This window comes from Rattus rattus, chromosome 5 (genome assembly GCF_011064425.1).
Source record: "Rattus rattus isolate New Zealand chromosome 5, Rrattus_CSIRO_v1, whole genome shotgun sequence".
Classification (NCBI taxonomy): domain Eukaryota; kingdom Metazoa; phylum Chordata; class Mammalia; order Rodentia; family Muridae; genus Rattus; species Rattus rattus.
The window spans coordinates 63064120-63136208 of NC_046158.1; the positions used below are offsets into that span (position 1 = coordinate 63064120).

General features: G+C 36.7%; 5 protein-coding genes across 5 annotated transcripts; 3 read left to right on the forward strand and 2 right to left on the reverse strand.

Moving 5' to 3' along the window:
- Positions 1-1935: 1935 nt before the first annotated feature.
- On the forward strand, positions 1936-2871 carry LOC116900250 (olfactory receptor 1013-like). Its single transcript, XM_032902002.1, has one exon. The coding sequence runs from the start codon at positions 1936-1938 to the stop codon at positions 2869-2871; it is 936 nt and encodes a 311-aa protein (XP_032757893.1).
- Positions 2872-11109: 8238 nt separating this feature from the next.
- LOC116900251 (olfactory receptor 1013-like) lies at positions 11110-12045 on the reverse strand. Its single transcript, XM_032902003.1, has one exon. It carries the CDS (start codon positions 12043-12045, stop codon positions 11110-11112), a length of 936 nt encoding a protein of 311 aa, XP_032757894.1.
- Positions 12046-23715: 11670 nt separating this feature from the next.
- Positions 23716-24625, forward strand: LOC116900252 (olfactory receptor 1013-like). The gene is given in 2 exon segments (XM_032902004.1): positions 23716-24428; positions 24430-24625. Coding segments are annotated over 2 exon segments (909 nt in total).
- Positions 24626-34725: 10100 nt separating this feature from the next.
- On the forward strand, positions 34726-35667 carry LOC116900253 (olfactory receptor 9G4-like). The gene has a single exon (XM_032902005.1). The coding sequence runs from the start codon at positions 34729-34731 to the stop codon at positions 35665-35667; it is 939 nt and encodes a 312-aa protein (XP_032757896.1). The 5' UTR covers positions 34726-34728.
- A 5580-nt stretch (positions 35668-41247) lies between these two features.
- LOC116900255 (olfactory receptor 1013-like) lies at positions 41248-42177 on the reverse strand. The gene has a single exon (XM_032902007.1). The coding sequence runs from the start codon at positions 42175-42177 to the stop codon at positions 41248-41250; it is 930 nt and encodes a 309-aa protein (XP_032757898.1).
- Between the last annotated feature and the right edge of the window lie 29912 nt (positions 42178-72089).

The following is a 72089-nucleotide window of genomic DNA, read 5'->3' on the forward strand; positions in this document are numbered from 1 at the left end:
TATTTTCTAAGATGCAGTTAGAATAATGTAATAGAAAATGAAATAGTTTAAAGGCATAAAGAGAAATGGACTCATTCATTCAAACTAGTGTTCCCATGTAGACCACAGGATTCCCAAACAACCAATCCATGTAAGAAGAGCAATACATAATTCAGATAATTTGCTAGTTTTTATCTGGTAATTTTATATTTACTTTATTGATAAAATAGAGTATGCTCTGGATCGCTCACTTTGCGTATTTACTCCTGCTTTATCCCTTCTGAAGTTTGTCTCTTCCTCCTATTGGATTTCCTGTTCGCTGTGTAGAAGCTTCTTAGTTATGTGCAATCTATTTTCTCTTGTTTCCTGTGCTTTTATCATTATAAAAATAATTGCCTTTTCTAAAGCCTTGAAGGGCTCCCTCTGAGTTTTCTTAAATAACTTTATTGTTTTAGGGTTGTGCATTTAAGTATTTGTCATTAAGAATTTATCTGCATACTGGATGAGTTTTGGGGATCAAGATTTAATATTATATACATGAGGCTTTCAACACCACTAATTAAAGAGGTTATTCTTCTTTTGGTGGTTACTTCTGGTAAATGTGCTGTGGGTTAGTTGACTGTACAGGTATGAATTTATCTCTGCAATCTGGAATGTCTTTTGTTCTATTCCAGATACTCTTCAATACAGAAATAAAAACAAAATTCTTCATGGTATATAATTTCACCCTAGTTAGAGTAGCAGATATAAAATGTTTCAGTTGACTTAATATGTAACAAATGCCAGTAGAGATGTGAAGCAAAATTCCTGGCATACATTGTTCTTAAGAATGTAACTTAGTATTTCTATTGTAAAGAATAGTATGGAGGTTTTTTGAAAAATTATAAAGGAATCTCTTCTAAGATCCAATATTTCCTCTCCTCTGTGTATAACCACATAAAATACATGCCTGCCTTTATAAAGTAAAAATTAAAAGAAATCACTTTGAAGGTAAAATAGTGACTATTTGAGTTTATATAGGAGAGTTGGAGAGAAGGAACCTATATTTGATTAGTTAACAATATATGTGATTGTTGAAATATCTTATAGTATTCCATTAATATGTATAATTAATAAATGTTAATAAAGCAAAAATGAAATAATAAAAAGAAAAGATTTGCCAAAGGTGCTCAAAATGAATCTAGTTAGTTTGATAAAGAAAAGTTAGACATCAAATTCTAGAAAAGTCAGAATTCTTATCAATAAATCTTATTTTTAATTAAATTAGTCTTTATTTTTGTCCTGTCTTAACTCAGTCTAATAAATCATCCTCTAACAAACTGTCCTCTTGTTCTTTGAGAATCAGTGTCACTTTGGATAACCAAGCCTATGGCACTATGCATTTTAGGGTATATAGTTAGATCTTACTACATTCTATCTGCCAGTACTTGGGTGTAGCTAGGAGCAGCCATGAAAAATACTTAATAATTATAGTGGACAAATGTGAATAAAGCTGCTTAGAAATCTTTTATTTTTGCTTTTGGAGACTTAAAGAAAAATCAGTGACATTTTCCTAGATATTACCATCAGTTATTTTAATTACTGAAGTCATTTATGGAGTACTTTCATTTGTTTCTGAAACTATCAATGTCTTATGATATCCAAAGTAAAGAATAAAAGATGTTAAATTAAAAGAGAACATACAAGTTTATAAAGATAGAGACATTAGGTTGAAAATGTAAGTGACATGCGCTATTATCTATTTAGTAATTGATGTCTCTGGGCAACATGTGGATGATTTGCCATTTGTAGCAATGAGACCAATTCAGTATGCATACATTTCATAATAAACGATGTTTATGGAGCAATGTTTTTACTTTCCACCTTGAAGAATGCCAGATAATGGAGAAAATATTTAGTGAACAATTTCAACCATAATTTAATCTTTTCACAGAAAGCACCATAAATACACAAAATATGGATGAGGAAAATGTTACTGAGGTGACAGAGTTCATCCTTTTAGGATTCACAGGAGACATGGTATTACAGCAGGTACTCTTTTTCATCTTCCTCACCATTTATGTCATCAGTCTGCTAGGGAATATCACCTTGATTTCTCTCATCTGTTCTGATTCCCGACTCCATACACCCATGTACTTCTTCATTGGAAACCTGTCATTCCTGGATCTCTGGTATTCTTCTGTCTATGCTCCCAAAATCCTGATTACATGCATCTCTGAAGACAAAAGCATCTCCTTTGCTGGATGTCTGGCTCAGTTTTTCTTCTCTGCTGGGCTGGCCTACAGTGAATGCTACCTACTGGCTGCCATGGCTTATGATCGCTATGTGGCCATTGCCAACCCCTTGCTTTACTCCCAGGCTATGTCCCCAAGGTTATGTGTCAGTCTTGTTGCAGCATCCTACCTTGGTGGCTTTGCAAACTCCACCATTATCACCAGTGAGACATTTACCCTGAGCTTCTGTCGAGACAATATCATTGATGACTTCTTCTGTGATCTGCCTCCTCTTGTGAAGTTGGCATGTGATGTGAAAGAGAGCTACCAGGCTGTGCTCTATTTCATATTGGCTTCTAACGTCATCACTCCCACCGTACTTATTTTGGCCTCCTACCTCTTCATCATTGCAGCCATCCTGAAGATCCGCTCCACCGAGGGTCGCCTCAAGGCCTTCTCCACATGTGGTTCCCACCTGACAGCTGTCACTTTGTACTATGGTTCAATTCTTTTCATTTACTCCAGGCCAAGTACAAGTTATGCCCTAGAGAGGGACAAAGTGGTGTCAGTGTTCTACACTGTAGTGATTCCAATGCTGAACCCTTTGATCTACAGTTTACGAAATAAGGATGTCAAGGAAGCCTTGCGGAAAATGTTAGACACAGTCAAGTTGTCATGAAGGCTGGCAAAGCAATTTAAAAATGTTGATCATCATGCAATTGTTCTTAGCTGGTATTATCAGAAATAAGTATACTAGGAATGTAAAGACAATCTCTTAGTGTGCATACAAAGGACTGTGTTCTCTGTATGTTAATTTGTATTTCTTGAGAGAGCAAGATAATATTAATTTGTTTGTAAAATTAAAACAATTCTCTTTCCCACCTAAAACCTTATAGTTTTCATTTTTTAATTTTTCATATTTTAAAAATTATTCTAATGTATGTATGTAATTGATGTAAATTGTCATCACATTCAACACTTTAATGGTACAAATACACTGTGTTTATTTATTTGTTTTATTTATTTATTTACTTATGTTGTGTGTGTGTGTGTGTGTGTGTTAGTGCCAGTAGCACAAAAATGCCAAGCTGTGCAGATGGAGGTCATTGTTACAAACTCTGTTTCCATCATTTTTGAAATAGGCTTTCTCTGTTGCTCACTGCTGTGTGAAACAGACTGTAAGTGTACAGGTATGCTCAGTCTCTTACTTTATCACAGGAACAGAAGTACACAGAACATGTGCTTAGGTTTATGTGAGATTTGAGAATTTAAATTCAGATCCTATTTACTTACTCAATTTTCTTTCTAATCTTATTTATTATTTAAACACCACACTAAGTGTTAGGTTTCATTATGGCATTTTCAATCAAAATTTGTTTTTTCTTGATTCTCTTTTCCCCTTTCTCCCTACTCCTCTGACGTGTCTTGTGCTCCCTGAAGATCCATGTTCACCCTCATCCATAGTGTGTTCTTTCCTTCCTCCATACATTTACTCTATTTGTCCTTCCCTTCAGACTTCAAAGCTTGTTCTCCTTCTTGTGTTAATGTGTATGTGTGTGTCGGCACAGGCATTTTCACTGACTGAAAGCTGGAATTCATATATGGGAGAACATGTAATACTTATTATTCTGAGGTTAGATTATTTCACTTCAAATAGTACTTTCCAGATGCATCCAACTTTCTGTAGATTCCATTTTTCCTCACAACTAAACAGAATTTTATTACATACATACATACATACATACATACGTACGTACATACATACATACATACACACACACACACACATACACACACATACACACCTCTACACATGGACTCACAACATCCTGGTTACAGACAGTGATATATCTGGTCTTCAAAACAATTTTAAATTCATTCGATTATTCCATTGAGATATTGTGTGATATAATTATACAGCAAAATCTTAATAAGACAGAATAAGTGAGTTACTTTTGACATCATTGCCTCTGCTATGTTGTGCCATTCACGGTAGTAGAAAAGTTACTTTCAATCTCCTGAACTCATATTTGGAACCAGATACATAGAGTCCATGGAGATTTCTTCCTTTTTTAACATTTAAATATATTTATTTATTTTCATCTATGTGTGTCTTGCATATGTTTATATATGCCACATATGTACAGGAGCCCATGAGGAATGGAATATAGCAACAAATTCACTAAACTTTGTAGAGGTCAGAAATGCTTATACATTTATGAGAAACTGCAAGTATGAGGCAGAAAAATTTGTGTAACATCTAGTGGATTATTTTTTCTTTTCTTCTTTTTATTAATTATTTTATTTATTAACATTTCAAATGTTGTTCCCTTCCTAGTTTCCCTGCCATGATGTCCCCATCTCATCTCCCCTCCCCTTTGCCTCTAAGGGGTTGCTCTCCCTCAGATCTCTAACATCTCCATTTTCTAAGGCATCCACAGGACCAAGCATCTCCCCTGCTACTGATGTCAGATAAGGCAGTACTCTACTACATATGTAGCAGGAGCTATAACCAGCCCATGTATACTCTATGGTTGGTAGCTTAGTCCCTGGGAACTCTGAGGGAGTTGTTGATACTGTTGTTCTTCTTATAGAGTTGAAATCTCCTTCAGTTCTTTCCGTCCTTCCCCTAACTCCTGCATTGTGGGTCCCTGGGTTCATATCAATGTCTGGCTGACTGTGAGTATTAGTCAGGTGCTGGTAGAGCCTCTCAGAGAAGAGTCATGCCAGGTTCCTGTCTGAAAACATAGCTTGGCATCACCAATAGTGTCAGGGTTTGGTGTCTGCAGATCCCAAGGTTGGGCAGTTTCTGGATGGCCTTTTATTCAGTTTCTGCTCCATTTTTTGTCCCTTCATTTCCTTTTGAGGGGAAAAATACAGGGTTAAATTTTTTTGAGATGGGTAGGTGGCCCCATCTCTCAACTGGGTGTCATGAATTTATACTGGAGGTGGTCCCTTCAGGTTCTATGTGCCTGCTGTTGGACATTTTAGCTGATGTCATCCCTGCTGGATCCTGGGAGCCTCTTGCATCCCAGGTACCTGGGACTTTCCAGTGGTGCACCTTGCAGTCTGCATGTAGAAGAATCGAGTAATACCTCCTAATACAAAACTCAAGTCCAAGTGGATCAAGCTCCTCCACATAAAACCACATACACTGAATCTAACAGGAGAGAAAGTGGGAAAAAGTCTCCAGTGAATTGCCACAAGGGAACATTTCCTGAACAGAACATCAATGGCTCAGGTTCTAAGATCAATAATTGACAAATGGGACCTCATAAAACCAAAAAGCTTCTGTAAGGCAAAGAAAACTGTCAGTAGGACAACACAGCAACCAACAGATTGGGAAAAGATCTTTACAAACACTACATCCAATAAAGGAATATTATCGAAAATAGACAAAAAAAATTCAAGAAGTTAGATTCCAGAGAACCAAATAACCCAATTAAAAATGGGGTACACCGCAAAACAGAGAATTCTCAACTGAGGAATCTCAAATGGATGAGAAGCATCTAAAGAAATGTTCAACATCTTTAGTTAATCAGGGAAATGCAAATCAAAACAACCCTGAGATTTCACATCATACTAATCAGAATGGCTAACATTAAAAAAAAAATCAGGTGACAACAGATGCTTCAAGAATGTGGAGAAAGAACACTTTCTATAATGTGGAATTGTAAACTGGTACAACCACTTTGGAAAAGAGTCTGGTGATTTCTCAGAGTATTGGAAATAGTTCTACCTGAAGACCGAGCTATACCACTCTTGTGTGCAAACCCTAAAGATATTCCACCATATCACAAGGACATGTGCTTTACTATGTCAATAGCAGACTTATTTATAATAGCCAGAAAGTGCAAACAACCCAGGTGTCCCTCAACAGAGGAATAGATACAAAAAATGTGATACACTTTGTGATACAATGGAATACTACTCAACTTTAAAAAACATGGACATTGTGAATTTTGCAGGCAAATGGATGGAACTAGAAAATATTTTTCTGAGTGAGGTAACTACTCAAAAGGACATACCTGGTATGTACTTGCTGATAAGTGAATATTAGCCTAAAAGCTCAGAATACCCAGTATGCAACTCACAGACCATAGGAAGGTTAACAAAAATAAGACTAAAGTATGGATGCTTCAATCCCACTTAGATGGGGGAACAAAATAATCACAGGGGGCTGAGGGAGGGAGGGACATGGGTTGGAGAAGGAAGGGGAAGGAGAAATGGGGAGGCAGGATTAGGATTAGGAGACAGGAGAGAAGTTCAGAGATCCAGGAGAATGAATAGAAATATGTGGCATGTAGCAGTGGGGATTGGGTAATGGGAGGGGGGTGTGGCACAGAAATTTCTTGGTCCAGTGAAAGTAACATGGAATACAGCTGCTGCAGAGATGATATTCTCTCTCTCTCTCTCTCTCTCTCTCTCTCTCTCTCTCTCTCTCTCATTTTATTGGTTTTTATAAATACTCTATTTGCAGGGTTTTTTTCTTTATTCACTTTGATACATTTTAATGAACCAATTTGTATGATGTAGCATGGGTGAGTTCTCACTTTTATATGCAGTTTATTTCCTTTAAATGATATTTTTAGCACTTTGTTGAGAAGTCTGTAAACAGTATATTTTTATTTTATTCCAACCCTCTGCAGTAACTCTTCTCAGATATAGTTTCCATATTCTCACCAAAATTCCTATTCTTTGCCTCTAAAGCAAATCCAGTTCAGTTTATACATACAATACTCTTGGGTGTGAGGCCATCTCTGGAGGGTGTTTAATCTATCATGGGTTAAACCATTAAAGAAAAGTGATCCTTTCCTAACAGCTCTCACCTTCTCACCTGGGGGTGGGATTTGGTGACCAATTCCTCCTACCATGATTGTTTGAGAACATCTCTCAGTACTCCTTATTGCCCATATTATTTACATGGGGAGTAGAAGCCTAGAGATTCTGACCTGTTTCAGAGACTTCTTGAAGCTGTTTTGAGCTGTTTGTTTTTTCAGCTAAAGGAAAACTTCCTATTGGGTGGAATATTTACATATTATTTTAGAAATTCTATAGCTTTACCTTTCTGTAATTGTTCAGCACCCTCTCCAAGATCTATGGTTTTAATCCCCTAGGAAAATCCCTCACACCAAGGCCTTGTTCAAACTGCTCTCCAGAATAGGACAGTGGCCTTCTGTTCTACACTGAGGTCGTCAAAGTGCTCTGATCTATAGCCTGAGAAACAACTGTGGCAAAGATGCTAGCATCAATGGGAGGAGAAGCCCTGGGTTCTGTGAAGGCTTGATTGTGAAAGACTGATGCCCCAGCATAGGGAAATGATAGGGTGGTAGGCTGGAAGTGGGTGGGTGGGTGAGCCCCCTTATGGAGGCAGGGGAGGGGGTATAATTAAGGAGGTTTGAAGGGGAAACTGGGAAAAAGAATAGCATTTGAAATGTAAATATACAAAACAACCAATTTAAAAAAAGACATTATTCCTCCATGACTAGAGATGCCAAAATTCTCTAGTCATGGAGGAAAATAATGTAATATTTCACAAATGACAATTGCAAACATGAACATTATATTTTGCTGACTAATTAACCCACTGATGAATGGGTGAGAGAAAGACAAACCTGATTTGTATTTTCTAAATATGTTTGTCCTCAACCTGATGACTACCTGAAGAGCTGTGTTTTCATTCCTGTAACAAACAAAAATTTTCTAGTATTTCTTATATCATATTAGGAAATCCCCTCCCCTCCCCTTCCTTATGGGTTTCCCCCCAACCCAGCCCCCCATGTATGCCTCTCCCCAACAGTCAAAATCTTAGCAGGACCAATGGTGCTCTTACAAATTCATTTGCAAACAGGTCATAGTCAGGGTCAGTCATGTAAGTCTTTTAGTGGCTTAGTCCAGCTCTGGTTGGTTGCATTTGCTGATATGGGCTCCTTGAAGATTCCTTCAACAGTTCTCAGTTCAGTGGTTTCCTGCTGGCATACGCCTCTGTATTTGCTGTATTCTGGCTGTGTCTCTAGCGATCTGCATTATTTTGATTTAGTTTCATTTGTTCTAGGCAATTCAAGCATTTGGGCTAATAGCCACCATCTACCATGTATGTCTTTCTGAAGTCAGGATGATAGTTTTTCAACCATTTGCCCGAATTTGTATACAAACAGAATTTCTTAATTTATATTTGTTTTTTTTTTGAAATCTCTAAAAATAATGTTAATTGATTTCTGCCAACAGATTGAATTGCAACAAAGAACAAACCATTCCATATCAGCAAATGTTCTCTATTCTGTCTTATATTGTGAATTTTATCCCATGACTAGTTTGTCTGTATATTTCATTCAGTGACTTGCTTTACCCCCCCTTGAGTTTATTCATCATTTTTATTGCCATTTTTGAAATTCTTCATTTGATATTTCAACTTCTTCAGTACATTTTAATTTTACAATTAAAGTCAGTTGACACTGAAAAATAAAAGACATTATAGCCATAAGCACAAAGGTTATCACTCTTGCTAGGGCTTTTATTATATTTTCTAAATCATTCAGTCATAGACATGCTTGTATATTTATTTCACTTAAATTCAACAAGCAATCTTCTGAACAATGAAATATTGAACAAATGACTTTTATTTATCATTATTCCCCTGTTGTGTGATATAAACCATTTAATGTACCTGTTTGAGCACTTGAGTGTTTGTTGCTCTTGTATTTTGTATCTTAAAAAATCATTTTGTTGACCATTTATTAATTGTATGTGGGGCAAATAACATCATTTCAATGATTAAGTTTGATTTAAAAAATTCTAAGCCATACTACTGGCTGAAGAAGATTTAGAATGGTGAGAATCAGATTTGTGAACAAGATTTTATAATTACATTTTAGTAGGTATTACTTATAATTACTTGATAAATCACCAATGGAGTATGTACAAACAATCTTATAAACCATACTATTTTTACATACTTATAATACTGGTCAAAGTATTTGAGAGTTTCTCTAAAGTTTTGGAGAAACATGAATTATTTTGGTTGTATATTACTCTAACCAGTGTGTTATCTTAAAGGGAAGGCTAGTACTTCACAGAAGCCTCCCCACAGATCAGACATTAACATCACACTCATCAGCAGAAAATAATGTCTTCAGGCAAAATGAAACAAATAACTCAACAACAGCAAAGTTTGCAGGGAGAGTCTATTGTTTCTTCTTTTTGTATCTATCCTGATCCACCTGGATAGTGCCTTTTCTCTGTATTCTTTGCCATAAGCCAATGTCTTTACCATTATCAATCTCTGCAAAAATTGTTTATGGTGCTGCCAGATATCTCATTGTTAAACCTGTAAAAACTATGTTTAGCTCTGAGCCTATTCCTTATAATCTCATAAGCTCAATACTTCAACTCTAGCGGTCGAAACCAGAGAGAATACTTCTACACTGGTGTGTTTTTCAAGGACTTGCTGAGGCCTCTTTTGTATTTAACTTACTTTATTGGGTCAATAAATATGTTACTAAGTGGTATTTGGGGGAAAGAGATCACTGTAGGTGTTATCTTAGACTTGTGTGGGAAACTTCCTTGGGACAATTTCTCTGAAGTACACTTAGACTTCTTCTAAATATACATTCAGATCAATGAAATAACACTATAAACTCAAAACTAGTGCATTAAGGAAGGAAAGTTTAACTAAGAAAGAAATAATATTAGTGCATTGCTGATTTAGGACTAAGTATATTCAATATCATTTGCATAAATGGAAATGAGTGTTTGCACATAAGAGGTTTCTTAATCAGAGATCAAACTTTCATATTGTTTGGAAATTTCATACGTTCACTCACTGCATTTTAAAATCAAACCTACCTCTGCTTTCTCCTCTTTCATTTCTCCCAACATACCACTACCATGCCACTTTTCCTACTCATGACCTCCCTATTTTTGTTTGAACGTTGCTGAATCTTATTACTGCTTGTATGCGTTTGAGTGTAGGACATTCTCCTGAAGTGTAATAGCTTTTTAGTGGCTGTATCCTTGAAGATAATTTCTGTCTCCTCCAGAAGTTAACATTGTCAATAGCTTCTCAGCTCTCAGTGAGGCTTCATGATTAGATTCTCTGTCTATGCTGGAATTTTGGCTGAATATATTTTAAACTTATTAAAATAAAAAAAAAAAACAAGTAGCTATAGACACCATACCGGGTATATTAGGTTCTAATTTCTTATTCTCCCCTTTTTGATGATGTTTGTTGACTCATAGAGAATTGTTGTCTCCTCTCTTTCTTTAAAATAAAATTTGACATTCCATATTCATATGGATTGTTATTTAAGAACCCTTGATAATATTTGGACAGAAGAAATTAAGGTATATTCCCCATCTGTTACAATTCCATATGCTGTTTTCTCTATATCTCCATAATAGGCATTATACATGGATAGTAAGAGGGAGAATAAAGTAAACCAGTCTTTTGAGGAAGTAGTATATATTTCTCTATTTCACACCCTATTCAAACACCCAATCAAGACAGTTTTTTTTTCTTTTCTTTTTCTTTTTTTTTTCAGAGCTGGGAACCGAACTCAGGGCCTTGCGCTTGCTAGGCAAGCACTCTACCACTGAGCTAAATCCCCAACCCCAGACAGTTTTAATATTAACAGGAGGCTGTAAGCAATACTATAGAGTATAGTTCAATCATTAGACAACAGTAAACGCAAAGTGAATATGAAAAAAGTTTATTACATACTTACCTGAAGATATTACAGTGTAACTCATTATTTATTACACTAAAATTATACTTTTAAATAAAAACTCATGTAGCCTAATCAAAATATTTTGGTGGACTTTCAAAAGATGGAAATTTTAGTTTTGATGCTCAGTTTCTCAACCTTGCCCTCAAATAGTTTGCTATCATTTAGTCCTGGCTTACTAAGTGTGTGTCAACTTAGACTTCAGCATGAGCTAACTTAAAGAGTTTCCTCAGCGCTTCCTTCACATCTTTATTCCTCAGACTGTAGATCATGGGGTTCAACATGGGGAATAATACAGTATAAAAGGTAGACACCAATTTGTCCCTTTCTAAGGAGTAGCTGGAACTGGGGCGAGAGTAGATGTAGAGAATGGAGCCATAGTATAAGGTCACAGAGATGAGGTGTGAAGAACAGGTAGAGAAGGCTTTGAGGCGGCCCTGGGTGGATCGGATCCTCAGGATGGCAGCAATGATGAAGAGATAGGAGGTCAAGATGAGCAGAGTGGGAGAAATGACATTAGAGGCTAAGAGGAAGTACAGCACAGACTGGTAACTCTCCCTAACATCACATGCCAACTTGATCAGAGGTGGAACATCACAGAAAAAATCATCAATGACATTGTCACCACAAAAGTCCAATGTGAATGTGTTGCTAGTTAATATTATTGCATTGACAAATCCTCCTGTATAGGAATATACAACCAAACAGATGCACAATCTTCTTGACATAGCTTGAGCATAAAGCAGGGGATTAGAGATAGCAGTGTAGCGATCATAAGCCATCGCAGCCAGTAGGTAACATTCACTATAGGCCAATCCAGCAGAGAAGAAGAATTGAGCCAGACATCCAGCAAATGAGATACTTTTGTCTTCAGAGATGCAGGTCACTAGGATCTTTGGAGTATAGACAGAGGAATACCAGAGATCCAGAAAAGACAGATTTCCAATGAAGAAATACATGGGTGTGTGGAGTCTGGAGTCATTGCAGATCAATATGATGAGGGTGGTGTTTCCTATCAATGTCATGGAATATACTCCAAGGAACAGGACAAACAGTATCTTCTCCATTACAGGGTCTGTTGAGAAGCCCAGCAAGATGAAGCCAGTCACTGTGTGGTTGCCCCTCTCCATGCCTCAAAAAGCTTGTACCTAGGAGTACAGAAGAGATTAGTTGTCTCTATTAGTATGACATGTCATATGACATGTCAATATTGTTTCTGATAAGCTTCTGTACATAATGAGCACTAGTACCAGTGTGAACACTGTAGTTCTTTTGTAGTTGATTGAAATCTTGAAGTCTAAACATATATTCAATGACTGTAATAAGAATGCAGCTTCATGGGGTGGCCTCTTCTGAAACTCCAATAGCAGAAAAATAGAAGCACTATGTTTGGAATAAATTTGGCTTTTGCATAGGCTACCTAATAGTTAAAGTATATCTGTATTTAATTTGTGAGTTGTAGAGTATAAAGCATAAAATAATATTAACATGGAGAGGGAGGAGGAAGAAGACAGTGGTTGCAAGATTTAACTGAAAGGAGACAAGTACTTGGCAAGCCTCTAAATTGAAAAAAGTACAATGTTTCTTCAAATTTCAGCTGAAATATATGTATAGGGAACTGATAAGACATATTTTCTGTGCAAATGAGAAATCTCAGCAAACTTGTTGGTGTTGGTGACCTCTCTAGACATGTCAATGTCATTTATGCCTGTGCCATATAAACATGCCAAAAAGAAAATCATGCATAACCAAGGTGACGGAAAGATGATTCAGCGGTTAGAAATACTTGCTGATCTTTCAGATGACAAAGGTTAGATTCTCAGTCACTCACATGGTAGGTGACAACCATCTGTAACTTCAGTTGTGGAGATTCCATACCCTCTTCTGGCTTCTGATAGTATATAGTATGTAGTTAATGGATTTCCATGCAGGCAGAACACCAATATAAATAAAATTGCAATAACAACCAGCATGAGATAATAACCATGTATGGTTATCTAACTCTAGTTCACTGAAGACAAACCTAACATGGTGGTAACCAACAGCTCTCTAATTGATATGTTCAACAGGATAGAAATCATGCCTGAAACTGGAGACCCAACCAACTACTAAATGCTAGTGTAGTCGTGGATCTTTGGAGGAAAATTTACAACTATTACTTTACTAATCTAGCACAAACCTTAGTAACAATCTAAACATTTGTCTTCATAGAGATAAGTGTATTCTTCACCTCTCAACAAGGAAACTTCTATTTGCAGCAGAAGGAGAGCATGATAGAAAATAACCCTACAAGATGCAGATTTGTGGAGGCTAGTCCAAATGGATCCATCTGAAAATTATTCACACACCTAAGGTTTAGGGAACATTGTGGAAGAGGAAAAGAAAAATTGCAAGAGCCAGAGGATTATGGAGTTTGGTGAGATTGTTTCCTAGGGATATCAGAAGATACTTCCATAAAGTCTCAGAATCATGACTGCCTAAACATGAACTGAACAATGACAAAAGAAATACACATGGCAACCTGAGGCCTCAACCCTACAAAAACAATGAGAGACAATTAAGATATGCTGAGAATGGAAAAGACAGTCTTGCTTAGGGAAGAGTACATCAATTGTCTGTTGAATAGCAAATGCTCAGCCCTGAAAACATATATACAAGTAGCATTATACAGTCCGAGCAATTTATACTTAGGAATACATGTATGTACATATGTGCTTGTAATGACATTAATAAGAAAAAGACTATAAATTTGAATACAATACTGTAAATGTGTAAAATGAATGTTTAAATGTCCTTCATAATATAACTTTCAAAAACATGAACTGTGAACAGTGCTATGTTTTAATTGTGATGCTAAGAATTTCTAGAGTTATGAGCTCAGATGGCTTACTTACAAAGCCTTAACCTGATTTTCCTCTGTAATGTTGATGATATAATTTTCTTCCTATAGTTATGGAAATATCCGGGGATCCATCCCATATACTGTCACTAAACCCAGACAATATTTCTGATGCCATGAAGTACATGCTGAGAGGAGCTTGATACAGCTTTCTACAGCTTTCTCCTGAGAGGCTCTGCCAGAGCATGACAAATACAGAAGCAGGTGCTCGAAGCCAACAATTGAACTGAGAATGGAAGAGTTAGGGAAAGGACAAAAGGAGCTGAAAGGGTTTTCAACCCCATAGGAAAAACAACAACACTATTAACCAACCAGACCCCACAGAGCTCCCAGGGACTAAACCACCAAACAAAGAGTACATATGGAGGGACCCATGGCTCCAGCCACATATGTAGCAGAGGATGGCCTTATTGGGCATCAATGAGAGGAAAGGTCCTTTGCCCTGTGAAAGCTCATGCCAGGGTGCAGAGATGGGAGGGAGTGGGTGGGTAGGTAGGGAAACACTCTCATAGAGGCAGGAGGAGGGGGAAGAGATAGGAGGACTCCAGAGGGGAAATAGGGAAAGGGAATAACATTTCAAATGTAAGTAAAGAAATATTCAATTAAAAAAAGAAAAAAAGGAAATATTGCAGATAAAGCCATTAGTATATTGTCATTCAAAATACATGTCCTTTGATAACTGTTACACAGTTGGAATATGGTGGCATTTACTGCCTTTCTATTTAAAATATTGTAGTTGGCTAGAGTTTTACTTGCTATCTTCCTTCTGACCTCGTGAACTACTTCTATTCTACATTGACTTTTATTTCTTCCTGTCATTCCTTCTTCTGAACTGTCATTTTCACAGTGACCTAATCAGAGGGATGCACCTCAAAATTGATCCTTTATTCTTCCATCTCAGTTGCTCTTGAGATATTCAGAGGGTGTCTCTTTGGTTATGGCTCCTCGACTACTTGTTTGTACAGTTATCTTTTCCTAAAAATTTTCTGTAATGTTCATTGATGTTTTTATTTTTGTCTCTAATGGCGTAAAATTCTACTTCTGTAGTCAACTATTAGCAGTTTCAAAAATGGAAATGAAAGGTTGAAGATATCTAAAAGAGATTCTTTCTCTAGCACATACCACATAACTTTATCAAAAGGCTATAGTGATAATTTTACAAACAAATACAAATCTTAAAAAAAAGAATAGGAATTTACAAGACTTACCTTGTTTTCACTAACAACATCTTATATGAATTTAACTCTGACTATTCTTTACCCTAAATCTTTTATGCCAGCTCTTGGATTCCCAGAGTTATAGATTGCTGAAAACCCTTAGGATTTCACAGCCTACAGGGAAGGACCCATAGGACAATTAAAACTCTATGTTAATAAATTGGATATTTTAAAATATGATGGAGAAAAAGTTATTGTTGACTATGTTGTCATGGTGATAAATGAATCAATCATAATTATTTCTCTCTTATCTATCTTACTAGATAATTTAATAAAACAGGTACATATATGCTTTGCCTATTCATGTATATAAATTTACATATTTTCCCCAGGTTGATGTTTCAGTTTTGTACCTCCAAGTATACTTTACAGTTTTTCAATATTTTTGTCTCATTATGTGAACTGTATTAATTAGATCATTGGGATCTTTTACTGACTGTGTACCTAATGACTTTATCCAGGCATGTCAATGTCCAGGTGCAAAGTGAAGGGTGGACTCCTTGCTTGAACACAGGGCATAGCTGGCTGTTGTCCTGGACTTTGATAATGGCTCTGACAGCTCAGCCTCTTACAAGGCTCTTTCTTCCATACCCATAACACTTTTTTCTTTGTACTTTTAAAGATGGAGGTCATAGGAACTATCAGTAGATAAGTCTCATAATTATGACAGAATTCTTTTAAGAACTCACTACAAGATAGAAATTGCTAATTTTCTTTTGAAGATTTTTATTTGTATTATAGTTTTTATTTTTGAAAATTTCATAACAACATATGATTATATTCATCCTCCAATTTCGTTCCTACACCTATTCCAACATGCCCCTCAACATATGCTGGTCTCAACCTTTTGTCTTTTTTTTTTTTTTTTAGAACCCACTAATTTAATTAATGCTGTGAATGGGTGTGTGATCCTGACCTTAACACAAGGAATTTGTCAGTGGGAATACCCTCAGAAAGAATGCCTTTTCTCCCTCCAGCTAATAGCTTCTTATAAAGAGTAGGGACCTGAAAAGCAACTTATCTATCTAAGCTGAAAGGTTGACATAATCTTGAAGAGATCTTATGCTAAGAACTACAACTACTGAGAGCTCAAGAGTATATCTCTCTTATACACAGAGGCCCCCATTTGCCTTATCCATCTACATCCTATACCTCTTACCTTCCTTCTGCTTCCTCTTTTACAACATTCTTGAGCCTTTGCAGGGTAGTTGGTTGTGAAAACGATGTCCCACTTCCATCTGAGGATGCAGAATCCATTGAAGTTCTAAGAATAAAAGACAATGTCTCTGTAACAGCTTTTTACAAAAACTTATATAAATGAATTTATTTATTTGGTCTTATAGTACTGTTTGGTCTATAAGTGATAACATTCCTATAGTATCCTTGGCATTCTATAGTAACTGCAAAGTCCTCTTGATGAGAGAATAAGACTATGCTTATTGTTAGGGAACATGCTAATTTAGTAAAGTAGTGAACATAGATTCTTCTCTAGTAACCGTGAATTCATTAGCATTTATTAGCTAAGTTTCCAGAACAGGCATGTTTTATCATGTGTTAAGCAAGTCTTATATCCAGTTAGAGAGTTGTTGGTTACTGCCAAGGTATGAATGCAACTCCTGTACTCTCAGAGTTATCATACTATGCTGATTAAAATATAGAATTATGGACCCAGTTCCATTGGTTATATTTATAAAACACTTCCACACCTAAGGCTTGAGGAACATTGTAGAAGAGGGGGTGAATGATTCCAAGAGCCAGAGACATATTATGTAGATTATTGTGAGACTGTATCTTTTACAAACATCAGGCACCTCCTGACACATAATAGTCAAAACACCAAATGCACAAAATAAAGAAAGAATATTAAAAGCAGTAAGGGAAAAAGGTCAAATAACATATAATGCAGACCTATCAGAATCACACCAGACTTTTCGCCAGAGACTATGAAAGCCAGAAGATCCTGGACAGATGTCATACAGACCCTAAGAGAACACAAATGCCAGCCCAGGTTACTGTATCCTGCAAAACTCTCAATTAACATAGATGGAGAACCAAGATATTACATGACAAAACTAAATTTATACAATAACTTTCTAGAAATCCAGCCCTACAAAGGATAATAAATGGAAAACTCAAACACAAGGAGGAAAACTACATCCTACAAAAAGGAAGAAAGTAATCTCCTTGCAATGAAATCAAAAGAAGGGAGACACACAAACATAATTTCACCTCTAACAACAAAAATAACAAGAAACAACAACCACTATTCCTTAATATCTCTTAATATCAATGGACTCAATTTTCCAATAAAACAACGCAGAGTAACAGACTGGATATGTAAAGAGGACCCAGCATTTTTCTGCATACAGGAAATATACCTTAGTGAGAAAGATAGACTCTAACTCACCGTAAAAGGCTAGAAAACAATTTTCTAAGCAAAATGGTCCAAAAAGAAAAAGAAAACAAAAAAGAAAAGCAAAAAGAAACAAGTTGGAGTAGCCATTCTAATAGCGAATAAGATCAACTTTCAAACAAAAGTTATCAAAAAAGATGAGGAAGGACACTTCATATTCATCAAAGGGAAAATATACCAAGATGAAGTCTCAATCACGAATATCTATTCTCCAATTGCAAAGGCACCTACATTAATAAAAGAAACCTTACTAAACTCAAAGCACACATTGTACCTCACACAATAATAGTGGGAGACTTGAACACCCCGCTCTCATCAATGGATAGATAATGGAAACATAAACTAAACAGAGACATAGAGAAACGAACACAAGTTATGAACCAAATGGATTTAACAGATATCTATACAACATTTCATCCGAAAACAAAAAAATATACTTTCTTCTCAGCACCTCATGGTACCTTCTACAATATTGACCATATAATCAGTCCCAAAACAGGCCTCAACAGACACAAGAAATTTGAAATAATCCCCTCCATCCTATCAGATAATCACGGACTAAGGCTGGTCTTCAATAAAAACAAAACTGACAGAAATGCCCACATATACATGGAAGTTGATTAATGTTCTACTCAATGATAACATGGTCAAGGAAAAAATAAAGAAGGAAATTAAAGACTTTTTAGAATTTAATGAAAACAAAGTCACAAGATACCCAAACTTATGGCATACAATGAAGGCAGTGCTAAGAGGAAAACTCATAGCTCTAAGTGCCTCAGAAAAAAAAAAAACAGATCACCCCCAAAACTAGAGAGAGCATACATGAGCATACATTAGCAGCTTGACAGCATACCTAAAAGCTCTAGAACAAAAGGAAGCAAATACACCCAGAGGAGTAGAAGGCAACCAAACTCAGGACTGAAATAACCAAGTAGAAACTGTATGGTATTGGAAAAGAGACAGGCATGTATATCAATGAAATAAAGTTGAAGACCCAGACATGAAACCATACAGCTATGGTCACTTGATCTTTGACAAACGAACTAAAACCATCCATTGGAAAAAAGACAGCATTTTCAACAAATGGTTCTGGTTCAACTGGAGGTCAGCATGTAGAAGAATGCAAATTGATGTATACTTATCGCATTGTACAAAGCTTAAGTCCAAGTGGATCAAGGTACTCCACATAAATCCAGATACATTCAAACTAATAGAAGAGAAAGTGTGGAAGAACATTGAACACATGGGCAGCCACCAAACCCAGACAATATTGTGGATGCCAAGAAGTGCATGCTTATGGAGCCTGGTATAGCTGTCACCTGAAAGGCTTTACCAGAGCTTAACAAAGACTGAGGCAGATGCTTGTAGCCAAACATTGAACTGAGAAAGGGGGGTCTCCAATAGAGTTAGAGAAAGGACTGAAGGAGCTGAAGGGGTTTGCAACACCACAAGAACAACAATATTAACCAACCAGACAGACTTCCCCAGGACTAAACCTCTATCCTGAGGGAACAAAGGATGGACCTGTGGCTCCATCTGCATATGTAGCAGAGTATGGCCTTGTAGGGCATCAATGGGAGGAGTGACCTTTGGTTCAGTCAAGGCTTGATGCCCCATTGTAAGGGAATGTCAGGGCATGGAGATAGGAAGGAGTGAGTGGGTAGGTGATGGAGCACGTTCATAGAAGCAGGGTGGAGGATGGGATACCAGGGTTCTGGAGGGGAAACCTGAAAAGTGAATATTTAAAATGTAAATAAAAAATCCAATAAAAGAAAAAATCCAATAAAAAGAAATAAATTGTATAGAAAAAAAGATGGAAATTGTAGTCAAGATGGGTTAATGTAAAAAAAAAACATAAGAGGGATTGATTGATGTTTATAGAAGGAGTAATATGTGTGTGGGTGGGTGTTTTCACAATGGAAAAAAGAAAACTAGAGAAGTTTTTCAAATTGTGAAGGTTTGGGTAAGATATCTAAGAACGTGGCCATTTGGTTGTTCTGATTAAAATGATAATTCTTTTTCTGAGATAGGCTGATGGAGAGAATGAGCAAGAAAACAGAGTGAGACAACACCTAACAGTGAGCACTCTCACTGCTAAATCCTTTGGAACATAGGATTAGAAAAAAAAGGCCATTGATTCGGAGGAGTTCGCACATCTATATCCTGTTGTAGGTATTCCTAAGGACATGCATTTATAAATAATCAAATATCTACAAGTGTAAATGAGGGTACCCACAGAAATATATGCATTTATTTGAATTCACTAAAACAATACAGAATGTGTAGAGATTACAATTTAGTACAATGGGAAGATACCCCATAGACTATCTTTCTTTATCTCATTAAATAAAATTAAACCAACATCTTCAACACACTTGATTAATTGTCCTGCTTGTAATTTCCCTAAGCTGCAAAACCATGAGGAATTCCATGAATAAAAAACCTCTGGGATCGAATAGCTGTTATAAAGATCTGGAAGCAGCTGACTTGAATGCTAGAATGAAGTGTCTGCTGAAAATTTGGTAAGTTGTATTCTACAGGTATAAGTGACAGGTGTAGTTTGTTTTCTTCCCATAGCCACTCAAGAGATACCTGCTTTATGTTACAGGTGGGAATTTATGAAACCACATTTTTCCTACCTATACATTATTGTTTAGCAATGTGTGAAACTTCTGAGAGCAAAATCAAGAGTTTACCTTCTCTTCTATTTCTTAAGGGAAGAGAGAAAAACCTGAGCTAAATAATTCACTCCTAAGTAAAAGAGTGTCCATTGAGTAGAACTTCACAAAGCTTTGAGCTGTTGTGAATACCTTACGAGCCCTCTGCGTGATAGACAGAAAGGGGTGAGAATGAGACAATGAGAAGTCTCAAGTATTTCAGTTCATATTTTCCAACAATGTGAGATGGTTAGGTACTTTGTGAAGGAATGTCTGACAGCAGATTGCTATGGCTGCAAGGTTTCGAAGCTTTCTAGCTCAGGTTGTCTAGAAGAACATCTCTAAGAAAAGAAACATTAACCTTTAACACAAAGTTACTGAGAAGCTTCACTCATCTCTACTATTGAATAATGAACACTATAAATCTCTCTCTCTCTCCCTCTCCCCTCTCTCTTTCTCTCTCTCTCTCTCTCTCTCTCTCTCTCTCTCTCTCTCTCTCTCTCTCTCTCTCTCTGTGTTGTGGTTCTAAATTTTTCTGTGGTGGAAATCTAATTAACTCAGGAATCAAAGAAATTTGAACCAAAAAACTTCCTCATTGTTTTGAAATAAGAAAGGTTAAACTAATGGGCTCAAGAAAGCATGAATGGTGCATGTTTATGAATAATTTTCATGAAAGAAAGTTTGGAGAAACAGAGGAAAAAGTGAAATAAAAGGGACAGTTATATAGTTTTTCATTCATTTTTGTAACACTAAATACTCTATATTCTTTAATTATGTTCCATGATGCTCAATAATATCAAATTCTTCCATGTAATTACTATTATTATTAGTCATTAGGATACTTGATATTCTTAAAAATGTTTCTGTTTATTTTAACTACCAACCAACCTATAACTTCTGCTATATCACATAGGGAATGTGCATTACAGGAAGACAGTTGAGTATCTAAAGAATTACTTCAAAAGTTTACCAGTATACCCACATTTTTCTGATTCTAAACTCCACACTATGGTCTATTTTGCCTCTCAGAATTATTATATAAACATCAACAAAACACCTTTGTGTGAACATGCATTGGTTTATTTAACATTTATATCACTCTGACATACTTTGCTGTTGTTCTCATATCAGTGGTCAATACTGCACTTTTTTCACAGTATCACATTGAGATAACAAAGATTGGAGAGCTTTGACTTTATCAGATACCAGAGAGTACTCATATTCTCCAAATTGGAAGAACACTGATTTATTGAATATTTTCCATGTTTTGACCCCAAGAGTAAATAGTACACTGTAAATTTTACCATATCCTAATTAACATTTGCAACTCATGTACTTGCTTTGGAAGTGTATTAAACCTGATAAAGCTGGTGGTGAGCATGGCGAGGAACTTAGATACATCCTATTATCAGTTCACAATTTCAGATCTCTATCCCATTGTGACCACATGTCATGTTGAAGATAGATCCCAAAATCTCTATATGCTGAACAACAATTTGCAGCTCTAATGGGAAGTGCATCCTTCATACATCAGTACTTTCAGTGGGCTGAAGGTGAATACAATTGCTATCCATCTGGTTTTCTTTTTTCTGTCTGTGAAGACCACATGATGATCAGACATTATTAGGTCAAGAAATGTGAGACATACGTTTGGGATAAATTCCACAATTCATTTCACCAGAGAGTGGGTTTGGTTGATGTTCAAGCCTAAGGTTTCCAGTGTGACCTTGAACTTGCGATGTAGTTGAGAATGGACTTACCTTTCTCCTTGTAAGCATCTCCTAAGTGCCATGCTCTTCTGGACATGACACTCTCTTTAGTGGGAACAAATAGTAAACTTGATGATTTTCTCTCTTTTTTTAAATTGAAAAATGTGCTTGCTATAAAGTTCATGCTGACCAATGCATGAATTTCTTGTGTCAATATTTTAAAGTTTGAGGGCAGAACATTTGCTACTACATTTGTTCAGATTTAAAAAATATATGAATTAGCACAACTTTTATGAATGTTAATAAAAACTCCACTGTCATCTGAGGTAACTCAATTTCTACTGTTCTTCATATACATTCTATGCTGGTCAGATCTGCCACAGTATTCACCATCTTTCACCTTCCTTTTGATTTCTCCCTTCTATGACAGGGTAATTTTTAAAAGGTTTTGCCTAGAAATATCCTTTCTCACAGGCAACTTTCCACACTCTGTACACATTGAAACATGCTTTGGTTTTGTGTAAAGAATGTGATCACACATTAAAATATTATCCTCATTGTTTTTACCAGAGTCTATAATTTGACATCTCACGTCAAATATGACAGTGATTTTTAACAGGTTTATTTACATTTATTTACAAAGATCTCATTTATCTCAGTATATAGAGGCCTATTCCTAGTTTCTGTTTTTTCTCCTTGGTACCTAGAATAATTGGAATCCAGCAATTCTTTTAGATGAGCAGCTTTGGACAGAGATGATATGTTCTTAAAGAAAGAGTTTTGAGTCATGGTTCTATCTAAGGATCTATGTATTTATAAATAATCAATTTGGAAATTAAAGGAAACATTTATTTTATAAGATTATTTTAATACATTGATGGAATACTTTTTAGAATAGAATTTCTGACATATTCAATGTTTAATAAATATACTCTACTAAATACTGCATAGGTTAAAATTTTCTTTTATCATGCAAGATGTGTCAGCAAAATTATCTATTGGACAAAATTTTCATTAGTAAATTTGATTCTATTTACATGATTTTAAATTATGTAATGAGTTGAGGAAACAAAAACATGGGTACTCTGTCTTTGTCTGTGTGTATGTGGGTGTGTGTTGTATGTGTTTGTTCTTGTGTTTATATGAATGCATATGCAGTGGAATGTGGATAGCAGAGGTTCTTTATGAACAGGGTTTTTCACTGTTATATGAACTCACTAACTTAACAAGGCTTACAGTCCAATAAATTAAAAAGAATCCTCTGTCTTTGCATACCTAACATTGTTATTACAGCCGTGTGTTACTGTGTCTAGAATGGAAGCTGAAATCTGAACCTGGGTCTTCATTCTTGCATGACAAATAATTTATTGAGTTAGTCATCCATCCAAGTTGAGGGTAGATATTTTTGTTACAAAATTTATATCTAATGTTATAAGTAAGATCTATCTTTAAATAATATAATAACAGTTGAAAAGTAATCCAAAGAATACATTTGTCTGAATTTACTTGGTGCACAGAAAATTAAAGTATATTATCATCAGAATTTTTGGGCTTACTTCCAACAAAATTATAAGGTTATTCAGTCAAATGAATTATGCTCTGGGTTCTATTCTATACTTGCTAAGTATAAATGCAGCACAAACTCTGATACTTAATAAATGTTACTTTGCAAATGTCAAGTTTTTTATATTATAAACTCATATATAACATAAGAATAGAAAATCATTTTAAATATTAAAATTTTTTATTCCTATTTTTTAATTAAACAACATGATTATAAATTCACAAAAATTTTATCAATTATATTTTCATGACATTTATTCATTCAATTTTATTATTTATTTAGTACAGTAATTTAATTTGAAATTTCATTTTCTAACGCCTGAAGTTACATTTCTTACAGCTATGGATCATAATAACACTGTTAGTGAGTTCATCATGTTGGGATTCACAACAGATCCTGTGATGCAGAAGGTCCTGTTTGCAGTGTTTCTTATTGTGTACACATTGACTTTGATAGGAAATTGTTCCCTCATTATGTTAATCTGCAATGACTCCAGGCTCCACACAACCATGTATTTCTTCATTGGAAACCTATCATTCCTGGACCTTGGATTGTCTTCTGTCTACACACCTAAGATCCTAGGAACCTGCATCTCTGAAGACAAGAGCATCTCCTTCGCTGGTTGCGTGACTCAGTTCTTCTTCTCAGCTGCACTGGACTATACCGAGTGTTACCTTTTGGCTGCCATGGCTTATGACCGCTATGTGGCTATCTCAAAGCCACTGCTTTACTCACAAGCCATGTCTTTAAAGCTGTGTGTGTTTTTTGTGGCAGCCTCATATCTGGGTGGTTTCATTAACTCTGTGATCATCACCAAAGACACATTTGCCTTGACTTTCTGCAGTGACAATGTGATTGATGACTTTTTCTGTGATATCCCACCTCTGGTGAAGCTCGCCTGTGGCAAGAAGGACAGCTTTCAGTCTGTGTTATTCTTCCTCTTGACTTCCAATGTCATCATCCCCATTGTGTTCATCCTGGCCACCTACCTCTTCATCATTGCCACTATTTTGAGGATCCGCTCCACCAGGGGCCTCAAGGCTTTCTCCACCTGCCTCCCACCTTATTTCTGTGACCTTGTACTATGGCTCCATTCTCTACATCTATGCTCGGCCCCGGTCCAGCTACTCTTTAGATAGAGACAAAATTGTTTCAACCTTTTACACAGTGGTTTTCCCCATGTTGAATCCCCTGATCTATAGTCTGAGGAATAAGGATGTGAAAGAGGCCCTGAATAAATTGTTCAAATAATCACAATCATATTCTACAGCAAAAAGCAAAGATGAGTTTGATTCAGAGATTGCATATGTATAAATGCTTTCCCCTTTCACCCCCATTGCTTATGAATTCTTATGGTATTAGTTATCCTATTTGCATGTTTGAGGATGTTATCTATGCTTCAGAACAACAGTTCATATCATCCAAAATTTAAATTTTTCATGAGAAAATATTTGAAAGCAAAATATGTGTATTTGATTTCATTTCTATGTTATTCCTGACTCAAATCAAATAAACAAAAGACTTATTATTCCAAAGATTTTTCTACTATAATAAAATTATAGATTCTGTTTTCCTTGAACTAAAATTGTGTATAGAGATTCCTGTAGAATAGAATCTTTAAGGGTCAAATCTGATCTACTACAGTTTGACCTAATGCTTTCTCCCCATGTAGACCTCATCTTTTTACTGTCATAGAGTGCTATGACATTAATCCCTATTTTTCATAAGCTTTGCAGCAGAATAGGACTAAAGTAATATTGTGGTGGTTCTAATTTGGAACCCCATATTCTTTAGTTTAAACAAATTAAAAATATTGAAGATGGATTAAAGGCAATCATAGATGGCAAAAAGTCATAAAATAAAAATATGGTAAAATAATTTCTTTAAAAAACTGTTTATTGCTTTGTAACTGTTTTTACCCTGTACTCCCAGATAAAAATAAAATATATAAAAATATTTGTTATAGTATGTTTATTACATTAGTTCTTTTTGAATTAACATGATCATATTTTAATATGTTGTTAAATAAATTAAGCAGATGAATTTGAAAAACCTGTGTTTTTTACTAAAATTTATTGTAATGTATTTTATCTATAATTGCATATGCTTAAAGTAAGCAACACAATGCTTTTATATACTTTACAAATATATTAATATGAAGTTGGTTAGTAAAATCATCACATTAGATACTATTTATGTTTTTTGTGAGACAATATATAATCCATCCATCCCATTTAAACAACTTAATCTTGCATTTATTTAGAATGCTTTATGCTACATATATTTTAAAAAATTCACCTTATAAAATTTAGTTACTTTAGCTTCTCCAGCCCTGCTAATTTCCAGGAACTATGAATATAATTTATTCTTTGTTTTATGAATTCGACCCCATACATAGATGAGTTCATGCAGTGTGTACCTTTTTGCACCCACAGAAATTCATAAGGGATTTATCCATTTAGCTTCAGTGCTATTTGTATTGTTGAAATGGATTTACCCCTTTTTCTTTTTTTAATATTAACATACTTATTTACAGATGGGTCCATTAACTTAAAATATCTAGCTTTAGTCTCAATTTTTTTCTACTTCTACATATTTATTTTTTCCACTTATACATTTATTTTTCTTGGATATTTTATGTATTTACATTTCAAATATTATCCCTCTCTCTCCCCATTCCTTCCCCTTCTTCTGTGAGGATGCTCCCATTTACCACTTTTTTAAAGCTGAAGTGTGTGTGTGTGTGTGTGTGTGTGTGTGTGTGTGTGCGTGTGTGTGTGTGGTTGTGTGTGTGTGTGTGTGTGTGTGTTATGCCTTATATAAAATGCTTAGAAGACACAGGATTTCTCTATACCTGGGCTCTTATGATTGTGCAATAAACCCAAAATTCCAGTTATCTTTCAACAATTGGATTTTATTTATACTGAACATATAACCCAAAGTTAGATTGTTGGCTGTATAAGTAGTTTTATTGCAATGTTTTGAGTAATCTTCACACTATTTGTTGTAATGATTATAATTTATGTTCATATCACTTTTCATGTTATTTACTATGCATGGAGAGTTGTGTCTCCTGGAAGTCAGGTAAGCTAGAAACAACACAAAGTGAACATACCTTATAAAAGTGCCACAAAAGCCAGTATATTTTTCTTTTCTGATTTTTTATTCCTTTACTAACTGTAAATGAAAGATAAAAGATTTTGTTGACAATCGATGCACCTTAATAAATATTTTTACTCAGAGTTGCTGTAAGTTTAAATAATGAATCAAGGGCAGATATAGAATAATAATCTAGAAGAGAGAGAAAAGGGGACATACATAAATAAAAGAAATAAAAGAGTGATATGAGAGACAGTGAGAATTCAAAAGTCTCTGTATCACAAAGAATCATGATGAAAATTTTTATTAGGTAAAATAATTATTTATAAAATAATATTTTATGAATTCATCTTTCATATTCAGCATTATATATGAATTAATTTAAAAGTTATAGAATGTTGCGTTTTGATAAATCAATTTCCTAATTTTATATTCTTTTATCTATGAAACTTAGGTTTCACCAAAATAAAATCCTTCTATTGGTCACCAATGTAATTGTTTTCTGAATACAAACAAACTGGCTGGCTTAAAAACAAAAGTTTATCTTCTTATAGTTTTGAATGTTAGATGCTACATTTGGTTTTACATCAAGTTAACACAACTCAGTCATTAAGGTAGAGGAGATCTATAGGAGAAAATGCCCTCACTATTGCTCTGTAATAGAGCTTGAGATTAGGGATGGTGATTCCCCCAGAAGTTGTTTTATTGTTGAGAATAGTTTTCACTATCCTGGGTTTTTGTTATTCTAAATGAATTTGCAAATTGCTCTTTCTAGCTCTGTGAAGAATTGAATTTGAAGTTTGATGGAGATTGCACTGAATCTGTTGATTGCTTTCGATAAGATGGCCATTTTTACTGTATTAATCCTGCCGATCCATGAGCAGGATCTTTCAATCTTCTAAGATCTTTTTCAATTTCTTTCTTCAGATACTTGAAGTTCTTGTAATATATATTTTTCACTTGTTTGGTTAGAGCCCCACCAAGAGTGATAAAAACTGTATGGTACTGGCACAGATGCAGTTAAATCAATGGAATAAAATTGAGGACCCAAAAACGAACCAATATATCTATGGTCACTTGATCTTTGACAAAGAAACTAAAATCATTCAGTGGAAAGACGACAGCATTTTTAACGAATTGTTCAGGTTCAACTGGAGGTCAGCATGTAGAAGATTGCAAATCAATCCATTTTTATTGCCTTGTGCAAAGCTCAAGTCCAAGTGGATCAAGGACCTCCACATAAAGTCAGATATGCTGAAACTAATAGAAAAGAAATTAGGGAAGAGCCTTAAACACATGGGCACAGGGGAAAATTTCCGGAACAAAACACCAATGGCTTATGCTCTAAGATCAACAATGCACAAATGGGACATCATAAAATTGCAACGCTTCTGTAAGGCATAGGACACTGTCCATAGGACAAAATGGTAACCAACAGGTTGGGAAAAGATCTTTACCAATACGATAGAGGACTAATATCTAATATAAGCAAGGAACTCAAGACGTTAGAATCCAGAGAACCAAGTAACCCTATTAAAAACGGTGTACAGTGCTAAACAAAGAATTCTCAACTGAGGAATATTGAATGGCTGAGAATCACGTAGAGAAATGTTCAATATCCTGAGTCTTTAGGGAAATGCAAATCAAAACAACCCTGAGATTCCACCTGACACCAGTCAGAATGGCTAAGATCAAAAACTCAGGTGACAGAAGATGGTGCCAAGGATATTAAGAAAAAGGAATACTCCTCCATTGTTGGTGAGATTGCACACTGGTACAACCAGTCTGGCCGTTCCTCAGAAAATTGGACACTAAACTACCTGAGGACACAGCTATACAACTCCTAGGTATATACCCCAAAGATGCTCCAACATATAACAAGGACACATGTTCCACTATGTTCATAGAATCCTTATGTATAATAGCCAGAAGCTGGAAAGAACTCAGATGTCCTTGAACAGAGGGACGGATACAGAAAATATGGTACATTTACATAATGGAGTACTACTCAGCTATTGAAAACAATGACTTCATGAAATTTTTAGACAAATGGATGGAACTAGAAAATATCCTGAGTGAGATAACCCATCACAAAAGAACACCCATGGTATGCACTCACTGATAAGTGGATATTAGTCCAAAAGCTCAGAAAACCCAAGATACAATTCACAGACCATATGAAGCTCAAGAACAAAGACCAAACTGTAGATGTATCTGTTTTTCTTAGAACAGGTAACAAAATACTCATAGGAGGAAATACTAAGACCAAGTGTGGAGCAGAGACTGAAAGAAAGGCCATCCAGAGACTGACCCACCTGGTTATCCATCCTATGTACAGTTATAAAACCCAGTCACTATTACAGATGCCAAGAATTGCATGCTGATAAGAGCCTGATATAGTTGTCTCCTGAGAGGCTCTACCAGAGCCTGACAAATAGAGGGGCAGATGCCAAGCATTGGGTTGATATTGGGGTCCCAGGTGTATGAATTAGAGAAATGATTGAAGGAGATGAAGGGGTTTGTAACCTTATAGTAAGAACAACAATATCAGCCAACCAGACTCCAGATTTCCCAGGGACTAAACCACGAACCAAAATGTACCCGTGACTCCCGCCTCATATGTTACAAAGGATCGCTTTGTTGCACATCCATGGGAGGAGAAGCTCCTGGTCCTGGGAAGGCTTGATACTCCAGTGTAGGGGAATGCCAGGACGGTGAGATAGAAGAGAGTGGATGTGTGAGTGGGGGAGCACTCTCATTGAAGCAGGGGAAGGGGAGATGGGATGAGGGGTTTCTGGAGGGGAAAGTGGGAAAGGCTATAACATTTGATATATAAATAAAGGAAATATCCAATAAAAGAAAAGATAATATACCTAGTAATAAAGAGCAAATTGCAGTGAACAATATCAGAATATTGGCTAAGTTGTTTTAAAGCAGAAAGCAAGACATTTCTCTAACATAGTTTACTGGAGGCATTTAATTTATGTTGGAATAAAATTTACCTGATTGTAAGTCAAAAGAAAGAAATAAAGAAAAGAAGAGAAAAGAAAAGAAAAGAAAAGAAAAAGAAAATGCTCTCACCTGATTGGCCTGTCACTGCAATTTGGCCAGATGGTCCTTGGGTAGATAATGAAGCATGTTGAGAAAGTCAAAGTCAGTAAATAGCTCTCCTTCATTGTCTCTGCTACATTTCCTGTTTGAAGGTTTGCCCTGAGATCTGTTCTGGCTAGGTATTTAACTTCAAGTTGTCAACATGTTGCTGCTTATATTATCCTTATTCAGTAATACTGATAGTATAAGCTAGTGGGCTAGTGGGTTTCAGTATGTCGTGCTTAATTATGTCTAGTTTCTCTATCTCTATCCTTGCCTTTTTATTTTGTTCTTTTTTTCAGAGCTGGGGACCAAACCCAGGGCCTTGCGCTTGCTAGGCAAGCGCTCTACCACTGAGCTAAATCCCCAACCCCCTATCCTTGCCTTTTTTTATTCTGCCCTTCCTGTCCTGCCTTTCTTTTTAACAGGACAAAAATGATACCTGAAGACAAGGCATAAGCCCTCATATGGAGAATGGACAAGGAGACCCAATAAAAGGAAGAGTCTCAAAGAGTCTCCAAATGTACACCAGTTCCCACTATTAGAAATCCCACAAAACACCAAGTTAATAACTGTACCATATGTGCAGACGACCTGGTGAGGACCAATGTAGGCCTGGTTCTTGCTGTTTCAATCTCTGTAAGCACATGTGAGCTCTTCTTAGTTGATTTAATGGGACATGTTCTACTGGTTTCCTCCATCGCCTCCAACTCCTATAGTTCTTCCTTCTCCATTTTTGTAGGGACCCTAATCATGAAGGACAGCCACCCAATTGAGATATCTAAATTAAGCTCTCTCTGCTCAAACCCAATTCTCAGGGTTACCCCTAGTGCTGCAACAGAACACCAGAAGCTTCCACCATATTTTCTGAAGAATTAGTTCTCCTAGTTTTCCTTTGTTCTTCTCACTTTCTTTTCCCTATTTTTCTTGTCCATTCCTCCCCTCCCTTCCCTTTATCAATTTTTCATCAATAGATCATGGTTTCTTGATGGACAAGACAATATACTGTAGCCTGAAGTTTGAGAATAATATAGGTAAGAAAAATGTAGATTATATAATAGATGTTTTACTTAAAGATTATATTGAGACCAGCAGACATGTATCAACTTTTAAAATGTGTTGCTAAGTTCATCATATCCCAATTAACCCAGCATCCTCAAATTCCAGATGGACTCTAATTAAGTCTTTGGAGACAGAGGCACATATTCTTCTACTGCTATGTTGGTAAAGTCTCAAAGGGCTGTTAAGGAAATGTGTATATTGAATTCAGTGGACATAGGTTATGTATGAGAGAGTAAGGGAAAGGTGTCACATAAGACTTGGCTCTTCTAACTAAAGGTAAGCATAAAGAGTAAAGCTTAGCAAAGCAAGGTTGCTTGGCTGCCATTAGAATAAGCATAGGCCTGTTTTGGCCTATGGATTGCTTCTATATACACACATGCACACCTTTCTTCTCAGGCAGATCCTATTTGATGAAATGCATATTCCTCATTTATGACTTTAAATTTTATCTGGATATTCTTATTTACTCAGGGGAAATTAAGAGGACAGAATCTGCGGTGTTTTGAGAATTTAGCTGTTGTTCTGCACTTTGTTTCCCAGACATTCAAGGTATGATGATTTCATTTCTTGGTATTGATTTTAAAGTTCCAGAAGGTCACATTATTTCCACTGAATTTGAGGGGCTTCTGTGAAGAGGGCAGCGGGGGTTGGAGGAGGTCAGATTCTATGTAGTAAGTGTAGCAGAATTTCAGGGTGGTGAGGTTGGAGTGGGTAGGTGGGAGAAGGAGCACCCTCATAGAAACAAGGAGGGGAGATGGGATATGGTGGTTCTGGAAGGAAAACCAAGAAAAGGGATAACATTTGAAATGTCAATACATAAAATATCCAATAAAAATTTATTTTTAATTTATTTCCTATGAGAAACATCTTCATAAGCCATAGTATATAACAGAACACAGATCTTGAGAGATTATTTAGAATTGGAGACTTTGGTGTGATAACTTTTGACATTATTTTGCCTACTGCTTCCAAATCATGCTTTAATTGACAATTGATAAAACGTGCCCGGTGAGCCATAGACCTTGAAAATGAGATACGAGATAATACAGTATGTTTGGATAGTCTAACAACCTGTAGATTGTTACCATCAATAATGTGAGCTTGATTAAGAGTAAACAGCAAAGGAGATAGCTATAAGATAGAATGCCAATGGCCCATCTACTCATGGTAGAGATATTTTTTTAAGTGCTACACGTTTGTTAGAAATTATCCTATATACTACATTATATTAGCAAGCATAACAGTAAAGGATAAAAAATTACAGTTTCTTTTTTTAGTCATTTCAAATAATGTAGTAAATTGCTACACTTATGCATTTAAACGTTTTGGTGGTTTTCAAACAATTGTATATAACTTATTTAATGTCTCTTTAAACTCTTCTTAGAGAATTTTAGTGTTTGAAGATACAAAATACAAGGATTTTTAGCTCTCTTGATGCCATCACATTAGAGACTATTCCTCAATTTGAGCATCTGCAATGTCCCCAATCATGTTTATATTCCCATATCACCTAAGGGAACGTGGAAAAATGTGGTTCTAAAATAAATATTTTTAAACATTTTCAGTAATTAAAGAAATCGATGTTAGCTAAAGCATAGTTTCAGTGAATTAAATATGGGAGAACACAGTCATTTGCTTCTACCATTCATAATGGCTTAATGTTTTGGAAACATTTTTTAGTTTGTGAAAATTTTATTTTCATATCATATATTTTGAAATGTTTTTCCCCTCCCTCATCAATTCCCAGATCTTTTCTACCTCTGTACCCATCTGATTCTAAACCTTCTTTATGTCTTTCTTTGGAAAACAAACAGGCTAAAAAAATGAGAGAATAATTAAAAAATAAAAATTAAATAAAAGTCCAAGTAGATAAATTCAGAGAATTAAAAAGAAATTGGAATTAAACAAAGCAAACAGACGAAAAGAGAAATCAAAGCAAAGTAAAATTGCAAGAAACACATAGGCAGAGAGATAGACATGCACCATAAAAACACAGAATTGTAATTAATAATAGATAAGCAAAAGACGAGTAAAGTAAAAAAGGAAATACCCAAACAAAGCATTATGAGAGAAAACATCTCCCAAAACATCCCTGCCTTTTGTTTTTTTCTTTTTCTTTGTTTTTTAAATTTTATTTTTCTTGGATATTTTACGTATTTACATTTCAAATGTTACCCCTCTCCTGTACCCCTCTCCCCTCTCCCTGCTTCTATGAGGATGCTCCCACTCCCACCCACTCACTTGCACCTCAATGCCCTGGCATTCATTCATTGAGGGAATGAGCCTTCAGAGGACCAAGGACTTTTCCTTATATTGATGCTGGACAAGGCTATGCTCTGCTACAAATGCAGCTGGAGTCATGAGTCCCTCCATGTGTACTCATTGGTTGGTGGTTTAGTCCCGGGGAGCTCTGGTAGAGTATGGTAGATTGATATTGTTGTTCTTCCTATGTGGTTGCAAACCGTTTCAGCTCCTTCAGTCTTTTCTCTAACTCCTCCATTGGGATCCCCTTATTCAGTCCAATGGTTAGCTCGAAGCATCCTCGTCTGTATCAGTAAGGCTCTGACAGACCCTCTCAGGAGACATCCATATCTGGTTCCTGTCTGCAAGCACTTCTTGGCATCAGCAATAGTGACTGGTTTTAGTGGCTGCATTTGGGATGGGTCCCCAGGTGGGGCAGTCTCTGGATGACTTTTTTTTTCAGTCCTTGCTCCACTTTTTGTACCTGTATTTCCTCCTGTGAATATTTTGTTCTCCCTTCTAAGGAGACTGAAGCATCCACTCTTTGGTCTTCTAACTTCTTGAGCTTCTTGTGGTCTGTGGATTGTATCTTTGGTAATCTAAGCTTTTGGGCTAATATCCACTTATCAGTGAGTACATACCATGTGTGTCCTTTTGTGACTGGGTTATGTCACTCAGGATGATACTCTTTAGTTCCATCCATTTGCCTATGAATTTATGCAATCATTGTTTTTAACAGCTGAGTACTCCATTCCCTGTGTTTATTTTATGTTGGCTACTTACTGCTGGTCATGGGTGCTCCCTCAAGTGTGGTTTGTATTTCTAGTGAGGTACCATTGGAGAAAACAAATTCTTTCCTTGCCTATTATCTCGAGAACATGCCTTCAAATGAGAAAATTCTGAGCTATATTATGAAATAGGCTGCTCACCAGATTGTCCCGATCACTGTGGACATCCTATTAAATCTGTGATTTCCTTTTATCAATTGATGTGACTGGCTTATCATATCCATTCATGGCAAGGATGAAAGTGGGAGGTGGGATTTAGCATCATAACTGGAACATAGTAATACATACTTTTTCTCTTTGTACTTATAGTTTGGAAGACCATAGAATACTGCTGCTCATAAAAATATCATCACAATGCCTAGTATATGAGATGGTTTCCATAGCTTATGGAAGAATACTTGAATGTTTTGAATTTAATGGAAAGTGTCCAGTTTCTTAGGTTATAGCAGTACACAAGGCAGAGAACTTAGAATAATATTCTAGAAAAGCCAATAGTTATCTGTTTTTAATTAAATTTAAAAGTTTAATTTGTTTTATTCATGTATTTAAAGTTTTAATTAAAATGAATATATTTTATTGAATTCTTCCTTTAACTATGCTCACTACCATACATAGCTATTGAGCATTTTCTTGTATATATTTCTTATATATTGTCAGTCTGACAACCTATCAGAAAATCATACATAATGCTCATGAATTTTCTGTATCTTGCATTTTTGAAAAGAAACTGACTCTGAATGATGCAGTTCTGAAATGAAACTTTGAAAACCCCTAATTTAAAGCGGGTTATTGCTCTAATCACAGGAGCCTTCTATATTCGCAGCCAGAAACCTCACAGGTCTTTGATAATCATGCCATTTAAAGTAGTAAAAGTCTGTAAATCCCTAGTCATTGTTGATCTGATGGATACATTGTTTATTTATCTGAATAGGTTATGTTACTAATCTGTTTTCACCACATCATGTTATTTAGGTTCAATATTTGTTGATTACTTATTTCTCTAATCTCTTATGAGATTATCTCTAAGCTGTGTGTTCCCTGCATCCTCCTATCCCGGAATTCCTCTCTGTGGGCATGGAGGTGGACAATCGGACCATCCTGACTGAATTTATCCTCGTGGGCTTCTCAGCAGACCCCCACTGGCAGCTGATTCTATTTGGAATATTTCTAACCATCTATTTGATGACCTTGTCAGGGAACATGACCTTGATTATTTTAATCCGGATTGATTCTAGGCTGCATACACCCATGTACTTTTTTATTGGAGGTCTATCTTTTTTGGACTTCTGGTATAATTCTGTGTACATTCCTAAAATCTTGGTCAATTGTGTTTCAGATGATAAGCGTATTTCTTTGGCTGGTTGTGGGGCTCAGTTTTTCTTTTCTTGTGTAGCAGCCTACACTGAGTGCTACCTACTGGCAGCCATGGCATATGATCGGCATGCTGCAATTTGTAGTCCATTGCTCTATTCAAGCATCATGTCCACGTCTCTCTGTACTGGCCTAGTGGCTGGCTCCTATGTAGGAGGGATTTTGAATGCCATAGCCCATACTGCCAACACTTTCAGGTTAAGGTTCTGTGGTAAAAATATTATTGATCACTTTTTCTGTGATGTGCTTCCATTGGTAAAAATGTCCTGTACAGATACCCATGTCTATGTGAAAATCCTTTCCAGTATGGTGGGCTTCACTGTGCTCTCCAGCATTCTTGCCATCATTATTTCCTATTTCAACATCCTGCTGGCTATCTTGAGGATCCGCTCTGCCTCAGGAAGACGCAAGGCTTTCTCTACCTGTGCCTCTCACCTGGTCTCTGTCACACTCTTCTATGGCTCCTTGCTTTTCATGTATTCAAGACCCAGTTCCAATTATTCCCTGGAAAGAGACAAAGTGGCAGCCATGTTCTATACCATTATCAATCCATTTCTCAACCCTTTCATCTATAGCCTGAGAAACAAAGATGTTAAAGAAGCCTTTAAAAAGTTGATGCAGAGAATACAACAGCAAACATGAAGGTTGCATTTTGTGCAATGGGGCTGTTCAAAACTTACTTATAGACATGTTTGATGCATTTCTCTCTTTAGTTAGAGTTGAAACAATGTACTTACAACCACGAAAGCCTTAATTATATTCTCCTTTGTTATGGTAATATAGTCTTGCTATATAAACTTTTCCAAATCCATAATGATGGATTTTGCACTGAATGTCCTTGTCTGTTTGCAATACAAGCTTAAAAAGAAACAATGCTTCACCATTTTTGGTAGGGATGATCTTAGGGAAAGAATGAAATAACAGAAGTTAAATTGTTTTCTACAACTTAGTTTGATTTTTAATTTTTGGGCCTGAATTGTATCAAATATGGAAATGGTACAAAGTGGTTAGATTACTAAAAAATTGTTCAAGATTTTATAAATTAGTATTCTTACTAAGATGCCTCTTAAATTTCTTTCCATAAATATAATTAAACACATAAGATATATTTGTGTAAAATTTTTGTTTTCTGCACCAGGATATTAATAAAATGTGTTAAAGAGGTATTTTGAGTTAAATAAAAATAAAGGGCTGGAGACATGGTCCAGAGGTTAGGGCATATATTGCTCTTGCAGAACACCAGAGATCACTTCCAGGTATCTACATTGGATGGTTCATCATTGCCTATAACAGGCTCTATGGATATCTGATGTCTCTGGCCTCTCTAAGTTCCTGTAAAGGCATGGATATACCCATATGCAAACCAAGATAATATATACATAATTAAAAGTAAAATAAAACTTAGAATAAATGCTAAAAATTAAAATATCTAAATATAACATTAAAAACACATCTTTATGCTGGTACTTTAACATAAAAGAGTATATATACTATCATTTATGATTTAGTTCAATGTAAGCCCTATTCAAGTAAAATATTATAATTAGTTTAAGAAGGCTTAAGTAAAATGATATTCAGATATATTCTGGACCTCATTATTATTTTCTTTTCTGAGATATTTTATGTTAGCTTTCAGTTCAGTATTTGTCATAATTCAGTGGCTTAGTTGATGATTTTAGTTAACTTTTTAAGATTGTAATTAAAATATTAAAATATTCTGTACTTGCAAGTGAAGACACTATAACTCAAAGTTGGAACTTCTCTATGGAAAAGAGAATTGCTGTTGTGAGAATGATCTAGTTATGTTATTTAGTTAATTTTTAATTGGTATTATAGAAATGAATTATTACATCTTTTCACTCTTTGTAATAGACCTTGATTCAGCTTCTTCAACTATATATTATTACTCATTAGACATAGTATCTTTACAATTCACATTATAGTCTGATATATTGATAATGCAAATGATACATGTAATGTTCTTATTTAATTTATTATCACATTAAAATTTTGAAAATATTCAGTTTTATTGATGTTTTTTCTTTTATTGAAAATATATTCTTTTCTCATAAGTTATATACAATATATCCTGATTATTTCCCCTTCTACTCCTTCTGGTTTCTGACCACTGCCCCTTCTATCTAGATTCACTTGTTTTCTGTCTCTCCTTAAAAATAAAACAAAACAAGCAAAAATCCACCCAACAACAACAAAAAAGAAAACAGGTTTCTAAGAGACAACAATGAAACACAGCACAATAAATTATAATAAGATGAAACAAAAGCAATCACATCAGAATTAGATATGCCAAGTCAACAGAAGGAAACGAGTCTATGAGAGGCCACAAGAAAATAGATCTACTCGGGTACAAACCTGTAGGTTGATGCCATTATACAGGTGAAGGCAGACAAGATAAAATGAGCCCTGTCATTGGACAAGAAGGAAGGGAGTTGGTAATAGAGGTTTTAGAAGGAAGGGGAGAAAGAAGCAGGAGAGAAGGAGCTGGGAGATCATGGTGGTAAATGTTAAGATATTTCTCTGCACCTAGATACAAGTTAATATCAATATTTTTAAGCGATGGTGTGCACAGGATTTTTTGCTGTCTAGATGGGCAAATTAGATTTTATAAATTGGATCAGAGGTTTTGTGTGGCAATTTAATTTAGTTAAAAAAAAGGTGTAGTAGTGGGATGCACCAAGTCAACACAGAATTGGGATGTGTATGCCTGGCAGGGTAACAACCCGCCAAGGCAACTGTGAGTGAAAGCAAAGCAAAGTGGCAAGGTGACACACTGGAACACTTGCAGACCACTCAGGTTAGAGAGTACCGTTGGGACAACAGGGAGCCACTGAGAAAAATTAGTGCTACTTCCTATGGAACTGGAGCTGGAACTAGTACATTTTAATTTTTACCACAACACACACCCAGGAGTCTCTTAAAACTGTATGATGTTTCAGTCCTTCTTAAAAGGGAGAACAAAAATAGTCATAGGAAGAGATATGGAGACAAAGTTTGGAGCAGAGTCTGAAGGAATGGCCATTCAGAGCTTGCACAACCTGGGGATCCAGTCCATATACATAAAGCCGCCAAACCCAGACAATATTGCCAATGTAAAGAAGTAAATGCTGACAAGAACCTGAAATAGCTGTCTCCTGAGAGACTCAGGCAGAGCATGACAAATACAGAGGCAAATGCTCTTATTTGCTAACCATTGAACTGAGAATAGGATCCCCATTGGAGGAGTTAGAGAAAGGATTGAAGGAGCTGAAGGGGCTCGCAACCCCATAAGACCAACAATACCAATAAACCAGAGCTCCCAGGGGCTAAACTATTGTCCAAAGAGTACAGATGGACAGACCCATGACTCTAGCTGCATATGTAGCAGAGGATGGCCTTGATGGGAACCAATAGTATGAGAATCCCTTGGTTTTGCTAAGGCTGGAACCCCCAGTGTAGGGGAATGTCAGGGTAGGGAGGCAGGAATGGGTGGGTGGATGGGTGAGGGAAGACTCTCATAGAAGAAGGGGAAGGGGAGATAAGAGAGGGGATTTATGGATAGTAAACTGGGAAAGGGCTTGACATTTGAAATGTAAATAAAAGTATTCAATAAAAATATATAAATAAAAATAATACTAAACTGAAAGCTATAATATATACAGAGATCCTGGTGCAGACCATCATCCCTTCTTACTCTTATAGTCTTTCTGCATTCTCTTCCCCCAAAAAATCAAAGAAATAACTTTAAAAGGAATATTTGGAGCTTTATTGACTTGACAATTCTGTGGGTCTTTGCCTGGATTGGAAAAACAAGGGGCCTTAGACTGCTGGGCACCTTGCCAATAGTTTTACACTGTTTCTTTTTTATATAAGGTGACTCAGATAGTCAAATGTAAAAGGGCACAGTTTGGAAGATTGGGGGAAATACTAAAAGCTTTTCATGTGTTCTTATAATCTAAGACCTAATTTTATTGTGTTTGTGTTCATAATTTTAAAAGAATCGATTCAATAATAACTAGGAAGCTCTCTCCACTCTGGTACATTGCAGCTAACCATGCCAGCTAGGGAGTCATTTTATTAGGTTGGATACTCAGAATTTCATGTACTTTTGGTAATATTCTCTGACAACAAAGTTTAAAAAGAATGGATATTGATGATAATGGACACATCAATCTTCAGAACATTGAAGGATTTTAAATAAATGGATAGAGAGAAAGTCAAGATAACAAATATATAAATTTTGATGCATCCACTATTCTCTGAGAATCCGGTTATAACAAGTGGATGTATAAACACCCACTAGGACTTTTTTCAAAGTAAATATTTTTTGCTTTTATCAAATCCTATATTCTTAAATTTTATACACTGCTCATTTTATGTTCTGTAAATGTTTCTGAACCATAAGCAATAAGAATACTGCATCTATGATGGTTTTTCTCACTGCTCTAAACTTCCTGGGTAGCACAAGAGACTCTAGGAGTTTAGCCTGCTCAGCAACTTCAATGGTTTAGATTGTCCCTTTCCATATGTACATGTGCACCACACACAGATATCATTCTGGTTTAATTTCAATAAAGAATCCAAATGAATATTCATTTCTTTTATTTTGAATGTTTAAGTTCAAGAGACTTATAGTAACTCTACCCAAAATCTTGTGTCATTTTAAAATATTTATTGGATTTAACATTTTACAAATGAATTTAACTATAACATAAGATGCAAAGCTGGACAAATAAGACACGAGCTGAACAATGGTAATAGCAGTAGACATATTAAAGTTGAAGTTGGGAAGCTCATATGGCCTCAACTCTACACAAAGAACAGCAGGCAACCAAGAAATGCTGTGAGCAAAAGAAGTTAATTTCTCCAGGTATATGAGCATACCAATTGTTTATACAATATCAAATGGTCAACTATGGAACCACACACAAACACACACACACACACACTCACACACACAGAGTATACATATACAATATACAGAGTGAACAGTTAGGTATTTAGAAATACATGTTTATATGTATGCATATAACAATTAATGAAAAAAGAGGTCATGGATTTGTAAGAGAGCAATGAGGGAGTACAAGGGAAAATATATAGGGAGAAAAGTGGAGGGAGAGAAATGATGTAAATATATTGTAATCATGAGGTCATAACTGTTTATAGGCTTCCATGAAAATTTCCAATGAAATACATTACTATAGACAATGAATATATATCAATGAATATGTAAAGAAAATAATAAATTCTAAAAAACACACTGAATTTATTAAAATTTGTATGTTTGAAAATAGAGTTATGAAATCTAGTTATATTAAGAATTTAAACTTTGTCACTTGAAAAAAATCCCCGAAAAGTTTATACTAAAATTTTAAATTAGTATAAAAGATTCCTCTGAATACTTTAAGGTTATCCACATGTCCTATAAAGCATGAAGATCAGTATAGTCTTGGATTTGTTCTAAAAAGTTAGTGCTACTCACATTTTTACTATTTCTTTCTATTTTTTTAGATTTGTTACTTGATCCTGGAACCAATATTATTTTCCCATTAAGGAAGTAAACAAACATACACTTTGCTCAGCCATGCTTATATTATCTGAATTTTTTCTGATCCTTATTAGAGAAGGGATTTTGTTTGCTTCCAGTCAAATGATTAGAATCAAGTTTCTGTACATGGTGGATTGAGAAACTCTGATCCCAAAGCAGCAGAGGGGGTATGTGTTTCTGATACAAATAAATTTTAAGAATACTTGCTATTATATTTTCTACAATAATTTTAGTTTTGGAACATGTTTACTAGAATGGTAAATATTTTTAATTTCACTCATATAGTTGTGTTTAAAAAAATGGACACACATTGGCTTATAGTCATGGGAACGGAGTGAAATGAACTCAACAGATATTCTCAAAGTCAATAATTGTGTACATATTGACTTTATATACTAATCAACCAGATTTTCTGATACGATAGTGAGCTGTTACTCATCATAGCTAGACAATAAATTGTTGATTTGGAGTTTTATTTGTAATCTAAAATAACTGACATCAACACAAGCCTGTACATGTTAAGTATTATCATATCCACTAACCGACTTACTGTAGTAGATCTCTTGAAGTGGTGTAGAGTGGTGGAGTGGTGGAAGTAATTTTATTTACATTTTTGGGGAAATGAACAGCATCTTTGCATCCTTTCATGCATAAAAAATTTGCATGTTCTATGCTTCTTACAAAGGAATGATCTTCAAGAGTTTATTCAGAGCCTCTTTCACATCCTTATTCCTCAGGCTGTAGATGAAGGGATTCAACATGGGGAAAACTACCGTGTAAAATGTTGAAACAACTTTGTCTGTATCTAAAGAATAGCTGGTACGAGGGCGAGAGTAGATGTAGAGAATGGAGCCATAATACAAGGTCACAGAGATGAGGTGGGAGGAACAAGTAGAGAAGGCCTTCAAGCGACCCTGGGTGGAGCGGATCCTCAAGATTGTGGCAATGATGATGATATAGGAGGCCAGGATTAGGGCAATGGGTATCATTACATTGGAGGTCAGGAGGAAGTACATCAGGGCCTGGTATCCTTCCTTGCCACCACAAGCCAGATTCACCAAGGGAAGTAAGTCACAAAAAAAGTCATCGATGATGTTGTCATTACAGAAGTCAAATGTAAAAGTTTTCTTAGTGATGATGGAAGAGTTAATAAAGCCACCCATATAAGAGGCTGCTACAAAAAATGCGCATTGTTTTATAGATATGGCCTGAGAATAAATCAGTGGCTTTGAGATGGCCACATAACGGTCATAAGCCATAGCAGCCAGCAGGTAACACTCACTGTAGTCCAGTCCAGCAGAAAAGAAGAACTGAGCTACACAGCTAGCAAAGGACATACTTTTATTTTCAGAGATACATATCACTAGGATCTTTGGAGTATAGACAGTGGACAACCAGAGATCCAGAAAAGATAGATTTCCAATGAAGAAATACATGGGTGTATGGAGCCTGGGGTCATTGCAGATCAACACCATAAGAGTACAGTTTCCTAACACAGTCAATGTGTACATAATGAGAAACATCACAAACAGGACTAATTGTGTAGTAGGGTCAGAGGTGAATCCCAACAGAATGAACTCAGATACTGTGTGGTTGCCTCTCTCCATGGTTGTAAAGACTAGCTCCTTAGAAAACAAAACAGAGAATTGTTTTCTAATGACTGTGCTGAAAGAAAATGGCAAATGGTTAAATCAGATCATTTCTTCTGGTAATCATGGAAGTCTCACATGCCACACTCCAAAGGTTTCATTTAGAAATAGTTTTTAATAACCAAATAAAACTTCTGGCATATTTTTTATCTCTATGGTCATTATCTTGATAACTGGAGAGGTACATTATATTCATGTCTTATATTCATATTATAAAATATCAATCCTAATAACCAGACTTATTTTTGAGTAAAATACACAAAGATGTGTCATTACCATGGGGAATGTCAGAAGCTAACTTCACTACAAATTCAGTTGCCTCATGATATATATATATATATATATATATATATATATATGTGTGTGTGTGTGTGTGTGTGTGTTTGTGTGTGTGTGTGTGTGTGTGTGTGAGAGAGAGAGAGAGAGAGAGAGAGAGAGAGGAGAGGGGAGAGATCTGACTTGATCTCTGTAGTATTTTGCATAGCTGTTGATTCTGTCTGCTGGACCACAGTTCACCTGTTCACCAAGTCCTCAGCTTTCTGAGTTACTTTTATATTCTTTTTTTGCATCTTCTCAGTATCAAATTCCAGCTTTTGATTTTAGAAATGCCTCACGAATTGATTCTTGTGCCTCTTCATTATCACGTCCTATAAGAGTTTGCTGAATACATCCCAATGATTTTAAAAGCTTACCACATGTGAATAATTTTTAATGATACATTTCATGGCTCTTTTTCTCCCATATAATTTAGATACTTGGGTTCTACTTAACATGCACAATAGGAAGACCTCTGAGAATTTGAGGAAAAATTCTCTGTGCATTGTACTTAATATCCCTTCCCCTTCATTCTACATGTTGGAGAGAAGCATTATTCTACACTGTAGAAAATTATTTAGTCACATTTTGTACTGAACTCTAGCTTCAGGTTGTCTCTGATTATTTACCAAACGGGATGTAGGACCTACATAATTTTCTACTGGTCCAACTTTTGGTTTTATATGGAAATAGCTTTTTTAAATTCTCTATTATTATGGAAATCTATTTGCTATCTCCTACCTCTGTCTTTACCCAACTTAAGTCAGCATGGTATCAGAGTGGTAATGTGCAAATATCAGTTTAATATGGCATTCTTTTGTTCTATACACAAGTTATTCTTAGAAATTACCATTATTCTTTCAAAGGTTCCATCCCAAAGCTCCATATTTTTGCCTGGCTCTGGCTACCTCTCTACTCAGAACTGCTATACTTCTTTTCATTCTCACCTTTACCGTCTGTCTGTCCTTGAGTAATATGTGCTCAATGCATTCCTAGTTGTTCTTGCCTGTTGCTGCTTGTCCTCCTTGTATCTTTTTTTTTCTTTTCCGGAGCTGAGGACTGAACCCAGGGCCTTACACTTTCTAGGCAAATGCTCTACCACTGATCTAAATCCCCAACCCCCCTCCTTGTATCTTTATAGGTCTAAAATTTTGTTATCCTCTTAAGTGACTTTAAAAATGTATTGTTAAAGCAATGCCATCTCCCCCACCTCCCCTGACTTTTCTCCTATCCTTTTCTAATATATTGTCACCTGACCACTAACAATTATCTAATAACACATATTCCATTCATTTAACTTTTCTCCTCTTCATTATAAAATGTAAGGTATGTATCATGTTGACCTTAACTTTTGCTATGAAGTTATGAATTGTTTATTGTAAAACAGATCATATAGAGTAAAAACAGTTTTAGCACAAGCTATAAGTACACAAAGATTTTTCTGTTAAAAAATAAGATAGCAAAAAAAAAACCCCTAGAAACTTCTGATTTCAACCTGAAACTTAATATCTTTTGATACTAATTTTCTGTTTATCATGATAGATGTCATAGATGTTATTTATTAAAACCGTAGTCAGTCATTTAGAACAACTTGTCCTGAGCCCAGCAAAGCTATTATTTTACATATAGTAAGTATTTTATTTATTCTTCAAGGATCTCATATTCTATGTCTTTAAATATTTGTGGCAATATTGTTAAAACTCACACAATTGAGGTTTGCTAAGTAACTAATAATAATTTTACAGCTTTTTACTAATTAGCCAGAAAGCCTTTTTTCATCAGGGTATCAGTGGCTGGTTGGCTTTGTGGCTCTTTTAGATTTTAATATATTAATCTAGAGGGCAGAGAATGAACCCTAAGAGGTAATAGGTGTCATGGGTAAGTGTTTAATATGAGCTTCTAAAAACTGGTGAAACTATTTGATGGCAGATTTACTTGCATTTCATGTGAAAAACAGAACACTAATGAGCCTAGAAAGATTCTACTGTAGCCAGCTACGATAGAACACTTACCTGCAACTCTCACAATCACAACCAACAGGAGATGACAGGGTAGACCCAGGCAACTTATGCCTTTTCAGATTCCCTTGAGTATATGATTCCTCTCCCACCTCAGGGGTTCATAGCTTTAAGTGTCTGAAAGGCAATTAAGCAAAAGTCTGCTTATTTTCTTGTTCACTGAAAAATAAGGAAATGGCTAAAATGGTTTGATTATGTATAGGAAACCACTCTTTACAAAAATCACTATTTTCAAAAACTTTTAGAAATATGTATTGCAATTAATATTATAGTCAAGCTAGTATGTATGTGGAAGTAATTACCTTATAAAAATTAAAGAACAAAGCACAGTTATGCTTTGTGCTCAATACACTTTTAATTTAAAATTTGTGTTTGTTCTGAAGGAAATAATGAGGCATTGCAGGAAGGTAATATTTTGTTTACCTCAATAATTTAAAACATTTCATTATTTCTTGAGAAAGTATCATTATAGATCATGCACTTCTTGAACTCATTTTGTAACTAAGAATGGTGGTGAAATTGTGGTATTATTTTCTCCATCACTCATCTATTGAAAGTACACCCCATGTTCTGTTTTATGTTATGTGTGGATAGAAGCCAAGATTTCATAAAATCAAGATAAACATTCTACTTATTGAGCTACATTCAGGTTTCAAGGACAGTCTATGAAACTTGATAGATCTTTTGCCATATTGCTTTAGTGGTGAAGCTCACTTGTTCTGCCTTTCAATGTAGATATATTTTGTCATACCTACTAATATTGACCTTTCACTACTTGGATTTAAAATCTTAAGAAAGATGCCTTATTTAAAAATAGGAGAAGTATGGATAATCCTATTTTTCTTTTATTTCAACACAATGCATTAACTGAAAAAATTTATCAACTTTGACACTCTTATAATAGTTTCTACTAATCACTTTCTGATATTGGATACTTTGCTAACTACTTATTAATACAATTTCAGTGAGCCATAAATAAACTCACAATATAAATATGATAAGTCTCATTTTACAGATTAGTCCTCTGAAACATAACAATGTTCTGTGGAGAATAAAAGAAATCAATGAATTTACCCATCATTGGGTATTTCATGTCACAATGCAAAGCCATTGGGCAAGTTGTTCAAATTAGTGTAATAGTCGTTGTGATAGTTATATAAGTAATTGTTCACATTCTTATTGGATGTGAGACATTCTTCATAGGAGTGGTTTCATGTCTGGAAATGTAGCCAGGGGTAAATGCTTTCCTAAATAATCATGTCAGATTCCCTTATTAATATGTATGTTTGTATCTATAGCTTTGTACTACTCTCAACCTTGCGTAGAGAAGTTTGTTTTTTTTATTTTTGTTTTTTTTGCAATGTATGAATGTATGTAGGCTAACACAGAGACTCATAATTATTTGAGTTCTAAGAGTAAGAATTATGATGTGTTTTCTGACACAGATGAGTAATTTACATCAAATAAACCTTACAGAAGAGTTGTTCCATAGAATATTAGACAAGATGCATGAGGAGGAGAGCTGTGAATCATTGTCTTCTAGTCATGGCATGGCTGATGCACGCATCTACTCACAGAAACCATGATTGCCTTCACTAGGCTTGCAGAAGATAAAAGCAATGAAAATTTCAACATGGATGGTGAGAAGCTACAGGTAGCTGGTAGCCTCTGAGAGATAGTTATTTTTCCTTCAGGATTCACCTTCTTTTAAGCAGTGTGTACACCAGTGGATGCTTACATAATCACTTGCACATGGTCAGCACTAATTGGAGCCAGGGGCTGAGTCCTGCTGCTGCTGCTAATAATTATAATAATTATTATAATAATATTAATAATAATGATGATGATGATACTATGAATTCAGATGGATTGGTGAATTTTGGTGGGAGATAGAAGGAGGTTGTAGGGTAGACAAGATCAAAATATATTGTATATTCAATTAACTCTTCATAGAACAAATAAAAGCGTTTTAAAATGATCAAAATCATAAGTTTTCTATGCAAACTTATCAATTATGAATAGCATAATTTTGTTCCTGTTTTTCAGACAATTTATTTGCTGCTAAAATTGTAAAAGTCAATACAGAACCTGGAGAAACTGTGTCATGTCATTTTAATAATTTTCAATGTGAAGAGAATTAAGTATAATGAAGAACACAAGTTTGTTACTACTAATGACATAAAGTAGTACAGTTAGAGCAAAATGCATGATCTGTGCCAGATGTTGACATAGTTTGGATTAGTAAGCAAGGGCAAACACTTTACTTGGTTCTAAGATGAAATTGCAATGTCTCCTTAATTTTCTGAGATTTAAAATATTTATAGGTGAAACAGTTTAAAAAAATGATTAAGAGTTAGGTTCTGTTACCATACTTTTTAGTTTATTATTTCCTGATTGTTGGATTTATATCAACTTAACATCTCATATCTCTCATTTGAGAAAGAATAAAGACAGCTAGTCTTTCTTCATAGGACCATTATGTCAAGATGACATTTGTAGAGTTCTTTGCCCTAGGAAATTTACTAGGGTTTCAATGCATAGTATCTAAGACTGCCATTATATTAATATTTTTAATTATTATTAATGATAAAATACTTTTTAAGCTGCATATATATTTTTAATTTAGTTATTATTTTGTTGGGTTAAAATTGTAATTGTATAAATAAGCTAAGTTCAGTATCTTTATACATATAAATAATATTGGATCAAATCCAACACCTATTTATATATACATCCACGTCTATTATTCTCTCTTTTCCAAGTTTCATATCAACATATGTGTATGGCGCTAATCTATATAATATCTATATTAGAGAGCACATAAAGTTTTTGCCATTCTGATTCTATTTTGTTTCACCTGGTAAAATACCTTCTTTTATTTTGTCTGTATATTTTGATACAAATGTGGTGTTTCATTATTTTATGGTTAAATAATATTCTATTATGGTTACACAGCATATTTTATTTATCCGATCATGTAATTTGTTTTGATCAATTATATCCCTAGTTTCTTCCCTATTTCTCCAGAACTAATTTTCCTCAGTTTTCTGTATTTTATTTTACTAATTATTTTATTTATTTACATTCCAAATGTTGCTGCCCTTCCTGGTCCCCTCCATGTGTTCTTCAACATCCCCCATCTTCCCTTTGCTTCTCAAAGGGTATAATCCTGCCCACCTACCTACTCTTACCTCATCCCATTAGCATACCAATTCCATGAGGTATCAAACTTCTTCAGTATTAGGCTCATCTTTCCCACCATACAAGACAGTTCTCTGTTACATCTGTAGCAGAGGCCATGAACAAGCCCATGAATACTTTTGGGCTAGTGACTTAGCCTTAGGGAAATCTGAGGGTGTCTGGGTTAGTTGACACTGTTGTTCTTCCTATGGGGTTACAATCCCCTTTAGCTCCTTCAGTCCTTCCCCTAATTCTTCCATAGGAGTCCCTGACCTCAGTTCAATGGTTGGCTCTAAGTATCTTCATCTGTCTCAGGCAGCTGCTCATAGAGCCTCTCAGAGGACAGTCATGCTAGACTCTTGTTTGCAAACTCAACATGGCATTAGTAATAGTGTCAGGATTTGGTGTCTGCACGTAGGATGGATCCCATGGGCTGGTCTCTGGATGACCTTTCCTTCAGTATCTGCTACATTTTTGTTCCTGCATTTCCTGTGTCCTTGGTTACAGCACAGTTCCTGGGAGAAAGGCAGGCTATAGGATCAAGTTTGGTGACTTTTGGCTAGTAATATCCACTGTATGTTTGTATGTGTTTATATATTTATATTTGTAGACTAGAGCTTGAAGTCTCCAAATATAAAGAAATGATGAGGAGAGGGTAATGCCATGTGATGGCTAATCTTGGTTGTCAGTGTCAGTACATTTGAAAGTAGTTAAAACTCAAGCAGCTGGCTACAACTATGAATAATTTTCTTTGGCTGGATTATTTGATGTCAGAAGAACCATCCTACACCTGGGCTACAAAATCTGATGACGTCACACATAGGACATGGAAGAAGAGGCTTTTGCTTTCTAGCTGCTTGCTCTCACTCTCACTGGCAAGCTCATTTATATTGAACCATTCCTTCACCGCTATTCAAACATATTCCTTTAGGATTCCAATATCAACAGAAAACTGGCTTTTCTCTAGGACTGTTGGAAAATCCAGTGTCATGAACTGAACAATTACAGAATTCCTGGCTTTCCTGCCAGAAAACAGCCACTGCTGAACTACTTGGAACACAGCCTGTAAACCACTCAAAGAAATCTATTACTTTTGTTCCTTAGAGAATCTTGTCTAATACACATTGCAGTGTCAGGAGTATTTCTAGGGAAATAGGAGAGTAAGGTTAAGTTTTTTTAAGTAAGGAGCTGGCTTGGCAATTTTCCAACACATACAATTGCGGGGGACTCTCTTGGTAATATGAAGATAGCTGAATGTACATGGACAGAAATGCCTGATTGGTTTGCATCATGAAATAGAGAATTCAGGAACTTGTATTTAGGACTCTTGGTAATTTGTGGAAAAATAAGTAAAACAGTGATGCAGACTGCTTGCTTCTAGCATTTCTGACAAAGGAAAGGAATAGATTAGTGATAAAATTAACCAACTTCTACAATAATAGGATACAATGTCAAAAGAAAAGAATAAGTTGTGATATAATTGAGTGATCCTTATGAGGATGTTCCTCTACCCCCTCACCCACTCCTTCATTTCTTCATTTGATTAATTTCTTCAACTACAAAATGGGAATAGTAAAAATCTGATTGGGTTTCTATGAATGTTGTCTATAGGTGTGAAGCCTGAGCCAGTTTCTGAGACAGGGCACATGCTGTCCAGAGTAGCTGTTATTCTCTTATTATTACCCTTACTTTGTCACTTCTCTTATCATTTCCTAGTGTTCTAGGTTCTGCTACTAGCATACCTTTGTGTTCAAGGTTCTCTTTGCATCTGAGTTACTGAATCATAGCCTTGGATCAAGCAGGCTTTGAGTCCAGTCTCAGTGATGAGTCTGATTCTGTGCAGCATTAGTCACACTAGTTAGCCTTTTAAACTAAGCCACAATATAAAACAGGTCACTCTTTCACTGGTTGTGAATACTTTGCATGCCATTCCTTAGTTTCTTGGATTCACATCCAGGTAGATTCTTACTGGTTTCTGCAGGTGTTTTTCATAGAGTCCTCTAGTACTATCTAAAATGATGGACAAAAAGTAGTTATAACACTGTTTATGAAGTCATATACAAGGATTTTTAATGAGCTTAAAAATACAGTTTTCAGGTATCAGTTATACTACTTGCAGTAGCAATAATGAAGAGGTAGGAAGCCAAGTTGAGGGAAGTAGATCTCATCACATTCAAAGCCAAGAGGATGTACGTTACGGCTTGGTATCTTTCTGGTATCTCCACCACCACAGGCCACCTTCAGCAAGGAAGCCAGTCATAGAAAATGGCATCAAGGATGTTGTCATTGTAGGAGTTAAATGTGAAAGCTGTCTTGGTAATGATTAAATAGTTAAGAAAACCACCTATGTAAGATGCTCTAACAATAACATCAATAAAAAAAACAAAACAAGACAAAAAACAAACAAATAAAAAAAAAACATGCACATGGTTTTAAAGATCAGCCTGAGAATGAACCGTTGATGTGGCAACACAGCAATCACAAGCTTTGCAAACAACACGAATTATTCATTATAACCCATCCTAGTAGGGAAGGACTGAGTAACACACCTAGCACAGGAGATGTTCTGTCGTCATAGCTCCAAATTACTAAAATCTTTGGAGTGTAGACATGAGAAAAACAGAGATTTAGGAAAGACATCACTCTCTGCTTGGGTGTATAGGTCCAGGAAACACTAGATCAACAGGTTGAGGAAGGTATTTTCCATTTACCCAGCAGGAACCTGAGGAACAAGATGACATGTTTTACAGGTTATGAATCCCAACAGAATAAAGCTAGTAACGTGCTGAGTGTGTTTTGACTATATAAGGGACAGCATGACATGATTTCCTACACTGGAACAGAGCATGTACAGCCTAGGCTTCCATGAGTATTGATGGTTACTGTGGGCATACGGCTTGTTTCTACAAGAGTGTACATATTTTCATGTTCCTCCTTCAAGGAATGTCTGTGAGTTCAGAGTTGAGCGTGTGTCTAAAGGCTGTAGAAAAGAACACTGAAACCATGAGTTTGAAAATATATAATTTCTCAATTATAAAATATAAAGATGAATGAAGCTCCTTATACAATATAAGAATTGGTCTAAAGGAACAGTGGCAGCTGCAATATGAGCCAGCTTGTCAGAAAGATACAAAGGAAAGAGGTAAAGAGAATTAAGAACTGGTGATTACAGGGCAAGGTTCAACTCAGCTAATACAAGGCAGGCAGATTCTTTTGTGATGTTAAAAAAATACAATGCTTGCAGTCTCTTCCTAAGAGTCAAGGGTGTAAGGTTGTGGAATGCCTATTTGTGGGATGGTCAAGAGGGAAACTGAATAATTGAGTTGCTATATAAATAAAAAACAAGTAGGATTTTTGGTCTGCTTGAGAGGAGATAGCAGAAAGTGACACTTTCTAGAATTTTTTCTACTGAGATCTCTGAAGGGCAAAGCTCTTCAAGAACTTTTTTCTTTCTTTTTTTTTTTTTCCTTGGGAATCTAGAACTTTTTTTTTCCCTTTTAATCTTTTTTTTTTCTTTTACACTCCAGATTTTATTCCCCTCTCGGTCCACCCTCTGACTGTTCCACATCCCGTTTATCCTCCTTGAATGCTCTTTCCACAAGGATGTCCCCATCCCCCCAAACTCCACTGCCCCAGACCTCTAAACTCCCTGGGACCTCCAGATTCTTGAGGGTTAGCTGTGTCTTTGACTGAACCGAGACCCAGCAGTCCTCTGCTGTACATGTGTTGTGGGCCTCATATCAGCTGGTGTATGCTGCCTGGTTGGTGATCCAGTGTCTGAGAGATCTCAGGGGTCCAGGTTAATTGAGACTGCTGGTCCTCCTATAGGAACGCCCTCCTCCTCGGCTTCCTCCAGCTTTTCCCTAATTCAGTCAGAGGGGTCAGCAGCTTCTGTTCATTGGTTGTGTAGCTGCATCTGACTCCTTCAGCTGCTTGTTCTGTGTTTTGGAGAGCAGTCATGATAGGTCCTTTTTTGTGAGCACACCATAGCCTCAGTAACAGTGTCAGGCTTTGGGGCCTCCCCTTGAGCTGGATTCCACTTTGGGCCTGTCACTGGACCTTCTTTTCCTCAGGCTCTTCTCCATTTCCATCACTGTAGTTCCTCCAGACAGGAAAAATTATGGGTCCATTTCTCTCATGAAGCCCTGTCTTTCTGCTAGAGGCATTCTCTACAAGTTCACTCTCACCACTGTAGAACATTTCATTTAAGGTCCCTCCCTTTGAGTTCAGAGAGTTTCTCATCTCCCAGGTCTCTGTCTCTGGTACATTCTGGAGGGTTCACCCACTTCCCCAACCTCCTAACAGGAATTCTGACATTGGTTGGAAATCCCAAGAATTAAAGAGCAGCTATTCAGAGAGAGAGAGAGAGAGAGAGAGAGAGAGAGAGAGGCACATTGCTGCGAGAAAAATTCCTCTTTTAAAACTTTTCTAGAAAACCTAAGAATTTTTCTATAGCAGCTTTTCTGAAAACATCCACGAACTACCCAGAAAGCTTGTAAAATTTGTTTCTAGCAAGAAATAGTTGTTTCAAGTAGAGAAAGGCTGGAGGAGAGAGAGAGAGAGAGAGAGAGAGAAAGGCTGCCTTAAGTAAAAAGGCCAAAGCATATTACAGAGCCATGAGCTATCTAGAGAGAACTGCCTGTGAGCCATCTCAAGCACAACTCAGGCTGTCAGATTGTAGCCCAACATTTGACTTAGAGTCATTTGTTTTGCTGCTCCCAGATACCCCTACAATCAGAAACCCTCTTCCAACTGAGGTTGATCCTTAGTAACTGTGTGATTACCCCTCTTCATGGCTATAGAAATTCTTACATTGAGAGACGATAAGAGAACTCAGCTTCATTTTCTTCAGCATAAACAGAATATACATTAAAATTCTCCAATAAACTGATATAGGCTAACAGAATGGATGTGAAAACAGGATCCATTATTCTGCTGCATTCAAGAATTCTACCTTGACAATAAAGAAGGACATTATCTCAGAGTAAAGGGCTGGAAAAATTTTGTCTAAGCAGAGGGATCCAAAAAGTAGTGATTCTAATTTCTAACAAATTGACTTTCAACCAAAATTAATAATATGAGACAGAGAACAGGATTACATATTCATCAAAGGAAAAATATACCAAGAGGATATCTCAATTCTGAAAATCTATGCCATAAACACAAGGGCATCCATATTTGTAAAATTTAAACCACATAATGAACCTTTTGCATAAATAGTGGGACTTCTATACCCCACTCTGATCAATTGATAGATCATCCAGACAACGACTAAACAGAGAAATAATGAAACTCACCAATGTTATGAATCAGATTAATCTAACAAACATCTACAGAATATTTCACCCAAACACAAAAGAATATACTTTCTTCTCAGCATCTCATAGATCCTTCTCCAAAATTGACCATAGTCAGCCAAAAAGCAAGCCTCAACAAGTAAAACCTATTGAAATAATGCCTTGTTTCTTATCAGACCACTATGGATTAAAGCTGAACTTCAACAACAGAAACAAGAGAAAGCTCAAATTTTCATGGAAACTGAAAAATTTTCTATTCAATGATCTCTGGGTCAGGGAAGTAAAAGGGAAAGAAATTAAATACTTTCTAGAAGTCAATGAAAATGAAGGCACAATATACCCAAATTTATAAGAAGCAACTAGAGCAGTGCTAAGAGCAAATTTCTTAGCATTAAGAGCCTCTGTAAAGAAAGTAAACAGTTCTCATACAAGCATTTAAAACTACACCTGAATGCTCTAGAAAAAGAAGGAAGCATGCATGCCAAAAAAGAGTAGAAGGCAGGGAATAATCAAAATCGAGGCAGAAATCAATCAATTAGAAATGAGAAAACAATACAAAGAATTAACATAATTAAGAACTCGTTCTTTGAGAAAATCAACATGATAGAAAAACCCTTAGGCAAATGAAGCAAAATACAGAGAAGCAGTATCCAAATAAACAAAATCAGAAATAAAAATGGAGACATCAGAACTGACACTGAAAATTCAAGGAACCTTTAGGTCTAATTTAAAAGCCTGTACTCAACCGCTTAAAGAATTGTTCAATTCAGTTATCAGGGAAACACAAATCAAACTAACTCTGAGGTTCTATCTTAGACTCATCATAATGACTAACATCAAAAACTCAAGAGATAGCACATGCTAGAGAGGATATAGAGCAAGGAGAATGTTCCATCATTGGGGGTGCAAGGGTAAAGTCTGAAAATCAACTTGGTGGTTTCCCAGAAAACTGGGAGCAGTTCTACCTCAGTGATCAACTATACCACTACTTGCACATCCAAAAGATGTTTCATCATTGCACAAAGACACTTGCTCAACTATGTTCATAGCAGCTTTATTTATAATAGCTGGAAACTGGAAATGAAAGGAGAATTATACGAATTCTAGGTTTGGAGATACAAAATTAAAAGAATAAACTCCAAAAAGCCACAAACTCAGGGCTAAGCCCTGCCGCCAGGAATAGCAGGCCATAAAGATAAAGAAAAGGAATGCAAAAACCAGCTCAGGCTATCGAGGACTGACCCATAAACCATCCAAGACATCCCCCAGCCTCAAGTCATACTTTAACCAGATGTCCTCCAGACCCTGATAAGCCCCTACTTGTGCTTTTCAGCCATTGTGTCCTGCAGAGAGCATTCCAGGAAACCGGGCAGCCCAAGCCTAACCAGAGGTGTTTCAAATACAAATGCTTCATCAATTTTGACAAACTTTTAAAAATAATGAGGACCTAAAGGCCCAACCATTCTCCTGATTTAGTAGCTCTGTTCCAGAAATCAGGGGGCCATAAAACCTTTTGGCGTCCCCTTATCTCCTGGAGCCATAAAACAATCCTGTAACTTGTGGTGCATTCCCCTTTGACATCCCCCCCATCCCCTGGGCTCACAGCCTCTGCCTTTAAATGCTCTTTCTCCCAGCCTCTCGGGGCCGACACCTCTGTCTCCTGCGTGGGATACAATCGGCCCGGAGATCTCTGTAACAGGTCTCCGTAATAAACCTCGCCTTTGCTTATTACATCCAAAATGGTCTCTCTGTGTCTGGGGTCCGCGATTTCCCAAGACTTGAGTAAGGGTCTCTCTGCGTGGGATCTTTCATAAATGGGGGCTCGTCCGGGATCTTCGCGACCACCCCAGACTCCGAAGACCCCTTGGATGTGAGTTAGATGTTTGTCTGAGTGTTTCTGAGTGAGCGGCGCCGCATTTGTCAGTCTGTGTCTGTCTCAGTTTTGGTTCCGCCGTGTGTGTATATGTGTGTGTCTCGGTACCGGTGGAGTCTCACTCTGGTCTAGCTGGTTTTTGTTTCCAGCAGAGTCACTTTTGGATAGGGACGACTTGGTCCGACTCTTATTTCGGTAGGTTTCTGGTCTGAGGGGACTTGGATCGGTTTTCCAGGCAGCTGTTACGGAGGCCGTGAGGGGCACCGTGACCAGGGGGACAGACGTGTCGGCACTGCAGGCTGTCACTCTCGGGGACGCCTCGAGGGTGAAGGGGCCCAGAAGGTACTGGGTGCCTCCTTTCGGTTCGGAGAGGAGATTAGACTCCTAGAAGTAAAAGCCGAGGAGAACTCTGCCAAGTTACCTGGCTTTCGGTTTCCTGTAGAAAAGTCGCAAAAAAGGCGACCAGTATTAAGTAAAGCCTCGGAGAACTCTGCCGAGTTACCTGGCTTTCGGTTTCCTGTAGAAAAAGTCGCAGAAGGCGACCAGTATTAAGTATTCTTGTCCCTCTTGTTGTGTTAGTCTTCTGTGTTGAGTGTTTGTCAGACTTTGTAGACGAAATGGGACAGATGGTGACAACCCCCCTTTCCCTGACTCTTGATCTTGGACTGACGACTGTGTTTAAAATCTTGGACTGACGACTGTGTTTGAAATCATGAAACTGTTTGCTTTGTTCGTCAAAGAGTTTTACTTGGTCCTCCTGGTGCTTAAGTTAAAAGTTAAAAATAATTTGCTTGAGAGAAATTGTTTTCTGCCAGGAGTTTTGTCTTTTTCTCTTGAGCCTCCTCCCCAAGGGAGAGGCCCCTCCCTTCGCTCCCTTTGATAACCTAGCTGCTGTTAACAGTTGTGTAAACAGACATTAACAAAAACCTTGAGGAAGAGACCGCTCGTAAATAAAAAAGTTCCCCAGATTAGGCCGCTGGCTATTGAACAAGTATAGTGAGTAAAAAAAACTTAATTTTATGGACCCCGCTCTAGTGGCGGTGTGTTGGTTGATAGCCAACGTTAATTTTTAAAACATAGTGTTTTATCTGTGCTTGTGCTCGCAGCACACAGTAGGGGGGAGCGAAACTAGCTGCGGAGCTGCTGCAGCGAACATGGGGACTTCTCAAGTCTCACCCAATTTTTCTGGCTCTTCAGGAGCTGTTTAAAAGAAAAAGGCTTAAGATAAAAAGAAACACTACAGAGAGATTTCTTAGTGAATTGCTACACCTTGGTTTGCGATCTCTGGGAATCTTATGGTGGGCAGCTGAGATAAGCTGAGAAAAGATTTAAATTTTGCTTGAGGCAAAAGAATCTTAAAGGCGGGTTTTTCAGCAGGTATGGCATAGTGAGTAGCTGCCTAAAAGATCAGAAATGCTGTCAACAGGCTATAAAAAAGGGGACAGGCTGTGTTAGAAATGCTAAGAAGAATGATCTAAAAGGCTGAGAGTGAGGTGGGGGAGGACTCTAAAGAAAAAAAACAAGAACAAGAAAGAATTTCTGCTTTTATTGACCAGACCTTCAACTCTTGCTCACAGAAAAGAGGGTGCTCATTAGGAGAAGTTCTTTAAGGAGCCTGCCTTATCTGCTGGCCCTGTTCCAAGAGAGGAGTCAGTCTCAGCATTAAATTACTTTTTCTCACTGGTCATCATTAGCATAGAGAATGCCTTTGATCCTGTCCCCACAGCAGCCAGTTCCTGCCCCTGTGGTCGAAATGTCCCAGGTTGGGGGGCAGAGAAGCCCATAAAATAGTTTCAAAGAATCTACAACAAACTGTGAAAAACTTTGTTTTGTTTTGCCAGTCAAAATTTAGAATTTAGGCTTTGGCTGTGGCCAAGGTCAGGATTAATGTTTTCTTTTCCATGGGCCCTTAGCCCACTGAGACAGTTTGGTGAAAGGACTACTACTACAGTCCTGATATTCGGAGACATGGAGAGAGCTATAGTTTTTTTTAATTAAAGGTTGATACTATAGTATTAACAATCTCTTTATTAGATGTAAGACAAATGAAGCCCCAGGTGAACTGGTTACAATTCTTTTGTCAGCTGCTTAGTATCTAACACCCAGATTCTAACTGTCTCTCCATCCTTTTGTTATTAGTTCTTACTAGAAGCCTAGTGACATTTAGAGGATGGGTCTCTTGAGCCATAAAGCCACTGAGCTGGCACTGAAGGGAGGTTCTCCTTAAGGGAAAATCTAAGTCCAGAGAGACAACCGGTAACAGATAGCTACCCCTCTGCTCCTTTTCTGTTTCACAGACACAAAGGTCTTTTTGTCCCAAGAAAGCCTCCTGGCTTAGCTGTGTGACTAAATGCTATTTGCCCTCTTCAGTGGACCTCTATTCTCAAGATTCCCTTGTTTTCTCACCATCCCATTTGAGATGCTTGTTAGTAACTGTTACAGGTCTTCTTTACCACCGAGGAAAGACGGAATCCTACTAGAGGCCAGAAAAAAATGTTCCAGACACGGATGGAAGGCCCTCACTTCTGTCTGCTCTCTTCAGACGCCTAAAGGTAGGGAGTGCTCCAGGTCTGCCGCCAGGCTCCAAGGGTGGGTCTCTGAGGGGCTGGAAAGTGCCCCACCAATCTGGCTAAGATAAGGAAAGGATATAAAGAGAAAGTTACAAAAATTTAAAGGGGTAAGCTAAGTTGCTGAGAGTTAATATAAGTTACAGAGAAAATAAGGTTAAAAAAGAAAGAAAAAAAAGAGGTAAAAAGAACAAGAAGCTAGAGAAGAAAAAGAGACAAAAGTTAAGAAAAAGTTAGAGAGCTAAAAAGAGATAAAAGACAAAGAGGAACATATACTGGCCACAGTAGTTAGAGAACCTAGGAAGATAGTACCTGGCAACAGAAGAGAATTCTGGCTAAAGATCAGTGTGCCTAATGCAAAGAAAAGGACACTGGGTGGGGACTGCCCAAGAAGAACAGAGGGGCCACTGGAGAGCTTCTTGGTCCTAGGTGCTGGCTATATACAGAGATAGAAGGGAAGTGTGGACAGGGACCCAATGCCCTGTGCTCCTATGCCCCCCAGTGGGCCAATATCCAAAGACCTTGAGTGCAAGGGGCTACTGGCAACGAACAATACTTATGGACTGCCCGAAGAACAGTGGACCTTGGCGTGGGCCGGGTAACCCACCCACTAGTTCATGGTTATCCTTGACTGCCCCTCTCCCTTGCTCATGAGAAAATTGCTCTCCAAAATGGCTTGCGTGGGCTGAAATGACTGGGTGAGGCCATGTGTATGCATATCTACAGACTGTGAATGTGGAGCTTAAGACCTGTCTCAGTGCACCAGTACCTGATGCTGAGAGATATATAGCTTAGTGCTGCTCTGCCTAGAACACATCACTCCTGCCAGCCAGGCACTAACAATTATCACCCAATCCAGGACTTAAACTGTGATATAGAGTGGCTGATGTTTTGCCTTTAAATAAAATGTCCCAGAGGATGGGACCACTGGTCTAGATTCTCCACCGGTTGGGGACAATCTGGTCACCTTGCTGCCCAATCCTGACCTGGAGCCACCACAACACGAGTGTCAAGCACTGGCAGAAGCCCATAGGTGGAGGAAAGACCTCTGTGACTGGCTGATTGACCCCCTGCTGAAAGCCGAGGACCTTGTCCACAGACGGGAACAGTTCTCTTCATGAAGGTCAGAGATAAGTGGGTGCTGACATGGTGGACAACACGATGTCATCTGGGATGGCTGAACTTCTACCCCCCCAGCACATCAGCACTTCAGATGCCTTTACCATCTCTTGGATGCCCTGGTGAAGCCAACAACTGTGATACTATTCATTGTTCAGGATATCAGGAGAAGAGATTCAGTGACATGGGACAGTAACAAAACAGATAAAGTGGCTCGAATGGCTATACAGAGCCTATCCTGGTTACAGGCCTGCAGAGACAGCCACTGAGAACTAGGATGGGACTAAGGGATGGCCTCACTTAGAAAAGGCCAAATTAAACGGAAAAAAAGACAATGCCTTGAGGGGAAAGCTATACTCCCCAGAGAACAAAGAAAAGACTCACTTTGCCAAATACAGAAATGGACTCATTTAAGAGATAAACAGTTTATCCAAGTAGTTAAGTATATATAATAGACTTTAAGATTTTAGCCAGAGAGACAGTAAAAAATATAAGATATGTCAATAAGTGAATGCTTAACAAACAAACAGGACAAAGAGACCTAGAGAGTTTAATAAAAAGTCGAAGTGAACTTCACTGAGATAAAACCAGAAAAATATGATCACAAGTATCTCCTAGTGCTTGTAGATACCTTTCCAGGAATAGATAAAAGTTTTCCTCACCAAACAAGAGACGGCCTCCGTAGTCATCAAGAAGATACTGGAAGAAATCTTCCCCCGGTCTGGAGTGCCCAAGGTAATCTGGTCAGACAACGGCCCTACTTTCGTTGCCAAGGTAAGCCAGGGTGTGGCCAAGTATTTAGAGGTCGATTAAAAATTACATTATATTTACAGACCTCAAAGTTCAGGACAGATAGAATAAATAAATAAAACTCTAAAAGAGACCCTAAACAAATTGACCATGGAGACTGGCACAGACTGGGTGACACTCCTTCCCTCTTGCTCTCTTCAGAGCAAGAAATATCCCTTCCAGATTCAGCCTTACCCCCTTTGAGATCTTATGGGGCCTCAAGCTCCTCTGACTATGATAGATGATGTTACTGAATCAACATGTCATAGTGCCATAGTAATAATGATTTTGTTGCCAGGCTAAAAGACCTACAGGTGATACAGAAAGAAATCTGCTCACAGCTGACAGCAGCCTATGCTCCGGAGACCCCTGAGACATCTCATCAGTCATCAGTTCCAGGAGACTGCAACTACACTGAGCCCAGACACTCGAGCCTCGCTGGAAAAGACTGTACCTGGTGCTGCTGACCACCCTGACAGCTGTCAATTCTCAGCCCTCATCAGCCGTGTACTAGCTGTTGGGGCTGAGAGCTGGGACCTAGAAAGAAATTCAGTCATGTTTGTCCTGGGTTCCATCGAGATAGGTGTAAAAATAGGCTTGATTTCTATTACAAATGATGTAACATTACATATGTTAGTACTCCTAACACTTCTTGGGACTGTGCCTCACGGATCACAACCTGTATAAGTTTAAAAGTTCTGAAAGACAGTCATGACCTTGGTGTATGGGTTCAGATAATTGTCCAGATTAAAATCCTGATGCTAAAGACTTAATAGGACACAAAAGATAGAACCTTAACAAGGTTGGTTTGAGTCTTAGTTCATTCGGTCTCCCTAGATGACTACCTACTCTCTACTACAGCTGGGCCATTATTAATAATTTTCTTGGTTTTAGTTTTTGGCCCTCACATGACAAACAGGTTAATTACTTTTTGTTAAAAAATCAGTGGGTGCTGTGCGGTTTTTGATGGTTCTGAGACAACAGTACCAGTCAGTTAGGACAACTGGTGAGACCAAATACAAGACTTGATATCAAAATTCTAAGATTAGAATTATTTAGTAGAAGAGGGAATGAAAAGGAGAATTATACGAATTCTAGGTTTGGAGATACAAAATTAAAAGAATAAACTCAAAAAGCCACAAACTCAGGGCTAATAAGAATAAGCAGGCCATAAAGATAAAGAAAAGGAATGCAAAACCAGCTCAGGCTATCGAGACTGACCCATAAACCATCAAAAGACATCCCCAGCTTACTCAGAGTCATACACAACAGATGTCCTCCCAGACCCTGATCACTTGTGCTTTTCAGCCATTGTGTCCTGCAGAGAGCATTCCAGGAAACCAGGCATAAGCCCTAACCAGAGGTGTTTCAAATACAAATGCTTCATCAATTTTGACAAACTTTTAAAAATAATGAGGACCTAAAAGGCCCAACCGTTCTCCTGATTTAGTAAGCTCTGTTCCAGAAATCAGGGGGGGCCATAAAACCTTTTGGCGTCCCCTTATCTCCTGGAGCCATAAAACAATCCCTGTAACTTGTGGTGCATTCCTTTGACATCCCCCCCATCCCCTGGGCTCACAGCCTCTGCCTTTAAATGCTCTTTCTCCCAGCCTCTCAGGGGCTGACACCTCTGTCTCCTGCGTGGGATACATGTCGGCCCGGAGATCTCTGTAATAGGTCTCCGTAATAAACCTCGCCTTTGCTTATTACATCCAAAATGGTCTCTCTGTGTCTGGGGTCCGCGATTTCCCAAGACTTGAGTAAGGGTCTCTCTGCGTGGGATCTTTCAGAAACAATCTAGATGACCTTCAACTAAGAAAGGATAAAGAAAATGTGGTACATCTACACAATAGAATACTTTTCAGCCATTAAAAACCAAGACATCATGAATTTTGCAGGCAAGTGAATGAAACTTGAGAATATAAGCCCGAGTTAGGTAACCCAGTTCCAAAAAGACATGCATGGTATGTGCTCACTTATAAGTGATATTGTAAGTATTTACTAATCAGTAGATACTAGCCATAAAATGCAGGATATCCATGCTATACTCCATAGACCCAAAGAAGCAAGACTAAAGGCACAAGTGAAGATGCTTGAATGTCACTTAGAAGCAGGAATAAAATAGTTGTAGGAGACTGATGGAGGGAGGGAACTTGGTAGGAGAAGAAATTGGGAGGGGACCCAAGACCAATTTCACTATGGTCAGCACCCTCCCTATTTCTAAACCATAAGTTGCAGGTTTAGGCTGATAAGAACAGATAGCTGGAGAAGAAAGCTGTAAAAGTGATAAGAATGGACAACTAACTAGGTGTCCCAGAGGGTGTAAGTGGGCTTGACATTCCTGAAACATTCCTGAGACAGAAGGAGTGTAAGTGGGCCTGGCTCCTGGCAGAAGTGTGCTTATGACTTTTATTTTTCTACCCCTTTATCCTTTTCCCAATATCAGTTGATTTTTTTTTTGGCATCTGTATGACTTCCTAACTATTGTTATTGTATGTTTCTGAGATATATATTTAATTTAGTATATTTATAAAGTCAAATACTTTTCTATGCTTTCTCATAGAGGAACACTATGGAACTGAAGGATGCTAGTTCTTACTGAGGTGTAACAGCTATTAAGAGGTTTGGCCTGGTAGAAATTAGGTAGGTTATGCAGTTCCTGTGAAGGACCCTAGAGGCTTTTGCCAGCTTTACACCCACCGCCTCAGGTCAAGATTAGGCCAAATACCAGCTTCCCTCTTCTGGTCAAGGCTAGGTCAAGTTCCATTCTCCACCCACCATTCTCAGGAGGAGCAGGGGTTCTCAGGAGGAGCAGGGACATTCTTGAAATAACACAGAATATACTGTCTGATAGTCACCTGACCCTCTGGTCCCAGATAGAGTTTGAATGCATGTCATATGCTTGCTAGCCAATAGAGTCAAAGGTCAATATGCTTAGCCAATAAATTTAAACTGCAACCTTGCTGATGTAACCTGTACTTCTAAAATCTATAAAAATTGCTTGTTATAACCATTCAGGGTCACCTTCCAGTCACTTGCCATGAGGGGCTGATTGAAGGTCGACCCCTGACTTGCTGGAAAATAAACTTCTTGCATTTGTCTGGAACTCCGTTCTCATGTCTCACTTGGGGGTGAGGGGGTCTCCCAGTAATTCAGGCTCACTTTGAGCCTTATAGAACCTGTGCCTATTTCTCTTATAGAGTACATAAACAGAAGAAATTTTGAGACTGACAGGAAGAGAGAGAGAGAAAATGTATACAGCTGTATAGAGAAATATACATTTATAACTATTTTGCATGTTTTTAAGCAGAGCAACCTTATTCTAAAATAAATGATATAGTACTAGAAAATTTGTTTTATTTAGATTGGGTAGCAGCTGGGAATTATATCTCTGAACCTTACATGCTAGGTAAGTGTCCTACCACTGACCTGCTTCCCACTTATTTTTGTACATTTATAACATGTTTACTATTAGTAATTTTTCACTTATGAACACATAAATTAGGGAAAAGTTTATATATGGTGATTAAACATCATTAAGTGTTTCATGGAATGTCTTGGAAATGCACCAGTATGTCAGGGACTTCTACCCTAATTTCAATTTTTCAATCCTAATTCTACATGCTGTGAAAAGTTAAAAAAAAATAAGAATATGTTGTAACAAAGAATTTCATTCATTTCATTCATTTTGACATTTGGACAAGCCAAATTATATAGTAGTTAAATGTGCAAAAATCATAATGTGGTGTTTTATTTGAATCCTTATTCTCTTATTGTCAAAGAAAACACCCAATTTCTACTAAGATCTTCATGTTGGCCCTAGCACAAAGGACTTTAACAAGCAAGCACATAGCACACTTTGAGATAGGATTGCTTCCCTTTGTCTTTTTGACTGCTTCTTCCCCAGGGTTCAGTGACTCCATGTGTTAAGTCCAGTAAGAATTTGGAATAACAAAAAACCCAGGATAGTGAAAACTATTCTCAACAATAAAAGAATTTCTGGGGGAATCACTATTCCTGCCCTCAAGATGTATTACAGAACAATCATAAAAACTGCATGGTATGTATTGGTACAGAGACAGGCAGGTTGATCAATGGAATAGAATTAAAGATCCAGAAGTGAACACAGACTCCTATGGGCACTTGATCTTTGACAAAGGAGCTAAAACCATCCAATGGAAAAAAGACAGCATTTTCAACAAATTGTGCTGGTTTAACTGGAGGTCAGCTTGTAGAAGAATGCAAATCGGCCCATTCTTATCTCCTTGTACAAATCTCAAGTGCAAGTGGATCAAGGACCTCCACATAAAACCAGATACCCTGAAACTGATAGAAGAGAAAGCAGGGAAGAGCCTCAAACACACAGGCGCAGGAGAAAATTTCATTAACAGAACACCAATGGCTTATGCTCTAAGATCAAAAATCAACAAATGGGACCTCATAAACTTGCAAATCTTTTGTAAGGCAAAAGAGACCTGTCGTTAGGACAAAATGGCAACCAACAGATTGGGAAAAGATCTTTACCAATCCTCCATCCCATATGGGGCTAATATCCAATATGTACAAATAACTCAAGAAGTTATACTCCAGATAATCAAATAATCCTACTTAAAAATGGGGTACAGAGCTAAACAAGTAATTCTCAATTGAAGAACATTGAATGGCTGAGAAGCACCTAAAGAAATGTTCAATATCCTGAGTCATCAGGGAAATGCAAATCAAAATAACCTTGAGATTCTATCTCATATCAGTCAGAATGGCTAAGATCAAAAACTCAGATAACAGTAGATGCTGGCAAGGTGGTAGAGAAAGAGGAACACTCCTCCACTGTTGGTGGGATTGCAAGCTGATACTACCACTCTGGAAATCAGTCTGGTGGTTTCTCAGAAAATTGGACATAGTACTACTTGAGGACCCAGCTATACCACTCCTGGGCATATACACAAAAGATGCTCCAACATATAATAAGGACACATGCTCTACTATGTTCATAGCAGCGTTATTGATAGTAGTCAGAAGTTGGAAAGAGCCCAGTTGTCCTTCAACAGAGGAATGAATACAGAAAATATGGTATATTTACACAATGGAGTACTACTCAGATATTAAAAACATGACTACGTGAAATTCTTAGGCAACTGGATGGAATTAGAAAATATCTTCCTGAGTGAGGTAAACCAGTCTCAAAATAACACATAGTAAGCACTTAGTGATATTAGGCTAAAAGATCAGGATACCCAAGAAATGATTCACAGACCATATGAAGCTCAGGTGCAAGGAAGACCAAAATGTAGATGCATCGGTCCTTCTTAGAAGGGGGAACAAAATACTCATAGGAGGAAATACAGGGACAAAGAGTGGAGCAGAGATTGAACGAAAGGTCATCCATAAACTCCCCCATCTGGTGATCTATATGTGCCACCAAATCCGTACACTAATGCTGATGTTAAAAAGTGCTTGCTTACAGGAGCCTGATATAGATGTCTCCTGAGAGGCTCTGCCACAGCCTCACTGATACAGATGAGGATGCTTGCAGCTAACCATCAGACTGAGCACAGGGACCCCAGTGGAGAAGTTAGAATATGAATTGAATGAGCTGAAGGAGTTTGCAACCTTATAGAAAGAACAAAAGTATCAACCTACCAGATCCCCCAGAGCTCCCAGGAACTAAACCATCAACAATGAGTACCCATGGCTCTAGTCACATATGTAACAGAGAATGGCATTGTCTGGTATCAATAGGAGAAGAAGACCTTGGCCTGTGAAGGCTCATTTTCCTATTAGAGGGGTATGCCAGGGTGTTGAAGTGGGTGTGGATAGGTGGGAGTTGAGCACATCCTCATAGAAGCAGGGAGAGGAGAAGGGGGTATAGGAGAGAGGTGAAAGGAGATAACATTTGAAATGTAAATACATAAACTATCCAATAAAAAAAGAAAAAAGGAATTTGAGCCTATTTTTGTTATGGAAAAAATGTTCATTTTGAAATTATTTAATTTAGAAACAGAAAACCTTATAGAAGGAGGAAAAAATGGAAAAACACAAAGTATACAGGCAACATTTTATTTAGTGCATGAGCTTGTTAGTTCATTAGGCCCAAAATGAAAAAAGGACTCAGCCACCCTCAATAATCTTATCAATACGTGTATAGGTCAATTTTACAAAGAAGTCAATGAATTCCATGATAAAAAATCCTATTGCCGTGACCATGGTGGTCTTCTGTAATTCTTTTCTTTTTTATTGGACTTGGTGCATCTTTCTTTCTTTCTTTTTTATTTATTTATTTATTTATTTATTTATTTATTTATGTTATTTCTCTTTCCTTGGCTTTTCTTTTTGTTGGTGTTTTGTTTTTAATTTTTTCTATTTTTATTTATTCTTTAATCTTTCTTTACAGTCCAGACTTTATTCCCTTCCTGGTCCACCCTTCGACTGTTCCACATTCCACATCCCCTCACCCCCACCCCTTGTCTCCAAGATTATGTTCCTACCGCCCCGCCACCACCACTCCAGCAGACCACCCCATTCCCTAGGTCTCAAGTCTCTCCAGGGTTAGGTCCATCTTCTTTGACTGAGTCCAGAACAGGCAGTCTGCTGTATATGTGTTGGGGGCCTCATATCAAGTGGTGTATGCTGCCTGGTTGGAGGCTGAGTGTCTGAGAGATCCTGGGAGTCCAGGTTAGTTGAGACTTCTGCTCTTCCTATGGGGTTATGATCCTCCTTAGCTTCTTCCAGTATTTCCCTTATTCAATCACAGGGATCACCAGTTTCTGTCCATTGGTTGGGTGTAAATATCAGCATCAGTCTCTTTCAGCTGCTTGTTGGGCCTTCCGGAGGGCAGTCATGACAGACCCCTGTCTATAAGCACACCATACCCTTGGTAATAGTGTCAGGCCTTAGGGGTTCCTTTGAACTGGATCCCAGTTTGGATCTGTTACTGGATCTTTTTTTCTTAGACTTTTCTCCATTTTTGTTCTGCAGTTCCTTCAGACAGGAACAATCCTGGGTCAGAGTTTTTGACTGTGGGATGACAAACCTATCCCTCAATGTCCTGTCTTTTTATTGGAGGTGGACTCCTTTCCCCACTGTAGGGCATTTCATCTAACGTCCTTCCCTTTGTGTCCTGAGAATCTTTCAACTGCCAGGTATCTGGTACATTCTAGAGGTACCCCCACCTCCTGCCTCCTGAGGTTGCCTGTTTGGATTCTTTCTGCTGTCCTTCAGGACCTCAGTTCTGGCCCCACGTCCCCCAACCCCACGAAATACCTGATCATGTCTCCCTCTTCCCTTCCCTGTTGCCTTTTCCACTCAGGTCTCCCCCTCTTTCCCCCCCTCCTGTGATTGATTTCTTTTCCTTCATAAGTGGGATGGAGGCATCCTCAGTTTGGCCCTTTTAGCCAGCTGAATTGAGTCCTTGGCAAACTTGTTTCAACAAACTGCACTACCTAATCCATGTCAGTGGGATGGCAGTTTGAGAGGGTCGAGACACAGAGACACATAGCTTCAGAGAGAATTGAGCCCCAGAGCCTTTTTTCTTATTAAGCCTGTGCATAGTTTTTGTTATAGTCTATTAATGTGTATTGCTTTTTCCTACAGTCTCTGGTTTCCAGGTCATCATGGTTGACCTTCATTTTTACTTACTGAATACTGACATTATCACTGTTCCTGCCTTTGTTTCTATTTCTTTTTTTTTTTTTATTATCTTGAGTATTTCTTATTTACATTTCGAATGTTATTCCCTTTCCCGGTTTCCGGGCAAACATCCCCCTAACCCATCCCCTTCCCCTTCTTTATGAGTGTTCCCCTCCCCATTCTCCCCCCATTGCCACCCTCCCCCCACAGTCTAGTTCACTGGGGTTCAGTCTTCTTGGGACCCAGGGCTTCCCCCTTCCACTATTTCTATTTCTTAGCCTGATAACCAGCTCTTGTTCCTCTCTTTCTCTGAACTGTAGTAATTAGTGCCTCATGATTTCATTTCTTCAGATGACTTTGATACTGAGTCAGCTGTTCTCTGGTCGTGAAGATTCAAATACCTGCTTGACATCTCTAGCAAGAAATCCAAACAAAAACAACAACAGCAGCAGCAGCAGCAGCAACAACAGCAACACCCACTGGAAACTTCAGAAAACCTGAATTCCCAAGAATCCCTTTTTCACCCCAGACTCAGCTTTTAACAACTATATTAATACTCATATTTTTAAATAAAGTAGTTAACTAAAATTCTTTATATCTCAATTTCAGCGCCATTGATCAATTAACAATATCTAATAGTTTCCACTATAACTGTATGTTAATCTTGTCCAGGTTTTCATAGCTCCAATTTCCTCCTCTAATATTCCACCATTTTGCTATTTCAGAAGCTTCCAAGATTTTTTTTTCTCTTCTGTCTTTACCCAACTTTAGTCACTGAGTTTAATATCTCATGTAGTCCTAATATGTAGCTGATTTAAAGGAAAGCCCCAAGAACACAAACTATTTACTTTTGTATACTCAGCACATTTTGATCTGATTTCTAACAGCAAAAACACAGAAACAAGCTAAATATTCATGAATGAATATGAATGAATGAATGAATGAATGAACAAAGATAATATATTGTGGCTACACAGTGGAAAACTATAGAACATAAAGAAGAAAATCCTGTCTTTCACAATAATGTGGGTGAAGCTGGCATAGAAATACAATACTAATGTTCACACTTGTGTGGAAAATCTTAAAGGTTGAACTTATTATAGCTGGAACCGAAAGGTCTTTACCAAAGGCTCTGAGCAATGTGGGGAGGAAAGAGAGGATACAGGGGGAAAGAGGTGATGATCAATAAGTAGAACTTTCCTTTAGTGAAGAAAATAAATTTTAGTAATATGTTGTATTTTAGGACGTTCCCAGTAGATAATAGTGAACTATGTATTTTAAAAATGCCAAAATAATAAAATTCTGATTTTCTTTTAGCAAAATATATTCTGAGTGGATGAACATGCTAGGATGCATAGTTGAATGAATATATGTTCCATTCTACTTTATAAACACAATTATGGAAGAAAATAAATACATAATGAAAGAAAGTTGCTCTTTAGAATGAAAAATGCCGTTTGAAGCTTCATGGCTTGTAGGTTTCTTTCCTAACTGTTGTGTTTCTTTAAAAACTGTTCAGCTGCTATGCAGCAAGAAAGGAATGAAGAACTATTGTTCTTAGACTCTAACCTAGGCTGCATATTAACTCTGTGGATAAATAAAAAATATATTAGGATCATGGGCATCTTAAAATTTATCTTCACTGTGATATAGCCTCTGTGAATTAAACTTTAGGTATTTCTGTTCCTGTGGTATATATATACTGGATTAAGTTTTAATATTCTTCTTATAGTCATTGTGCTATATACAAGTGATTGGTTTCTTTTTGACATTTCCATTAGTGTGCATAATATACAATCACTTGTTTTTTTAAATATAGTGTTGGACAGTACAGAAAAAGAACTCTTTGATCATTTCAAAATTTATTAGCTCTTGGAGAATATATTTCACAGATTTAGATTAGTATGTGGCTATATAAAGTATCTCTGATATTGGTATAATATTGACTTTTTATGTTTAAATTAGTTCTGTTGTCCTAGAACAACATATATTGAAGATATTAACAATAATATTTTGACACTGAAAAATTCATGCAAATTATGTGCACATACATACCTAAGAGAGGACTTTAACGAAACACATCATCCAGGATTTCTTCAGTAAAAATAATTAAACTTTAATTGTTGGGCTGGGACATTTTCCCTCAAGAATTTAAAATTTATTCTGTTGTCTAACATGGTAAGTCAGATGATTTAGAAATTTCATTGCCCGAACACTATCTTTTACCTTCATTATATAGGAAGGCTGAGTTGCATTCTAGTGAAATTAGCTGCAAAAAAATAATGCTGCTGTGAGAGTGTATTTACCTCTTGAATTTAATCAGCTTTGTCTCTTGCAGGCTTTTGTCTGCACATATAGGTAAGAAGACAGGTACAAGGCAGATTATTTCCATGCATTTCTTAAGATTTAGGGGATATTTCATCTGTGTTCTTAATTGCCGTAGATGGTGAAGAATATAAAGTTAATAATAATTGTAATAATAATAGCATAATAAGTAATTTGTGTGATTTCTAAAAGTTAAATATGTGTTATAACTACAGTAGACCTTTTAATAAAGTTATACAACTTCTCTAATCTTCAATATTATTGCATTCAATGTGAGTTCTAATGAAAATGTAGTTAAGTATTTATGACTATCTAACATTGGCCATGCAATAAAGATTATAGTAGGTAGCAGTAATAATATCAGATATTTTTTCTTTCAATAAACATAAGATCTGTCAAGGGAAAATTATTAACTTCTTTTTATTGACTAATATGTTTACATGTTTGAGGTATTTAACAGGCATTCCTGTGGATTTAATTTCTTCCTTCCTGAGAGCTTCTGATGTCCACATTCTCTTCTTTCTCTTCTCTACTTTAATATGTATTCTAGATTGTTCCTGAAATTAAATCTTGGAAAGAGGTAACCTAACGTTCACATGATAATTTTTAAGCACTGCTAATGGTATCCTTTTTTATTCAAATGGTAATTATTTTTCTAGCAAAATTTTGATTAAATCAATGATAAATTAATTAGAAAGTTGTTTTCTTAGATCACTTGATTGACTTTTCTTATATTTATACATAATTGGTAAATGTTTTTATGAGGTAAAAAAATCTATTATATCTTAGTCATTAAACCACCTTGCTTATTGCATTTCTTTCTAAAAATAAATTTTAATTCTGAGAAATTGATAACACCTGAAAGGAAAGTATACATTTTGGCAGTAGGCTTATATAAGGCAAAGTAGGTTTAAATTACCTTTATAGTAATATGTTAAACATTACAAATATGATTGCCTCTAATTCAGATTGTAGTAATCTGGAGGTATTTGTAAATGCCTGTAATTAAAGAACTTGAGAGTTGGAGGGAAATGAATCAGGTGATCAGGCCACCTTCAGTTACCCATAATGTTTAAGGATAGGTCAACTCACATGAGATATTGTCTGTAAACAAACAATTACAACTCAAGAATATTTATAAACTGAGTTAACCTGGAGCACAGAAAATACTATTTGCTGTGATTTATAAAATGCTATGTTAAATGCTATACTAAACTTCTGTATATACTCTACAAGTACATCTACATTATCTCACAAATTAATACTAATATAGTTATCACTTGTTTTAGGACAAGAATAAGTTTAGTTTGCCCAAATAATGTGGTACAAAGTATTGGGTTCATCATTCACATTCTTGTATTTCTTTTGCAGAACTTTTTTTAATTCCTACACTATACTATTTTGCAAAATTATTCCCGGAAGGGAGTTGTTACTAAAAGCAAAAGTATCCCTGATACCCAACAAATCTACAAATTAATCATAAGTGATAAACAACTTGGTTACATCATGAAGCATATTGAGTTCATGTGGTCTATATATGAAGACTAGATTGAGTTATTGAACTTCTGATGGAGCACCAAGTTTTTCTATCATATAAAGATATCCAATCTTTTTGTTACCTTCTGGAAGAAAATTTGTTCTTATCTTTTTAGTGTATAAATGCTGAATGGTTTGTATATTTATGACAATGAACTTTAATTAGGAAAAAGAATAACTTACTCATACATTCTGAATTTTAAGCATGATGCCACCTTAACTGCTCTCTAATGGATTTAAATAGTTATTGAGCACTAAACATCATTGTTACTGGTAAGTAAATTCACTTTTTTGCGTGTATACTTTGACTAAATCTTGGATATCAAGAAAATCGGTTTATTCTTCACATAAGATCAAGATGAATATAGGGGAAAAGCAGTTTAGCATCATTTAATGGTTCTTATTATATGGGGTAGATGGACATAAGCAAACATAAAAGGGCCCTCAGATACCCAAAGCTAAACTCTGCTGGATACACACACACACACACACACACACACACACACACACACACACAATGATCCAAAGAGTTGTCATAAAACAGTTTGACAGCGAGACTTGGTTATTGCAAGAAGGATGTCATGGATACTATATAAAAGACATAACAGTTTTTAAATTATGTATGTTGGAAGATGACATTGACAATTGTAACCATTGCCCTATGATGCAAATTGATGTAATGTAAGTAAGTAGTATCGATAATAATAACTTTGTAAAATCTACAAGGAGTTACACAGAAATTTCCTGGAGTTTCAGACTTACTTCTGTGAATTTGTTCCATATATTTAATTTTATACTGATTTCTAAAAGTACCCGACTACTTTCCTTTGTGAGAGACAATGGTGTTTTCAGATATAAACATTTGGTTTATATTGTGAATAGCTCTGCAATCACATGTTTTATAGATTTTTTTAGCAGTTGCAGATATTAGGTGACTAAAGGTGCTCTTTGGGGAAGTTGTATACACTCATAGGAATTAAGGGTTTAGTCTATTTATTTGATACTCTGAAATATAGACTATGTAGAAAGCTACCAAACTTTAAATATCCTTCATATGTACCCAATTTAGTGAACATATGTCTCAAGAGACCTGAAACTGCACATTTTGATACATTTTTATTAATATTAACATTGATTTTGCTATGCTTATGTATAGACATCTATATTATAGGAGCTTCCAGAAAATTTTCTGCTCCTCTCTTCCCCTGTGGCCTAAGAGGAAAGG

Coding starts and splice junctions, on each gene's coding strand:
- LOC116900253 (XM_032902005.1), top strand. CDS start 34,729: ATGGAGGTGGACAATCGGACCATCCTGACTGAATTTATCCTCGTGGGC.
- LOC116900251 (XM_032902003.1), bottom strand. CDS start 12,045: ATGGAGAGGGGCAACCACACAGTGACTGGCTTCATCTTGCTGGGCTTC.
- LOC116900250 (XM_032902002.1), top strand. CDS start 1,936: ATGGATGAGGAAAATGTTACTGAGGTGACAGAGTTCATCCTTTTAGGA.
- LOC116900255 (XM_032902007.1), bottom strand. CDS start 42,177: ATGGAGAGAGGCAACCACACAGTATCTGAGTTCATTCTGTTGGGATTC.